Consider the following 60,948-nt stretch of genomic DNA (forward strand, 5'->3'; position numbering starts at 1 on the left):
AATCTCCAAACCTGCTTGCCGAGAAGTGCTGCATTAAATGCCATCAAATCCTTAAAGCCTAAACCTCCCATGTTCTTGCTCTGAGTGAGCTTCCTCCAAGAACACCAGTGTATCTTATTTTTTCCATTAGCCTCACCCCACCAGTAATTTGACATTAAGGAACTGAGATCCTTACATACCCTAGATGGGAGCTTGAAACAAGACATGGTATACGTTGGCATGGCTAAGGCTACTGATTTAAGCATGACTTCCTTTCCCGCTAAACTTAAGAACCTGTTATTCCACTTGCTCATTCTCTGCTTTATATTGGATTTGACAAACCCAAAAATTTGCTGTTTAGATCTAGCTACCACTATTGGCAAGCCGAGATATTTGCCTTGAGTAACACTTTGCATATTCCCCATAACTTGGCAAATCTCATGCTTCAGATGTGGGCTCACATTCTTACTGAAAAGGATAGATGACTTATCCAAATTTATCAACTGACCAGACCCCAAGGCATACACCTGCAACACCCTCATCAATTCAGTGGCCTGATCCTTATTCGCTTTGCAAAAAATCAAGGAGTCGTCTGCAAAGAAAAGATGTGTTATACAAGGACCATGTCTACTAATCTTCATCCCAGAAATCTTCCTAGTTTCTGCTGCCTGCCGAATAAGATTGGAGAACCCCTCAGAGCAAAGAAGGAACAAATAAGGGGATAGAGGGTCCCCTTGTCGAATACCTCTTGTGGGAATCACATACTCTTTGACTTCCCCATTAATATTGAATGAGTAAGAAACAGATCTTATACACTCCATAATCCAGGTTCTCCATTTGTGGTGGAATCCCATCTTTTGCATAATGGCCTCGAGAAAACTCCATTCCACCCGGTCGTAGGCTTTAGACATGTCCAACTTCACTGCCATAAACCCATCCTTACCATGTCTCTTGTTATTTAGGTAATGCAAATATTCATGAGAGACCATAATGTTGTCTAAAATTTGCCTACCAGGTATGAATGCAGATTGGTTTTTGCAGATGCAGCAATGTAAGACACATTTAAGCCTATTTGCTAGAATTTTAGCAATGACCTTGTACATGGTTGTACAGAGACTAATGGGTCTGAAATGCTTCAAGGATGTAGGATTAAGCACTTTGGGAATGAGGGTAATCACAGTATGATTAACACTCTTCAAGAGATGACCTGTGTGAAAAAAAGTTTGGATAGCATTTACCACTTCTTTCTTGATGATAGTCCAGAATTTTTGGAAAAAAAGTGGTGACATACCATCAACCCCAGGAGCTTTATCTGGGTTCATAGAGAAAATAACAGATTTAATTTCTTCGTCCAACACTGGTTTCATCAGGTTCCCATTGAGTTCATCAGAGATAGTATGGGGTATACCATTTAGTACCTCAGTTAAGTCCCCTACATCACTGCTATGCAACAAATTCCTATAGTATTTTGCAACTTCCGTGCTCACTGCCTCCTCACTTTCAGTCCACGTACCATCCTCTCGCTGCAGTTTGTTCAATCTATTTCTCCTTCTTCTGCCTTGTACAGAGGTATGGAAAAATTTTGTGTTTTTGTCACCCTCCCTAAGCCATTGTATCCTCGATTTCTGCCTCCAGTAAAGCTCTTCCCCTTTATAGGCATCCTTTAGCTGTTTTTTAAGAGAACCCATGCTTCCCATGCTAGTACTACCTTGCGATTGCTGCACCACACTTAACTGGTTCTTTAATCCAGATTTTGTTTCAGAAAAAGCAAAATTGAACAGAATCAAACCTAACAATCACATTAAGGTAGCAGTAGCACATTTGGGATACACCAATTTAACAGGTAGCTAATGTTTATCAAAATACCTAGTTGACACACTAGAAAAAAAAATTTGACAGGTAACTAGGTTGAACATTTGTTACAAAATCGATATCTAATTACTGTTTATCCCTAAAGAGTGACCCTATGTCACGATCCAAGTCCAAGAGTTGGTCCAAATAATTTTTGGACCTAAATCTATTAGTCCAAAATGGTTAATCCAAATTACAAAGAAGCCATTGGATACAAACTTTAAACCGATTCCATTCCCTTCCCACTACCAATGTGGGATGCCTCATTCTTCCTACTTTTTAGGACTTTGCATCCACGCAAAACTGATCAGAATCCATGTTCGGACTCTAGAGGTGACTTGTATGAGCTGTGTCCACTTGGTCGTATTCAGATTCTAGAAGTGACTCGTACGGGTCGTAAAGGTGACCCCGTCCGAAGTGGTATATACTCTTGTAAGTTCTAGAGATGACCTCCATTGAACATTCTCCCTATCTTTTAGGACTTTGCATTAGAAAACACATGAACTATCACGACTCGTGTCCAACAGCTGGCCCAAGTAATTTTTGGACTGAAATTAACTGGTCCAAAATAGTTAATCCAAATTATAAAATAACCATTGGACCCAAGCTTTAAACCCATTCCATTCCCTTCCCACTATTGAAGTGGGATGCCTCACCCTCCGTCTCCATCTACCCGTGAATCAGATTTGTAGCAATACAATTCGCAACTGACCACATAATGTTTAAATACCAACGAAGTCAAAATTTGAACTTTTCTTTAAAGCAATAATTGACCATCAACAACATAAGTTTCTATTAGCACAAAAAATATGCTCATATCGGAAGCAATTTTTGACACAAACAAAGATATGTGGGAAGAGAAGGAGAATAAGTACTCAATAATTTTATTAATCAAATCTCAACAACAATAATATCAACTCATAACATTTCGCTTACGACAACTCATAAATCACAACATAGAGGCTTTCTGTCCATCTCACAACTTGGCTCAACTCAACCCTTCAAGTAACAATGTACATTAAAATCTCTATAAATTAATGGGCAAATTACATTTTAGCCCCTTGTGGTTTTCGCAAAAACCACATAACCCCCCCATCGTTCAAAAAGCTATACATAAACCCCCTGTGGTTTGGGTTGAACTGGCAAATAGACGGAAAGCACCCACCGTAACGATTCGTGGGCAAAATGTCCAAATTACCCTAATATAAATACAAAAAGGAAGCAGATGAGTCAGATTCTTCCTTGTTCTGTCTTTGTCGTGAGAAAAGGAGAGAAAAACATGACCACCGAATGAAGGAGAGAAATTTAACCCACAAAGATCTACCATTGAAGACCAAAAAGTAGCTGTGAAAGAGCATCACGAAAGCTGTTGTTGCATCTGATAAGTTTTTTGACATCATTTTAGCATATAAGATGCACTTGCATGGTTTTTGAACAGAAACTATCAGGCATTGGAAAGTTAATAAATCAGTGATTATTTTGCTTAAGCGTTGATTAATTTAAAATTTTGCTGCTTTGGGACAATCTGTATTATCATATTTAAGCATAGAATATTTTATCGACTAGAATTGAATTTATGCATTAAGATTAGGGTAAAGAAAATTGCATTCGGGAGTAAAGAAAATCCCGCCTGCATAATAACGTTGAAACCCGCAAGCGGGATTCTGTGTTTTTTCTATTTCAAGGTTAGCTCGCATGCGGGTTAATGTTATATTTGAGCGCGAGAAGAAAAAATTGGTAATTAGGCTCTTTGGGCATTATAAGTAAATATTTAAATTAATGGCAGTTTTATTACACCAATATTATTGTATTATCATTATTATGATTATTGTATTATTTCTTATGCAAATATAACATTTAATTATTTAAATTTGATTTTATTTTTACAATTTATAAAATTTTTATCACTTATATAATATTTTTAAAACCCTAATACATCTAAATTTGATTTTATTTTTCAAATTTATAAGATTTTTATTTTAAAAAATGGGATACGGATAAGATATCCGGTTGGTTCGATTTGCATAGGTGCATATGAGAATATCCGAATACTCTTTAAACCCGCATGCGGGTTTAAGGAGATTATGGCAACTCTCTGACACACTAGTTACCCGTCCAACTTGTGTGTAACTAAAATATATTTAAATAATATATTTCATATTTTTGTTATTTAGAGTTTAACAAAACATTAATATTGGGTAGATTTGAGGGATATGCATAATTTTGCATATTTGTAGGAATATTAGAAAATGGAAAATTTGGGTAAATTCCCAAATTTTGGAGGTAAGGTGCAATCCAAGAACTAAAACAGTCATTTATAAAACCTTAACAGTCATTTATAAAATAGTCATTTCTAAAACCTTATCATCACTGCCTCACCAGTTGAACGAAAATTGCAGGTTTGTTCAGCTTCTATCTTCACGGCATTTCTTCTTATTTTTCTTTCGTTCTCTATCTTGGGTTCCTTCACCAACTTTCAGTGCAAAGTCAGCAACAAAGTATTTCGGAAGATGGAAAGAGATGAGGAGCACCCATCTAGGCTTTATTGGGTACGTCAAATTGGTCAGGGGTAATATGGGTATGTTTCCTACTGCTACCAGAAGAACAGGCGCGTTTTGCCCACGAATCGTTACGGTGGGTGCTTTCCGTCTATTTGCCAGTTCAACCCAAACCACAGGAGGTTTATGTATAGCTTTTTGAACGATGGGGGGGTTATGTGGTTTTTTCGAAAACCACAGGGGGCTAAAATGTAATTTGCCCTAAATTAATAGTGTTGGAACATACAAATTCTATTAATTTAAAGAGATACTAATTAATCAATAAATTAATAAATTATTAATTTATCTTGTATGCTTACAATTCAAAGAAATAATCATTTAATCAACGAAAGTTTTATTTTATTTTTATAGAAATATGAATTATTCTATTAATAAAAGGAGGCTGAAAGTCTAAGAAATATGAATCAACTCATATCTACTTAATTTGCATGTATAATTTAATTCTATTAATATCTTCAATATACATGCGTAACTATTATACGGAAGGGAGCACTCAAAGAATTAATAAATTTTCATAATTTCTTATTACAATATCAGAATTCAATTCAGAACTTTTAGATACAATAAAAAAAATAGGTATGAGATTCAAGTATATTTAAATTTTAAGAAAAAATAAACAACAATAGACTCTCTTGGTTTGATCTACATAAAGGGTGGTCAGAATCCTTAAGATCATGCTTCATGGATCATAATAGATAAACTCATAAGACGAGAAGAACGCACAAAAATCGTACCCGATTGGAGCTGTTAAGCTCCAACAATGGCAGGCTATTATTTTCCTCTCGGCATATGTTAGCAATTTGGTTTTAGATTGATCAGTTCGTTGATTGATGATAACTGTTACAGTAAAAAATAAAATAAAATTAGAGCATGGACTGCTTTGGTTTTTTTTTTTTTTTTTTCTTAAATTTTAACATATTTTTTGAAGTTTTTATAGTAGGAAGATGTTGGATACTCAAGTCCGAAAGACAGAAAAAATTAGCTTTTGAATTATAACCTTCTTGATAGAGCAGAAATAACTCCCACATCCAATGCCATAAAAAACACAGCAAACTTCTAAAGTTGGGCATGTTTCCCAAAAGCTAAAAATGTTAAAGTACTTTAAAAAAGGATAAATTCCAAACCAAGTTAAGTCTTCAACTTCAGACAACAGACTTGTTTTAGTAGCTTACTTTATGATTATAGCCTATTCCCCATTCGTTAGTATATAACAGGATTGTTGATTTGTTTCTAACAAAATTAAATTACCATACAAATACACGCAATCATAATTATTACATCCCTTGCATTTAGTTACTTTTTTAAAGAAACTAATGAGAATCCCTTAACGAGTTGACCACTTATTAGCCAAATCGATATTCAAATCATCATATGAAATTGCACATCCACATATACTATCTTTTTATATTTAGATACTTTCTCTATGTAATTTCAATCCCCACAAATTAATACCTAAATTTCCCTCAAAAAATGGTGATTGATACCCATTAGATAAATCCTACTAGTACTTAAAGGGGTCCAAGAATCAATTAAGCTTTTGCAAACTTCGCTGCTTCTGAAAGTTGAGCAAGTGATTAATCAACTTTGCAAGTTATTTTCCAGCACACATCTCCAAAGGTACTTTTTCTTCTTCTTGTTTTTTCCCTACATTAACCGCTGAATTAACATATTATTTGACTGTTGTATCTCCATGAATATTCTGGAAATAGTTTAATTAGTCATAGCCTGAATACATGATCCACCCTAAAGAAGACGAACCAATTCATTAAATTAACCAAATGTAACAGCTCATGCTTTTAAACTCGAATATTCATGGAACCAAATTTTCTGGACGACAATATTCATGGGAAACATAATGCCTAAATCACTTTGTAGTAGATTATCTGCTGAATATATAATTATACGTCTGATGCTAGATGTTTGAAGTAGGCACTAAATTTTTGCTACATTTATTTGAGAAATTTTTTCCCTGTATTCTTGTAAGAGTAAACATGTCTTTGATCAATTTATGATACCAGAATGCTAACTTAAATTTAACATATCTAATTTACAGTAATTAAGTCAATTTCCTTCACACGTAAGTTGCATGTTGGAAACAATATTGGAAGGTCAAAGTACGTCGAATGACAACGTTTATGCGGTGTGCCAATATTGACAAACATTGCACCAAATAAATGGAGTAGGCTTCCTTTAGTTTCTCTTCCTCATCCTTGAAAAAGTTGTACGTAATAGATCTTCTATCTCATTTTCTGTCTCACTATCTAGTGTATTAGAGCATATCCTTCACGAACATCCCATTTTTATACCTTTTTATTTTCACTTAAGTTCCAACATTCACTAATAGGGTAGAATTTATAGAACAAAAAAAATCTAACTAAAAAATTGAACTTTTAATGAATTTTCTATTACATTTTCTTTGTTATTTTAGTCTGTGTATTGTGTTTTCTACCCAATCAGTAGCTGTTAGACTATAAGGAGAAAAGAAAATAATTAAAAGAGGATGTTTATGAAAGACATATAACATATAATGGATGGTTGGGGAGCGAATGGTACGGTACAGGAAGTGAAATAGATGACACATCCTGAGAAAAAGTTGAACAAAGCAAAATAGATATGGCCTAATAAGCTGATTTCATGTATTTACTTTCAAATTCTTCCAAATAAGTTGGGTTTGACCCACCAAAAAAAAAAAACCAAAAACACTATTATTATTATTATTGTTTTTGTTGTTATTGTTTTCCTTTTTCTATTGTACAGTTTCTAATCATTACAATTGATAGATAGAAATCAAAGGGTTGGCTGACTCAAGCCCAGCAGCCATAACGCCAGAAGAAGATGCTATAAAGCTTCCGTGGAAACGCACAGCCTGGATATTGGTGTACGTAGTAGCAGCTGGCCTCGTCGTCATAGGCATTTGTGAATTAGTTTCCGGAAGAACTAACTAAATTCTTCTATTTGTTGATGTGACGAGATGATCAATTATGTGTTTGTTTAATGAGTATCTAGTGGTCATTCATTAAGAATGTTCTCTCTCTCTCTCTCTCTCTCTCTCTCTCATAGGAGTTGAATTAACTCAAGAAAAAAAAAGTGTGTGAATCAAGATTGGAATAAATGTGAATAAGTAATGCCGACCAGGTACTCGTTAAAAAAAATAAAAAATCCTTCAATTAGTATGTGCTTCTATATCTATCTTTTGTTACTTTTTCCCTTTCTGATTTTGCTTTTACGCTGGTCAGGCTTCTTGCTATTTTCATTGCTTTATTTCTTTGTTCATGTTTCCCCGATTTTTTTTGGGTAGGTTTTTCTTTTATTTCTGAATTTTTTGTATACGTCTATGGATATTGATGTTATATTTTCTTTTTATTTTACTTAGTGATTCACGATTACTAATTTATACACAATTCGAAAGCACAAATTGATTTACAGTTTCTTTTTTTTTTTTCGCAAAAACTTGGTTCTCCAATATAGAACTTTTCTGACTCATATCTTTGGCCCCATGAGTAGGGGAGGGTAAAAAAGAAAAAGGTAATTCCGGCCTCGAATGATACTGAACCATTGGCATCTGTTCTTTGTTTTCTACTCGGATGTTGCGATTCTATCAAACCCCGCATAGATATGCATATTTTAGATGAGAAGATTGTTTTTTCTTTTTTAAGAAAAGCAAATTTTATTAACAGATTGCTGAAAATCATCTAGCAAAATTCAATTTATATCACTCCTCTAATAGCAAGTTAAACATGTACTAAAAATTGCAAATCTGTACTCTGATAAATTATCAATAAATTTAAAAAATTGAAGAAATTTTATTATTATCTTCTAATAGATAAATTACTGCAACTCCCATCTATACATGTTGCAATCATTAGATCTGACAATCAACGGTTTTAAAATTCAATAATCATGCCAAGATTCGTCGAAATAGATTCAAAATTAAAAAAAATGAGATATGAAATAAATTTAGATCTAACAACAAAATAGGGAAAAAAATACAAAATCTCCATAGGAATCCCTAGGAGAATGTAAAATTCTCAATAGATTTCCCTAGGAAAAACAAAAAACTCTCACTAAGAAAAATTATGAGAGACTTTATTACAAAAACTAAACAAAATGAAATTTATGGGAGGGTAGACCACATCATGGTCTCCAGTTCTATGGAAAGCTATGTTTTCAGACTCGGACCGGGTATCGACTCGGCCAAATTCAGGGGTAAGGGGTCAATGGGTTCGATCGGGTTCATCCGAGAGTCGAATCGGATGATGTCCATAAATATATGTTAATGATAAATAATTAAAATAACATATAAAAATTCCCTTTAAATTAGTGGTTTACAACTTTATATACATGTCTAATGAGTTTGGATTTAGTCCAAAAGGACTGCACTTAAAAATTTTAAAAGTTATAGGTAAAATTGTAGTTTAAAAAAATATAATGGGTTCATTGTGTACTTATTAAAATAATATGGGGTCAAATTGATATTTGTCGCGCCCCATTTTTTGAAAGAATATAAAATTATGTGTTTAGGAAAATGAATTTTTGATTAATTTTTGAGTGAAAAATGAGTTTTCGATTTTTAGAAAATAAAGAAAATGGGCCTAAATGGGACTTAAAAGTGCGACGGTTTTGGCCCCAAAATAATAGTTTAAAAAGGGTTTTTTAAGAAAAAATAGGAGTTACCACTTGGTATTGAGTTAACGTGTATCAAGTCATCTCAAATGAATTTTAAATTAAAAGTAGAGAAAACTCTTTTTAAACGACTCCAAGTCTGTGAAAATCAGGTAAAAGTGTTCGGGAGTCACATTTGAAGAAAGGGAAGGCAAGGATAAAATCCAAAGCACCTTTTCAACCTAGCCAAGGCTAGTTGTGTGATTTAGTCAAAAAGTTTCTTATTTTAACCTAAAAATTTATCACATTTGGATGTCACTATATGGATACAAAACCTAAACCTAGGAGGATATCGGGGGGTCGGAATATCTCTTCAAAACTTAATTGGTATTAATCACATTAATTGTGATACCCAAAAGTTACTTTTTGAAGAGGTCACAAATATGCAAAAATATGAGACTCAAAGAAAAGAAAATAATAATATACAAATATACATGATTTAAAGGAATGCATCATAACGGGTGCGCGGAACTATGATTCGTGACTTCAAATTTTTCTTTGATAGAGGGAATACGAGTGTGCTAAGGCTAAAAAATCACACTCGTCCATATCCCATATTTAAGGGGTATTTTCCTATCTAATCAAACAAATGATCTAACATAGTTCTAGTTTTCTTAAATGAAAATGCAATTCTAATGTCATGTCTCACACATAGGGGTAAGGAATATACATATAGGGGGAATACGGGATAAAGGATATACATATAGGGGAATATGGGATAAGGGATATACATATAGGGGGAATGCCATACAAAAAATGATAAAAATCCTAAAAAATAGAAAAATATGCATGAAATGTCGTGATTGTCACGCAAGCATGATCTAGCGTATGGATAGTCCCTAAGGGTCTAACGTTGGACTAACCCTATATCTATAAGGTCTCACTAGCATTGGACTAATGAGAAATCGGAGAAAAGGGCCACAACTAACGTTGGACTAGTGTGAAATCGGCAAAAAGAGCCACAACTAGCGTTGGACTAGTGTGGTGAGGTCATGCATGTATTATAATCAAATAAATCATACAAAATATAATAAAGCAAATAAACATATAAATCACATATAACACATAGCACATAAGCATGATATATAGATGCAAGACCCTGAGAAAACGAGTAACACGTAAACACACAGGCATGCAAAACACACAAAGCAAATAGAGCCCTAACTATTACATTTAGGGACCCTAACTACAATCTAAAAGGGGAAAGAATGAAATGAAATGAAATAAAAACCTAACTATTATAATTTGACATTTAATCGCCTTTCAAATAACCAAATTTTAATTAAAATAAATATACAAAAATTAAAATAAAGTAAATAAATAAATAAATGAAATAATAAAAACATTCAAGAAAAAGCATACAATTACACAGATAAAATCACATTGGAACACATAGGATCAAATAAAATCAAAATAAAGCAGTAGAGTGTATCTCCCTTGAATTTGTGACCTAATGAAATGAAAATTTTCTTATTTACCCTCCAAAACAAAGAAAAAGATCAAGGCAACACTTTAATTAACAAATAATCACAAGAAATGGAAATAAACATGAAATTGAATCAATCAAAGCATTCAAATGAAAGTAAGCAATCCCTATTCAACAAATTAAAACAAACAAGGACCCAATTGAAATAATTAAAGAAGTTTGAGGGGTCAAATTATTATTATTACAAATATTAAGGGTCTAAATTAAAATAAAATAAATTTAAGGACTTAAGATGATGCCTACCAAAACTAAATGCTAAATTTCACAAAATGAAATTTCACAAAATGTTCTGATAGAGCGATAATTTTTTGGTATAAAGGTAAATAAAAAATGTGTAGTAAAAAAATAAGTACTAAGATGTTTTAAGAAGGGGTAAAAAACTTGTGTTTTAAGGAAAGGGTAAAACATTTCTATCAAAATTGTCAGACATAATAGAGGTATGTAGGATTATTACATTTTAAGAGAATGGAATTTTGCTATAAAAATGGAAAATTTGAATAGTAAATTGGGCAGGATTAATTTTGACCTCATAATGGAGGTTTATGTAATTACCCCTTGTTTTTGTTTATATGTTTATTATAGGATACTACTTTTCTATATATTTCGGTTCATTTTTATTTTGGGGGTAAGTTTGTATTAGGAGACAAGTGACCAAGTCCTTCTAGAACATGACTTCGTTTCCATAACAAACTCTATTTGCTCGTTTCCATTAGAAATTCTAATTGGCTCAACTTTGGTTCTGTTTAACAACTAAACATTAGAAACACTTAACGGATTTTGTTTACCGGAAAAAAATATGTGTATATATATATATATATATATATATTTGACTTAGTGATAACAGGCGTGGTTTATTGTAGAATTAATTTTAGTTGAGGGATAAGTAGGATAAGAAAAAGTAGTATAGATGATCCAAATGTTAATCCCCATAACTTCTTCATATCCCTCCGCAGTTCAAATGCTTTGCACAACCAATGTGCCATTTTACTATATTTAGATTTGCCATTTATGTAATTATGATCATTTTACTTTCCAATAAGTTTTATTCTCATAAACAATTAATCACATAAAAGGAAAAAAAAGAAAAAGAAAAACCAAGCAGTTCATTGTTACAGACCGGAAGTCATGCCTTGCAAAAGATTGGTAGTCATGATGATTGCCTGTCCACGACAAGAATCATCTTAACAAACCCATTCTTTTAGCATATGAATTGTCAAAATTAAGGATATTAAAGGCTTGAAATATTATACACAGCTCAACCTGTAGAAAAATTCGTTAAACTGAGGTTCTCCCGAGGCCCAGCTGTTCTCAACGGCTTCTAGCTTTTGCATCTATATAAATACATGCAAAAACCTCTCCAATTGCTTGGCTTCGAGCAACTACACATTCAAAAGGCACAAATTCTCAGCTCTCGATCATCTACAAGTTCGCATTTTCTCGACAGAATGGCAACAGCGACAAGAATGGTTCTTGTATTGGTCGTTGCATTCTCGCTATGCTCAGCAGTAGTTTGCAATCCTCCTTCAGGCAGGACGATTGATTACGGCAAGTTGACCCCGGACACTACCCCATGCGATCAGTTCCACAAGACGAACTGCGGCCCAGGAGTGGAGCCAGGAGCTGTAAATCCCTGGAACAGAGGTTGTAACAAAGCTACACGTTGCCGGTGTTGCCGCAAAATGCTGCTTGAATACCAACTTTTTCTCGATTAAAGATGGGGACTCAAAAGATTTACTTGACTAAGAAAAGCTTTCCACTTATAAGGAATAGGGAGATCATCCCGGTGATTTCGGTTAGGCATCATGCCCTTCGACCGTATGGTTATACTCCCTCCATCCCAATTATTTAGTCATGTTTTAGGAATCCATTTTTTGAAGAATAGCAGTTTGATTGTGACGTTTGTATTTTTTTTTTTCAATTTTACTCTCACAAATTCAAATTTTAAATTTGAATGGTAACATGCATATGATTAAAAAAATGACTATATTGAAAAGAGAAACTAAAAGGTGTTTTGACTTTTCTAATATGACAAATATTTTGAGACATTCCAAAATGAAAAGTATGACGCTTTTAATGAGACGGTGGAAGTAATAAATTAGCATTACCATACCTTATTGAGACCATAGAAGCATCCTTGACGTAATGTTAATTTAACAATTTCATTTGAATTCAAAAGTACTTTTCATATTATGCACTACAACAAAAATTGAGCAATAGCTACGAAACTTTCAGCGAGGACTACAAAATTTATCGGTAGAGTGTATAATCTAGCAAAGGGCTTTCAAACTTCTCTCCCAATTTCAGAAGCCCACTACAATTAGCGAGAAATAGTTCATGCTATAGGATGACTATAGTTCCTGCTTTGGTAAAATAAAACAATGACTGGCAGCGAGGCTTCGATTTCCTCGGGAGCGATTTCCCTTCTTCTTTCCATTAGGGAGGGTACCTCAAATTAATTTTCAGACCTTTGACCGACAAATAGAATAAAGCTAGTGCACCAATTTATTTTTTCGTATCAGCTTTGTGGTAACAGTTACACACACACAGAGTCAAAGATGTTTGATTTTTTTTCCTCTCAATAGTGATTAGTTGGTTTAAAGGCTCAATTCTTTACCAAAAAGAAAAATTTTCTTCCACATTTTTAAATTAAAATCCAAGTAACCTAAAAACTAAGAACCCGTTTCATTTTTAGAAGAAAATACGGTATATGTAAAATAAAATTCTTTCATGTGATTGAGAATTTGTATGATAGCATGACATATATAGGTGTGAATATTCAGTGGATTAGGTAAGCGCTCAGTTTGTCATGACAGTGGTTTTCTTTTTTCTTTTTTTTTTTATAACTCGGATTGGATTAGAAGATGTTTGTGAATTTCTATGAAATTTATGGGCCATTAGATTGTCTAATCAAGTCAGAAAAATTTTGGATCTCTGACAAATAAAATGTTGAGAAATTAGACAAATTCGTCACGTTACGAATAAAGTGTAGGTTTAAATGTCTAAAACAGAATTATAAAACATAGGCGTCTTCGTTTTGGCTTTGGGTGGACATCTTGTTTTGATAAAATTCTTTAGTTCATAAAATTATAATGCCATCAATATTTGACAATTAAACTCTCAAAATATTATAACACATCACGAACAACATTCTAAACAACTTAAAATTAGCTACCAAGCATAGACATGGCTTTATATTTTATAACTATGACTCTTTACCATCCTATGCCCGGAGAAGTGCCAGCCAGCGATAAGTTTCAGTGATAAGCTTTTAAGATTTAGTAGAGGGGTCGTAATATTGTCTAAGATGTAGTAAGATGTTCTGTGAAGAGGAAAGTTTCGATCATAGACTTAGATGAATTTGTAGGAAAGTTGTAAAATCTACAAAAGTAGAAGCCCTTTTTTGGTTTATATGTTTTTGATACGATACTATTTTTCTATATATTTCGGTTGCTTTTTTTTTTTTTGGGTAAGTTTGCATTAAAAGACAAGTGACCAAGTCCTTCTAGAGCATGACTTCGTTTTCATACCAAACTCTAATTGCTCGTTCCATTAGAAGCTCTAATTGGCTAGACGTTGGTTCTATTTACCATCTGTAAAAACATTCCTAAATTCTATCTTCACATTAAAATTCTTATACAAAAAAGTCCAGAAGGGTAGTCTGGAAGTTCAAGGGCAAGGAGGACATGAAAGGATTGTTCGGATTATTTGGACGAAAAGGCACAGAGGTACGACTTGTAAGTTTCAGTGACATGTTTGATGTTGATGTTTTAACAATTTAACTTGGAAATCACACGTAAGTTTGTCAAGTCTTCTTTTATATTCATATTTATGGTTTTTGGTCCATTTAATTTCGGTTTAGGATTTATTTTTAATTGGTGAGACAAATATGCTAAGTTTTTAATGTTCTTTTACCTTGTCGATCTTCTGTGCTTTATCTTCTGTATACTCTATTGCGATACTTGGAAAGAAGAAAGAGGAGAAGAGAGTAGAAGGATAAGGGGACGAATAAATAATTAGCAGTAAAAAAGGGTTGTGAAATTTGAGAGAAGTTTAAATTCGGACATAGTTTTCTTAAAAATACAGTGATGAATTAAAGTTTCTGTTTCTGTGTACAGGAGGAAATTCAGAATCTCCTTGATGAACAAGATTAAAAAAAAAACTAACAGTTGAATTTAGAATTGCTTGGGAATAGGAGAAAGGCTAATGATTTGTTCGAAATGACCGACTTGGAGGAAAGGTTGAGGAAAACGAACGAAATATTAGGTGACCTGCTGGATACAGTTGAGGAGAAAGATCAGGTTGTGAAGGCGAAGTTTGAACTTGCCAAGGAGAAAGAAGAATATATCAACAATTAAGAAAAAAGGTTGGATTTGGAAAAGCAAGAAATTAGTTCTGACCAGGAAAATTTGTTAGCTCTTAAAGATGAACTTGAAAGGATGATAGATGAAATTAGACAAAAGCAACTGCAGATTGATAATGAAAATAAAGACCTTCCAGTTCAAAAATAATTGCTTTTGAAGGAGGAGGATGATCTGAAACAATTGAGGAAGCAAATGGAGCAAGAAAGGGAGGTGTTGGACGAGAAGAAATTTGTTGCACCTACTTCTGATCGGAAGTCTTCTGATCAATCTGGTGGCTATTGCCACCGCAATTCTTGGCTTCTGTAAAGGATCACAGGATTTGCCAGAATCAAGCCTCTTTGGTGAATAAGCTATCCGGAAGAGCGGATGGGACGATGATCAAACTCCCATTGAGGCAGATTGCACCTAAGGAACAATTTGACACTGAGGTAAATCCTTCCAGTTTCTTGATAAAGTTTGATCTGCATCCTTTCTTCAACATGTACATATTTCTTTGTTTACTATAGTTGATTAAAGTGTCTTAGTATGTCTTGGATGGTAACCAATCTGTTAGAATAGTTGCTTTTTGGTAAAATATTGTAGTTGTTGGCCATACATTGCTTTTTGGTAAAATATTATAGGCCACAGTAAAGTTGTTGGCCATACTTTTTGACCACTGCTCTAAAGGCTTGTCTTAGGTTTTTATGCTATGTTTTCAGAACCGGACCGGGTATCGACTCGGTCAAACTCAAGGGTTAGGGGTCAATGGGTTCAATCGGGTTCGATAGGGGTTGAACCGGATGACGTCATAAATAAAAATTATTTAAAAATTAAAATATTATATATAAAATACCTAATAACATGTTAATATTAATAAAGGTATATTCATATATATTTGATGTTTCAAATATATTTAACAAAAAAATACAAAGAAATTAGAACAATCAAGTAGCAATTTATATTATTTAATGAGCATTAACAAGTTTAGAATTAAAACTATGGACTTAATTGAAAAATAACACCAAACTTTAAGAAAATATTGATAAAGTATGAAATATTTGAGGTATATTAATAATTTTTAGCAATCTAGGGGTCAAAACATAATATTGAAAAAGTTTGAGTTTTTTTTTTAAATGCTGATTGAACAGGAAAATTCGGTTTTTTCCCGGTCAAACCCGGGTTTGACCGGGTCTTTACTTACCCGATTTTTTAGCATAAGTCGGACCGGACACTTGGCCGGTTCGACCGGTCCGAGTTTTAAAACACAGTTTTTATGGCCATAAAGATGGCAAAGTCAAGCAGCTTCAACAGAATATGGGAATTGTAGGCACTTATCATGCTTGTTAATTTCTTGAGCTAGATTTGCTCGTGAGATTCACCATATTTTCTAGCAATTGGACATTAAATGAGAAGAGAAAAATTGCAGCTACTTGTCGGATGTTCACTAGTATAAATAGGGAGCTCATTTGCCATTCTTAGCATTCCATTCTCAGACGAGAATAACAAGAGCTCAAATAGAATTAGAGCTTAGAGAGTGTTTTGATATTTAGAGTGCAACTTTCTGTTAGTGTTTTGAGTAGATATCTCAAGTGAGGCTCTAATAAATTAGAGCAGATATTCTCAACAGTGAGACTCACTTTAGTAATGTCTATTATATGTTTATTTTGTGAGTGTTGTTATTGTATACACTTTGAGTGTAATAAAATTGTTCGTGTATCTCCCTTATTAGTGGATTTAATCAATTAATTTGGTATTAGAGCCTACCACAACTCAACAATCTAGTATTAGAAAGGGTCTATCCTGGACTTGCTCTTGATTAAATTTTATTTTGCAGGTACACCTGTTGGACCGGTACGAGATGAGATTCTCTAGAAGCACAGTGAAATACTATGAAATATATTTGATATCACACAATTATTAAAGTATAAGTCATAAAATTAATTATGGGGGAAGTTGCCATCTCCGTTGGAAATATTGATGAATTAAGTATCAATTCTAACAACTATGGTTCTTGGAGTACTCATATGAAGTTCTACTTGTTGGGATGAAACTTGTGGATCATTGTTGGTGGAGATGATACAACACTGCCAACGGAGACAGAGCCACTTAAAAAGTGGAAAGTTAAAGTTGGCAAAGCCATATATGCTTTGACAATGGCTGTAGAAGATGATTTGCTACAGCGGATCAAAGACACCAAGACACCAAAGTAGGCATGGAACATACTCACAATACTTTTTGCAAAGACCAATGATGCAAAATTCCAAAAGCTCAAAATTGTATTACTGTCAATTTCTTAACAAAATATGACACTAGGTCAATATTTCTCTAAGGTGAAATCAATTTGTGATGAAATATCCAAATTGGATTCCCAAAATGCAATCACGGAGACCAGAATGCCGAGAATTATTATCCACAATTTAAGACCAGAATACAAGGGTCTTATTACCACCAACCTTAAGTGAGTTGGAAAGTTTACTTGCCAATGAAAAAGGTTTAGACATCTCTCTGTCTAAAGTATCTATTAAAGAAGAAGAAAAAGCTCTCTTTATAGTTGGAGATGGGAGACCAATGAATAACCAGAATAACTCAAATGAAAAATAGAGAAAGAAGGCATCCACTTAAAGGTTCTCACAGGGAATCCTTGAAACATCCAAACTCCATGCAACCAGCAACGGAGGTAATCCTCTTTGCAATCAAACCGTATTAGGACATGACGATGGTCTAGCAGTCCAACAGAGAAAGTTCCCTTCAAACCGACAGCAAGGAAATCCTTGCGCAGCAACTCCAGACTCAGTCTCCCTTTTGAGAATTTTCCCACCAATGCATATCTAAAAGGGCTAGCCAAGACATGAACATGTTCTTTGGAAAAGAAAACAATAGGTTTACCTTTGTCTGTTGTAGCTTCCTGTACGATGGAAGGTTGATCCGAAATGAAGGAACGAGTGATTACTGGATTGGCAATTGGTACCGGCCATGGGTGCTGTTAAACAATGTCCGCAAAGGACCTTACAAAAGGTGGTGCTAGCCCTCCAACTATTGGCTGAAGGGCTGCCGTGGCAGCCATCAGAGCAACAACAAAACCTAGATGGCAACCCTGAGATGAAACCCTAGAAGCAAGAAACTCTCAGTTTGGTACTATAACATTAAAGTTCTGCAAAGGCGATTTTAGGTTCCATACCTCTAGGAGTTTTCTATTGTTATTTTCATTACTTTTATCTCATGTTTATAGTTTAGATTTAATTTTTTGCACTTGTGGTAGTTTAGCTAATAAAAGAGTTCAAAAACTATCGGTAATTAATAATCCTCCCTATGGGTTCGACCCTTAATACCCTGTACTCAATCTCAACCTGTATACTTGTAGTAAATTATGTGTGGGGTATTAGGAATTCATAAATGTAAAATTTGACTGTGGAATGAGTTTAATTGTTATATGCGACTATGCGTACTCCGCGTTCATCTATAGAAAAAATGGAAATAATCAAAAAGGACCAGGGCAAAGAAACAATTCATTTCATTTAAATAATATTAAATCATTGATGTTCATTTCCTGAGATTTATCATTAGTTCGAAAGACATTATCTTATGAAATGGACACTTTCTCATGAAAATAATATTTAGGGTCATCATTATCATCAAAAAGATATCTAATTTCACATGCATCATTCCCATCATTTATAATAGGGTCAATTTGTAAATCATTAGACAAACTCGAGCAATTCCACATAGTAGAAGCATTAGAAATAGTCGGGGTCCATTGCCAAACTTCCCTCTCTCAAGCCTTGACCTATGTCTTGTGACTATACTTCTTGAAACCTAAAAATGCCTTCAAACATTCAAAAGTAAGATTAGTCAGGAAGAATAGCTAATAAAACACAAACAAAATAAGACACTAAACACAAAACAAGGACTCTACAAGATGCTATAATACGACAAATAAGACACTAGACACGACAAAAAAGAGTAAGTAAAAATGTCTAAACTATTAAAGTTGTTCTTAGCACTAATATTGAACCAAATTTCCCCGACAACGGTACCAAAAACTTGACTTGGTTTAGGCTTTCAAGTTATATATTTCCAATTATCAATTAAATTAAATCCAGTTACCTCATTTTAACGCAAGTATACGGGGTCAAATGAATATAGTGATAATAAGATTCGATCCCACAAGGAAGATTATCAACTACCAGTAGTTTTCATCTTTATTATTTAGACTATCATAAGTAAAGCAAATAAATCTATACTACTTAACATGAAATAAAAATAGTAAAAAAATAACAAAGAGGTTCTAGGTTATGGATTTACTAACTATTCTTGCAAGTGAAATTACGGATTAAATGAGTCTATTTACCTTGGCTAATTATGGTGTAGTTTCCAAAGGTACATGATATGTGCTTTTACAAGTATACCAGCCAAACCTATAACTATTTTGTACCTACGAATGTGATATGAGACTAGTTATAGATTTATTAAATTCTATGAAATTACATGGAACAAACCACTAAAGTCACAAAGGTGTAACTCTAAATTAGTGAGTTAATTCCCTAGGCTTAGCGCTTCCATAAACTAGTATTGGATTGCAATGGTTATTAACGAAACAACACCTTTATATAATCACAATTGATGGATTCAAATTAATCACGATTGTAACAACAAAAATGTTAAATAACTTGTTTAAGAAATCAGTTCAAATAACCATGAAAACTTCACCTAACAATCATAGTAGTTCATCCATTCCCTAGGTTTACAAAGTAGCAAGACATAAAGGAATTGCAAACAAGAACCAAACTTGTATATTTATTAACATGAGAATCAATACAAGAAATAAGGTGATAGAAGAGATGTCATCTATGTCACTTGAGTTCCAAATTGTCTATCTTCATTTTCAATTTCATCTATGTCTAGCTACATATAAGAATTGGATGAAACTAGCTACACTAAGAGCTACTACACTAATAAACTAGGAAATTCTAGTAAAGACTACATCTTGTGTAGTTTTTCTAGACTCCAAAGTTATGCAAAAATGTGTCTTAAATGGCCGCCCATTTATAGAAGAATCAAGTTCCAATCAATCTTGTTAAAGTTGGTGCAAGTTGTGTCTTGAAATCTCCAAAAGATATTTCTTGAAAACTCATTACAAGAAATTTGGTTATTAGTGACAACATTTTCTAGTGATGAAAATTAGTTGTCACAAAATGGGCCCCATTAGCCACAATATGAAAAGTTGTCACAATTGACTGAAAGGAGCAAAGGCACCAGTGTTGACCTTAGATTGTCGTCACAGTTGGACTCCCACCAGAATGTGCCAAACTACATCTACGGCGACTTTGTAAATGTTGTCAGTAATAATTCCCCCTTCTTCTTTGACAACTTGGCCGTTGTTGTCACTAATAATGATGGAAGTAGTTAGTGACAACTCGCTCTTGTCACTATCTGATTTAAAATTTTTATACACTATAGCAACTGTTATTTTGTATTTGCTCTCTAATGAATTTTTTAACTGCTAGGAACTCAAGTTTTGTCTTGCAAATCAATACTAGTGCAATAATGTAAAGTGAAATTAACCATTGAAACAAATGTCTCCTTAGTATAAAATAACTAAAAAAAAATACTAGAGTATTGGGAGGAAAATAATGGAAAGAAAGATAAATAAGTTGTTGTAATTTAGTTTCATAATTTGGAGAAAGTGATATCAATATTAATAACCCTTTGGAACTCAAAGGTCAAGAACCGAGGATATGGGAAGGCATGTTTGATGTCGTTACTGCGAACCACAGCCCACATGTGGTTGGTGATAATACTTCCCAATGGAATGCCTTGGATGTTTCCTAAGCCATACTCCATTTTATCTAAGAAATAGATATTACTTGTGAGCGCTTCATTGGTTCCACTTGCCCTTGCAATAATGTTGGAGGCAAACAGGTAAATTAGAAGACGTTGCGATTCCGGAAATGATGAAGTCAATACTGAATATCGCCCAGTCTTCCGAGTAGCCTTGTACTCAACCCCCAAGCGTACAAGTGCCTCTAACATGTTCCAAGAGTCCAAATCATTGGGTTTGAAAGCTTTCTTCAAATCTACCTTATTCCCCACATCCGAAACATGAAGATAGCGCTCCAAATCACCTCTATGGACTCCAACTTTTCTCCCTCGCACTGTACTGGTAATCACCTCCGTGTCGTAGTGAAAAACTTTCTTGTCCTCCACATTTGCATAGAATTCTCGGACAAGCTCCTCATAATAAAAGTTTGGGATGTTAAAGAAGTTTTCCCATCCCAATTTGGCAAAGGAAGCCTTGAGATGGTAGACCTCCTCAACATCTGGAGTGACATCTTTCTCTACCAATACCTTAGCTTCCCTCCTAGCGTTGTACCAAGCTTCATTTTCGGCGGAGGTGAAGCGCGACTTATCATAAGGGACTTCCTCCTCTTGTTCCCCTTGTACCTCTTGTTCCTCTTATTCCTCTTGTTGTTGAGTCTCCTCTTCGGATGATGGCTCGTCCTCAAGCACAAGACGTCTACTTGCTTTTCTTTTCATGCGCGGTGGTCTAGACGTCGAAGTTTATCCTCTCCTATTGGGCGGTGGAGATTTTACCGCACCTTTCTTAGTGCGAGCCATTGTACCTAATTAAAATTATTAAACATTAACTTCATTTAATAGGTACATTGTTAAATAGAAGATAACAAACACTTAGTCGCATTTACCTCTATCTTTAAAGAGACAAACTCATTAACTTACTTACATGATAATTAGCAATCAGTACCATAAGTAAGTGTCCAAAGTGGTTATCAACAACTCTTGCTCCTATACTTTCTCCAAATAAAACATTTAAACATATAATATCCAATTAATTAGAAGAAGCACTTAAGCACACAAACAACTCACTCCCAACTTAATGACCTAAATAAACATATAATTAAATGCTAAATAGCACCTTAACCATGAGTTTTAGGTTTTAAACGGTCATTAATTCACTTTTCACCAAAAATTCTAGAATAAACATGCCAAAAATCAAGAGATAGGCAAATTAATCCCAAAATTAGCATGTAAATATCCTAGAGCAATCCCTTAATCTCGTACAGTTTTCTTCAATCCAATTAGCTCAAGAATTTAGCTAATAATGATCAAATCAAATTAATCCTCAAAATTAGCTAAAAATTGCTAAATTCACCAAATAATCACAAACCCATGATTTAAACATCACCAATAATCATCAATAAGCTCAATAAACATAATAAAAAGCATCAAACTTCACAAAATGAAAAAAAATTCGAAATTGCCCAAAAATAGAAAAAAGTGAAAATTGGCAAAATTCAAATGACAACATTTGGTGAAAATTTGTTACCTCAAACTTGTTGGTAGATGATTAATGATGCCAATGGTGAAGAAACCCCCAAAAATTTCACTCCAATTCGGCCTCAAATGAAGAGTTCAAAATTTTGAAACCCTTGCTCTTCTCAATCTCAAATCCGAATTAAAGCTTGTTTTTCAAGGAATTTAAGCTATGAAATCAACTCACAAGGGAAAGGGGAGTGTTTTGGTGTATTTAGTTTGGAGATTGGATGGTGAAAAGATGGATTTTAGGAGTGGTGTGTGTTTAAGGTGTGAGTGTGTGTGTGAATTGAAGAAGAAGAGAATGAGGGAATTGGGGAATCCGTGCGCGGATTCCCCTATTTGCGCGCCTCTGGCCAGAATCCGGCCAGTTTTCGGTCGGATATCCGGCCGGATTCTAGACAAGCAATTTTTTTTTTATAATGCATATCCGGCCGAAAACTGGCTGGATTTTCGGCCGAATATGAGGCAGTGAGCAAATTTTTTTTTTGTTTCGCCTCCCCTGTCAATCCGGCCATGAATCCGGCCAAATATTGGCTGGATTTACTGCAGAAATTTTTTATTTCTACAGTTTTTCCTTCCGTTTTTCCATTTACCAAGGTTCTTACTCACCCAATTTTCAACTTTCTTCATTTTTTTTCAAGAAAAACTCACCTTAAACATGAAAAATGTGCTTTCTCAACCAATTGCACCTTGAAACATGAATCATGCATCAATATAACTTTAGAATTAAGCACTTTAAATGCATGAATTATCAAGAAAACTCCCTTTTTGCTTCCTTATAAGATATTTTGCTCTTGAAGCCATTTGCAAAAAATTATTGCCATTGCCACCTATAAAACACACAAAAACACTAATTAAACAACTTAAACTTACTAAAAACAAGAAATCGTTGGGTTGCCTCCCAACTAGCACTTCTTTATAGTCATTAGCTTGACTATATCACCTCATTTTTCAAGGAGGCTTAGTTAATGAATAATCCACCATTTTAGGCCGTGGTGGATCATTAAAAGGTGACTTGATCACATGAGTCACGTGTTCTAATGATATAAGAGGTGGAAGTAGCTTACCTAACTCAAGTGAATCGTAGATATTATCTTGAACATACACCACTTGAGTACTTACCAAAGGAAATGCCATGAGAGTATCTTGGGCAACAATACCCTTAGAACCTATACCTTCAATGCACTCCTCAAGAGGGATGAAAAATGAGTCATTAAAACTCACCTCTTGAGGTTCAAAGTTAGTTCCAAAGATATTATCATGTGAAATGAATATTTGCTCATTGAAACACAATTGAGATTCATCATTTTCATCCAAATGCAATCCATTTTCATATACAACATTCCTACTATTCATGCTAGGATCATTTTACAAATTATTAGAAGAAATAACTTCACACAATATATTCAATTGCTCATGTATTCTACCAAAGTGAGAAGCTAATTCATCTATCCTTTCCTCAATCCTATCAAAACAGTCGGAAGTTGCATTTGCTAGCTTTTCTATTACTAAATCAAATTGATTAGAAAAATTTTCTACAGCTAGCTCCCAAGATACATTAGAATCATTAGCTAATAGTTCACTTTCTAACTTCCAAGGCAGAGGTGCATTAGCTAACTTCTCTATTACCAATTCCCAAAATGGTTTTGATTCATATTGGACACTTTCAGGTTGGTAATCATAAAAATACGGATAATCACTATATGCACATTGATTTTCCCAACCATAAGCAGGAGAATTGCTCCAATTAGCAATGTATTGATCAAAACAAGGATTGTAATACTCTAATTCATCATAATAATTCACATTTGGTGCTTGCATACATGTAGTAGTAGCATGATGGCCTCCACACAAGTCACAAATCACATGATAAAAATTAAAAGTATTGACATTCCTCCCTTGCTCAATTTCATACATAATTGTGTCCATTTGAACTTATAACATCATAACATCAAATTTAGCCTTTAAGCACCTTAAACCATTTTCAAAAGACATACATTCAGTAAATTCTTGATTACCTCTGTTGAAGGAGCTTTGCACTTGGTAACCATCCATTGCCAATCTTCCATTTCTCAAGCATTGTCCTCCAAATTGGCCTACCCTTCTCATCATCTAAAATTGCTTTTAAACAACTTAAGAGCAAGAGTAGTAAGAAGAATAGGTAATAAAACACATATACACATAAAACACTAAAAATAATAGAAAATAACTTCAAACTATAACTAATAAAATGTCTAAACTAATAAAGTTGCTCTTCACACCGATATTGCCAAATCTTTCCCGGCAACGGCGCCAAAAACTTGACGGGATTTTAATATACGTACAAGTTAAAAAAAAACCGAATTACACCCGTTCATTGCAAGTATACAGGTCAACTAGTAGTTTAGGGTATATATCGGGTCGATCCCCCAGGGAAGAGTGAACAATTACCAGTATTACTAAAGCTTCTCTATTATTTAGACTATCAATGAATTATAACAAATTTAACCTACTGAAATTATACAAAATAACAAGTAAAAACTCCTTAACTTGTGGTATCCCTAACTACTCATGCAAGTGCTATATTTGGATCATTGAGTACTACATCTAGGCTAGTTATGGTGTAATTTTCTTATGCATTTGAATCCTACTTTCGTAGTGAATCAATTATACTTATAACTAATCCATACCTGTTCTCATTGTCGCGCCCCATTTTTTTAAAAAATAAATAAATGAATAAATGGTTAAAAAGTGAATTTTTATTTGAAAAGAAAATAAAGAAAAATATGGATCTAAATGGGACATGAAAATGCGACGATTTGACCCAAAATATAGTTTAAAAAGGGTTTAGTGAATGAAAAATGGAGTCGCCACTTGGTATAGAGTTAAGGTGTACCAAGTCACCTAAAATGAAAATTTTTAAAGAAAAAATGGAAAAACCCTTTTTAAACGACTCCAAGTCTACGAAAAATCAAAGAAAAAGGTTCGGGAGTCACATTTGACGAAGGGGAAGGCATGGATAAAATCCAAGGCACCCCTTCGACCTAGCCAAGACTAGTTGCGTGATTTAGTCGAAAAATTTTCTTGTTTTAACCAAAGAATTTATCACATTTGGATGTACTATATGAATGCATACCCTAGACTTAGGAGGGCATCGGGGGGCAAAATTTCTCTTCAAAGCTTGAATGGTGCCAATCACATTAATTGTGATGCCCAATAATGACTCTTTGGAGAGGTCACGAATAATACAAAAATATGAGACTCTAAGAAAAGGGGTAAAATAATCATAGGAATATACATGTCCTAAAGGAGTGCATCATGTCGGGTGCGGGAGACTAATGTTCGTGACTCAATTTTCCCTTTTAATAGAGGGAATACGAGCGTGCTAAGGCTAGAAAAGCCAAACTCATCCATATCCCATATCCAAGGGGTTTTCCCTAATCTAATCAAGCAAATGAACTAACCTAGTTCTAATGCCTATATGAAATGCAAGACTAATGTCATGTTTCATACAAAAGGAGGAAGTAATATACATATAAGGGAAAATATGGGAAAAGGGGTGTACATATACATAAGGAAGGTGTCATGCAATATGATGAAAGAGGCCCTAAAAAGTAAAGATGTGCATGAGATGAAGTGATCACACAATCATGATCTAACGCGCGAAGGGCTCCTAAGGGCTAGCGTTGGACTAGCCTACATCTATGCTCTCTCACAAGCGTTGGACTTGCGAGAGCTCGAGGGGACAACCATGACTAGCATTGGACTAGCCACGGTTACGTGCATTTGCATCCATCATACACATATATAAGTAATGTGCATAATTAAAATAGGTAGACATGTGAGCACGTAATTCACATAACACATAAGCATGCATATCTAGATGCCAAAACCTAAGAAAGCGATTAAACACATAGCACCTAAGCATGCAAAACACATAAGGCAATTAAGGCCCTAACTATTACATTTTTTGGGGGGAAGGCCTACTACAATCTAAAAGGGGAAATAAGAAGGAATAAAACAATTAAACCCCTAACTATTACAAATTTGGCATTCGAGTGCCTCCCAAATGATAAAATTGAACTAAAATTAAAGCGAAAACTAAGCAATCAAATAAATAAATAAGGTAAAAATGAAATAAACATTTAAAATCATGCAATTGCACACATAAGACACATATACGCACGTAGGGTCAAATAAAGTCACCAAATCAAGGATAGAGTGTACTTCCCTCGCAATGGTAAGCAAATGAAGGAAAAATGGCTTCAAAACAATAAAATGGTCAAGGCACCAATTAAATGGTAAAGTATAAACAAAAATCACAAAATTCCTCCCAATTGCAACTTAAATGAAACCAAATAATGCATAATTTCCAAGAAAAGTAAATTATGGATCAAATTTCTAAAATAGAAAACTACCAAGGACCCAATTGATTAGTCTTCCCAATTTTCCAGGCCATAGTAGAATTAAACACAAATTAAAGGGTTAAAATGCAATTTTTCCTTTATTTTCATGCATGCAAACTACGTAGAAGAAGTTTTCTTTCCTGCACCATTCCTGCCGTGACTTTCTTTCCATTTCACCATGCAAACATATTCACCAAATGCCAGGATTTTAACTATCAATCATTGACTAAACATGTAACTTCATTGCAGGATTGAAACAAGAATTGGAGTTGACCATCAAGGGTAAAAAACTAAACAGCAAAAGAAGGAAGAAGAAAAAGTGCAGCAAGGTGCCATGTTACAAGGAAGCTCTCTTCCTTGCTTCAACTGCGTGACCTTCTTGCTGCATTTCCTTAGCAGCTTATTGAATACAGGTATTCACGCAAAACTCCAAACAAAACCATGAATTGTTCAATTAAAACCCAACAAAGCATTCTAAACTCAACCTTAGTAAAAAAAAAACGCAGAAAAAGGAGAGCAAGGAAAACTTTATAATCCGCTACAATTTAGCCATTTCTGCTCATGACTTATTGCACAACAACAGCAAGGGAAGAAACAATAACATGCCATTTTGACAACATAAAAAGGAGCAACAAGAATACAAACCGAGCTACTCAATTTCTTTTGACCAAACATGATTCTCGAGATGAAAACATGAAGCATGAGAAAGAAAACATTTTTGACCCTTGCAAAGAAACATCCCAACACTTACGCACTGCCCAACAAACGTAACCCAAAAATAGCGAACAAACCTCCAGCAAATAAACAACTCAAAAGCTGCTGCAACCAACCGAGAGTCAAAGAAATAGGAGCCATTGCAGCAGATTTTTATGCGCAAACTTAGGCGCAACGCAAACATGAAAGCAGGCAACAGGTTTTAAAGGAACAGGTGCTAGAAATGCAATGAATGGAAAAGGCAGCAAGAAGAAAGTAACGAAGGAATGGAAAAAGAATTCATTTCTTGTACATCCTATCCTCTCCTTTGGCCATGAAACAGTGGTGAAACCAGATTCATCAAAAGTCCAGACCATGAAACAAGGAGGAACCGAAACATTTCTAGCAAAACCCACGCACACATTCATTCTCATTCTCACAAGCATCTAACACCGGACAGATTTTTCATTCTTAAAACTAAAACTAGCAAACTCGTCAATCAGAATGCAAACAGACCCAAAAAAGAAAACAAGCCAAACGAGAACTTCAACCAAATCAAAGCTCCAGCTTTAACCAAATCAGACGCAAGGTGGATGCATATTGGTTTAGCCAAGACCCAGCAAATCGAACCAAAAACCAAGTTCCTGCTTAGCAGGTTGGGCTCCATTTAAAGATGGAAATGAACAAGAAAAGGGGTGGAAAGTTACCTGTTCCACTGCCTTTAAACCTGTACCTTGAGCAGCAGCAACAGCAGCGCCACCACCACAGCCAAATGCCGACGATAAGATCTTCGATGTTCCTCTTCTCGCAGAGCTTGGCGAAGAATTTAGGCCAGTCGGATTCCACAGTCACACTAGCATCCTTCACCAGTGCAGTGATCTTCTCTTTTCCCTTGAAGCCGATGGAAAGTTTAGGTTTTGTGTGGATGTCCTGTGATGCTGCGGCCGCTCTGCATTTCCTTTCCCAGATTTCCTTTTCTAAGCCCTCGGTTTTCTTGGTCTCTCCCTTTCTTACTCTCCCTCTGCCCTCTGTTTCAGCCGTCACTCATTCTTTTTGTCCAGCCTCCAGTTTCTCTCTTTCCGCCGCCACCCGGATCCTCTCTTTTCAGATTTTCAGCCGTCCTTCCCCCCTCTTGCTCTCCCTCTCTAACCCTAGCCTTTTCTCACAGCCGACCTCTAAGTCCTTTCTCTGGGTTTTTTCTTCCCTCGTCGTCACCAGTCTCAGCCTCACTTTCCAACTCCTTTCCCCGTTTTCTTTTCGGTATCTCTCTCTCACTCTCTAACCCTAGCCGCCAGTCCTCTCTCTCTCCCTTTCGCCCCTAGCGTCATACTCTTTCTCCCCCTTTTCTCCAGATTTTTCCCACAGCTTTTATACCAGCAACTTACTCTCGAAACCTAAAATCTAAGGCACACAAATAAACTCCATTTTTTGCACATTTTTACAACCTTAGATCTTCATGATTTATGACAAACCTTGGATCAAGCTCGAGACTTTTGTTGGAACGAATCAGACGGAGGAGAAAAATGGAGTGAATAAATGAAACTGGAATTTTCTTCGCAGCTTTGTACCTTGTGCTTGCAAAAATGAAGGCAAGGGCTCGGATCCTGTGTGGCTCACACCCGTGTGAGCTTGCTTCCCTCCCTTTTTTTTTTTATGAAATAACATTTAATGCTAAAAGTCTTACAATAAAAATAAACAGCTAAAACGAATACAAAATAATAATCTAAAATGCTATACAAGTGCTAAAAGTCTAAAATCAAAATCATGAAATTAACAAATAAAATAGATAAGAATTATTACTAAAACAAAGAGTAAAAATAGAATAAAAATTATTCAAAAATTTGGTGTCTACACTCATGGTTATGAAATTAGCTACAGGTTATGAAATTACATGAAATGAATCACTAAAACCACATAGGTGCACCTCTACTCTCGTGAGTGTACTCCCTATGTTTTGCATTTCTTGAACCAGTGTTAAATCTCAATTTTTATTGCAGAAACAACACCTTAGATAATCACAATTAATGGTACCAGATTAATCATGATTTAAAGAGTTAAAGTGCTAAATAACTTGCTCAAATCATAGCAATAAAATAGCCAAATAATAAACACTAACAATCATAGGAAGTTCAACAAAACCCAAGGCATAAACTTTAGAGACACATAAATAACATAAAATCCAGACTTGTATATTAACCAAACAATAGAATCAAGTAGCAAAGATAAAGAGTTTGGAAGGAATATAACCCTTGTCACATGAGTTCATTTCTTTGCCTTCTTCATCCTCTATCTTCATCTTTGCCTAGCTAATAAACAAGAATGGATGAACTACTAGCTAAACTATCCTACACTAAGAAGAATAGCAGAGCTACATTTTTGCAGTCCAAACTTTCTCCCATATCTCTCTCTATTCTCCCTTCAATCTTGCAAGTTTTGGCTATATAAAGATGAAAGTTGGTCAAGAAGTGAGGTTTACACCTCCCTTTTACAGTTGGGAATGTTTCTCACATGTCTAGCATCACATGTGACTTAGTGGAGGTGAAATTGAGTTTTTTGAGTAAAGAGCAGACTTCTCTGACCACAATCCGGCCACAAATCCGGCCAAGTTCCGGCCGGATTGCTACAGTGAATTTTTGTGCACTTTTGTTCAATTTCCAGCTCTGCTCTGATTTTGTGTCAACTTCAACTGAACTTTTCTTGATGATAAAAGCTGATTTAGCTCTTGACCAAAACATAAAACTTGTAGTCCTTTGAGTTAGCTTTCCAATGCATCAAGAATCACCTCATTTGGATCTGTGTAGACTGAGAAATGACCAAAATACCCTTGACTGCTCACTGCCCTGTTTCAACTTCAACCAATAGCAATTAGCTACTGTAATTCGGCTTTTTGACCGGGAAAACCTTGAAAATGGATTCAGATGTCTTCACCAAAGTTGTAGATCTATCTCTTATCTTCAAATTGGTTTAAAAATCATCTCAATCCGATCATTGTAGCTCAAATTAAAGCCGAAATACGAAAATATATCAAAACTGTCAAAATGCACAAAATCCAAGTAAAAAGTGATAAAAATCTCATTTAATTGAACAAAAGCATTTTACACCAATTATAGCCAAAATGAATCATTTTCTTCCAATAATGTAACCAAAGTGACTAAAAATAATATAAAATATCATACAATTATTACGTAAATTAGCCACTTATCAATAATTGTATGACATTTTGGATTATTTTTAGTCACTCTGGTTATATTATTGGAAAAAAATGATTCATTTTGGCTATAATTGGTGAAAAATGCTTTTAAATGGTTAAATGAGGTTTTTATCACTTTTTACTTGGATTTTGTGTATTTTGATAGTTTTGACACATTTTCGTATTTTGGCTATAACTTGAGCTACAGTGATCGGATTAAGATGATTTTTAAACCAATTTGAAGATAAGAGATAGATCTACAACTTTGGTGAGGACATCAAAATCCAGTTTGAAGGTTTTCCAGGTCAAAAAGCTGAATTACTGTAGCCAATTTCTATTGGTCGAAGCTAAAACAGGGCATTGAGCAGTCAAGGGTATTTCAATCATTTCTCAGCCTACACAGATCCAAATGAGGTGATTCTTAATGAATTGGAAAGCTAACTCAAAGAGTTACAAATTTCATGTTTTGGTCAAGAGCTAAATCAGTTTTTATCATCAAGAAAAGTTCAGTTGAAGTTGACGCCAAATCGGAGCAGAGCTGGAAATTGAACAAAAGTGCACCAAAATGTCACTGTAGCAATCCGGCCGGAACTTGGCCGGATTTATGGCCGTATTTATGGCCGGATTGTGGTCAAAGAAGGCTGCTCTTTATGCGAAAAACTCAATTTCGTCTCCACTGAGTCACATGTAATGCTAGACATGTGAAAAATATTACCAGCTGTAAAAGGGAGGTGTAGGCCTGATTTTCTTGACCACCTTTGTCTTGAAATAGCCAAAACTTGCAAGATTTTAAAAAAAAATAGAGAGACATACAGGAGAAAGCTTGGAGAATGCAGAAATATAGTTCTTCCATTTTCTTAGTGTAGGATAGTTTTAGTTTTAGACAGTTTATCCTTTCTTGTGTGTTAGCTACATGAAGAGGAAGATGGAGGATGAAGAAGGCAAAGAAATGAACTCATGTGACAAGGGTTATATTCCTTCCAAACTCTTTATCTTTGCTACTTGATTCTATTGTTTGGTTAATATACAAGTCTGGATTTTATGTTATTTATGTGTCTCTAAAGTTTATGCCTTGGGTTTTGTTGAACTTCCTATGATTGTTAGTGTTTATTATTTGGCTATTTTATTGCTATGATTTGAGCAAGTTATTTAGCACTTTAACTCTTTAAATCATGATTAATCTGGTACCATTAATTGTGATTATATAAGGTGTTGTTTCTGCAATAAAAATTGAGATTTAACACTGGTTCAAGAAATGCTAAACATAGGGAGTACACTCACGAGAGTAGAGGTGCACCTATGTGGTTTTAGTGATTCATTTCATGTAATTTCACTGAAGAAATGAACTTGTAACTAATTTCATAACCATGAAAATAGGTATGAATTAGTTATGAGTATAATTGATTCACTATGAAAGTAGGAATCATATGCATAAGGAAATTGCACCATAGCTAGCCTAGATAGTAGTACTCAATTATCCAAATATAGCACTTGCATGAGCAGTTAGGAATACCACAACCTAAGGAGTTTTTATTTGTTGTTTTCTTGTATAAGTGCAGTAGGTTTCATTTCTTATCATTCATCAATAGTCTAAATAATAGAGAAACTTTAGTAACACCGGTAATTGTTCAATCTTCCTCGTGGGATCGACCTGATATATACCCTAAACTACTAGTTGACCTGTATACTTGCAGTGAAACGGGTTTATTTCGGATTTTTTAACTTGTACGTATAGCAAAAAGCCCGTCAATAGGGTTTGTCTTTGAAGTTGAATGAAAGCTTTCACCTTTTAGTTATCTTGTTGCTTTGGTTTTTATGAGTTTTAAAATCGTAATATATGGAGTACTAATGTAATTGTTTTGGCAAGCAGTTATTGAAATGGTTGTTTGATGCCTCGCAGAACTTACTATAGCAGATTATTGATCAACCTAAATTGTCTTTATGCTTATGGAATGATCTTTTGCTGTATCTTTATGCTTATGGAATGTATCTTTTGCTGTATCTTGTTCTATAGCTGCCGTGCTGATTCAGCACGGCCGCATAATTAAAAATTCCACCGTCTGCAAAAAATTCAGTGACGCAGCAGGTGTCAGGCGCGGACGTGCTGACTGGGCACGTCCGCAGCTGACGGAACTGACTTTTGGTCTGTGCATCTGTCAGACGCGGACGTGCTGACTGTGCACGTCCGCGGCCGACACAAAATCAGTGGCAGTCTGTTGTGTCAGTCGCGGACGTGTTCAGTCAGCACGTCCGCGTCTGACACATGCTAAAAAAATAGTTTTACACGGAGATTGGTTTTTAGAGTTAGGTTTTGGGATTTTTGTGTTAGGATTTTTGCATTAATGTTTTAGAATTAGGGTTTTAGGTTTTTAGCATTAGGGTTTTTGCGTTAAGGTTTTAGAATTAGGGTTTTAGATTTTAGGGTTTTGTGCTGTGCAATATAATTGGATATAAGTTATGAATTACGTGATTTTGTATGCTTCTTTCAAGACATACGAAGTTCATTTTGCAAGTTTATAATAAAAAATGACTAATTTTAGTATTTCAAATTAAGAACAAAAGCCAACACTAATTTTAGATTTTAAATTTAATTACTTTAGTTTTGAGTTGGACTAACTCGTATATTTCATTTGGGCTTACATTCATTAAATTAGAGTCATGTAGGTAATTTCTATTTGGATCAGACGCCTCATCCAAATATCCAAATTTGTTATGTTAAAGGTTGGGTTAAACAATGTGGACCATAATATTTATTTTTATTTTTCCTTTGTTTTTCTTTTAATATGTAGCTTTAGATATTTTATATGTTTTAGGCATTGTATAATTTTCTGAAAATTATACAATGTATTCTTATGTTCACTGATTTTGATCTAAGTCCATAATTTATATTTATAATTTGTCCCCTAACTATTGCTTGGATAGTGCTAAGGTCTCAACATTTGCCAAAAATGGATAAATTTCTCATGTTTGGAGTTCTGGCCTTTCTTTATGATGTTAATGCGTATTTTTGTGAATTAATTCTGACTTTTCAGGTATAATTAGGGGTTTTAGTAAATTTATTAAGTTTAGGATTTTAATTTAACAACTTCAGAAACTAGACTGAATAATCTTTTGTTTGTAGATTTTTTAATCACTTTGGTAGTCTAATTAACCTAAATTTGAGTAGATTATGAATAAAAGGTTAGTAAAAAAAAGTGATGTTTTAAGAATTTGCATTTGGACCCTTAGATTTTTAAATATATGGTTTTACCCACAATTTTTTATTTTTAAGTTTAGCCCCCATGGATCTTTGTTGCCCTTATCAATAACATTGTCCTAAACTCTTTAATCCGTCATTCATGTTTGTAACTTTAATTTATTATTTGTTTTGCAACGTTAGTGGGTTTCTTTTTAATGACATCCGATCAAGTATTTAGGGTTACACTTTTGTATTTAGGGTTTAAGGTTTAAGTAATTAGGATTTAGGGAAAAATAAAATTAATCTAGATGAAATTTAAAGTTAAGGAAAGTAACATTCACTAGATAACTACCTAACACAGCCATTATTTACACGTGATCAATGCTTAGGGCGCATGTTGCCTTTGCTCTTCCCCTTACCCTTACCAACATTTTGCGGCGTTGTGGAAGGGCAGCAGAATCTCTTCGGTTGTCGTCTCTGACGCTCGCCAATAATGACATCAGGATGATTGGAATAATCACGAGACGACGGATCATCCCTGGAACCACTATCAGGGTCAACATCATCCGTCTCTAACGCATCGAAAGTATCGCTGCTCTTAGAATTGTTCGTGGAACGATAGGTGATAAAATCTCCTGTCGATACATGACCGGATGCATAACTCGGCTGGTCGGTAGACAGGAAGACCGATGGCTGTCCGAGACTGTAATAATCCGGAAGCTCCAACGATGAAGAAGTGCCTCCCGTTCAACTGAGAAGAGTGAATATAGGATGTAATGCCGCATGGGAAGAAAAGTCTCCTGTCATGGGGACATGCTCATACGGAGGTAATTGTGATGAAGAAGGAAATCGTGGATCAAATCCATACATGTCAGCAACTGGCGTCGGTGGTGCAGCAAATGGAGAAAATTGTTGCGACGGTGTTGCTTGTGCACCAATGGTCATCGACGCTGGCTGTGGAATAAACATGTCCCCAGATACATGATGCCGTGCAGCCATCCCCCGATCTACTTCCGGTACTGGTGAAGGTTCGAATGCGGTGAATTGCTGAACCGGAGGCGTGTGCGGATGATCAGTATCCATTCCCGTGACTTGAACGCTAGGTTCAACAACGGTCGATCCATCGTGCTGATCATGCCTCCTCTGTCTACCACGACTAGACGAAGGTCCTGTATGAGATGGAACTCGTCGACCAGGTGTCTGGAATGGGACATTTGATGTCGTAGGATGCCCAGAAACGAATGGATCGGACTGTCCTACAACCATACGATCAAACGGTCTGAGATACTGCATCGAACCATATGCACCATCCATGATGGTCCAGAGACGTGGATGTGCTCTTTCTCCGATATCATCAATATTGATAACATCCTGTGTCTGCTGACCAATACGCTACATAGCACCCATCTGTAACAAAAAAATGATCGCGTAGTTGTTAGGAATAATCAATATTGAGCACCTATGCTACAAAAATGGTTCCCAATGACAGAAGTCTCAAGTAAATGCATACCAGATATTCAATTTACCCAGAGACTTCCTGAAGCATTTGGCCCATCTCCGAATTCTGGTCACTAGGGTTCGAAATATATAGAATAGTGTGCTCGTGATACCATTTGAGATAATCATTTGATGGTCTGAATGTATCAGCAAGTTGACCTGTGACCTCCGCATTTGCACGAGCATTCCAATATTGTATCCACGCACTATGAAATTGGGCCCAATTCCTTCCAGGATAGCCTGACAAATCGAGCTGATGAATCCCTTGCGGATTTGTGTTAACAGGTTCGGGGACGTTTTGCACTAGTCCAAACTGCCGCATGACCTGATCTGAACAGTGAAACTCAATGATGTGCCAAAATACGAGGGGAATTCTATCACGCCAAATGCGCTCGCCGTATCTGCAGTATCGTGGTAATGAGGCCAATATTTCCTCACTGTACGACATCCATATGAACTGGCATAACGAAAAATTAATTATTTATTTTCACAAATAATAGGGTATATTAGCAAATAGTAACTGAAGTTTTAACATGTAAAATACCTCATCCATGCGTAGCAATGCAATATGTTCACGATAGTAGCTGCTGCGCCTACCCGGCGGATCAACCCCTGTACGTTCGGCTGCCCATCTACCAACTACCGGAAATTCACCGGTCTCAGGCGCTGGATACATCTCCAGTCGAATGCTGGGAATCCGTTCCCATGCCCATATTTGGAGTAATAGATAAGGGCCGCATGTGGTAATAGTAGAAACACGGCAAGCGTGACACAAACGTGAGTATAAACACGCTAGAGTCGCTGACCCCCAACTGTACTCCCCCATCGCTTCCAAATCTCGAACATAGTCTAACCAGTTTAGACTAACAACATTCCTGCATGCATCCGCGAATAGTAGACCACCCAATAAAATCAATATGTACATGCGAGCATACTGTCGTACCAGTTCATAAGGAGCATCCGGCGGTGCTAGCGTAATCAACTGTCTGTACATAGAAGACATCTTCAGGCGGCCACCTTTTAGCATCGCATCTTCCGGCCAAAAGCCTAAAATGTCGTTCACCAGATGTTTGCGCTCTTGTACAGTTCGCCTAACGTGATGCAGTGTAACGGGACGTCCGTCCACGCGTAGATCCCATAGCACTTCTACATCTTGCAAAGTTATCGTCGACTCGCCCATAACTGGAAGATGGAAAGTATGTGTCTCCTGTCTCCAGCGCTCGACGAGAGCTGTGATGAGTCCATGGTCTACAGTAAGATATCCCGTCACTCGGACACCACAAAATCCTGCTTGATCTATATAGTGCGCCACTCGTGGATCCAAATTGCGTAGGCGTTGAAAGAATTTTTTGTCACATCTTCTAACATCAAGGTCTGCACCTACGCCATTGAAAACTGCGCCGGACCTATGCTCGGGCTATAGATACAGAACATTATCGTCAATTGGTCCCTTTTGTGCGGGGGCCTTGGATCCCATATGCCAACTCTCCATTAACCTGCATGGACAAATTTCAGTAAAATATTATTCATATATTTTGGGTTCGAATTTATATGCTATGGCATTTTTCAGAGAGTTTGGTAACGTCAGGTTATAAGGCTAATTTCTCAAAAATTACGTTAAAAAAAATCTGAATTCGATATAGATATTTATATATTTTTATAAATATATTTGGAAATATATTTATGTAAATATAAATATATTTATTTACATATAATTATATAATAAAAAATAAAAAGTATATATTTACATGTATTTATGTATATTTATGTTTACATAATTTTATAAATATATTTACTTCAAAAATAAAAATTAATAAAATATCTACAGCTAATAAAATAAGCCAGGTTATAAACGTGCAAATTTAGCATTATATAGTTAACAAAGCATAGGCACATATACACGTCTTTTCAAAATCCAAACGGGAATACGAATTAAAATTAATATATAATTCATACATTTTATATAATAGAAATTACAAATCCAAAGGGAACGGACAACAACATTTGATAAATAACCACTAAATGGACAGTTAGGAGCAGTGTGCCCGGGTTGTAAGCAATTAGTACAGCGACGCGGTGCATCAGGACATTTTCGATCCATCTTGTTCCTGATTCTACTGGTCTTCAATGGTCCAGGTGCTTTTTGTTTCAAACGATCAGTTAGGAGGCTTAGTTTCAACTCTGCTACAGGCCAATATTTCGGGTCTCTTAACGGGTTGAAAGGACTCTCATATGTGGCTTGATAAGCCTCAAATGTGTACTCCCGCCCGACAAGTTACATCGGATTAAGACCTGACCTAAAACATGCTGCAATCGCATGCGAATATGGAAATCTGAGTTCTCTCCATTTTTCACATGTACACGTGCGATTTCCAATGTCAACGGTTTGAGCATGACCACCTACATGAGCTTGGCAATATGCAGTGGTTATGCAGTAAATTTCCCGCCTATGATCGAACACCTGCACCGAGTGCGCCCTGCCCTTTCGCTCATTTGCAACATATTTCTCCCATCCATACAGTGACAAGTGATACACCTAATCCCAGGCCATCTTGTGATTTTTCACAAACAAATCCACTGTTTGGTTGAAGGTGTATCGGATCAAGGCAGTGATTGGAAGGAAGCGGCTTTCTCGCAGCAAGTTATTGAAGCACTTGGCCATGTTTGTTGTTGCATGACCCCAACGATACCCTCCATCCTTACATAAGGCCCACTACTCCGGTCTAACGGATCCACCAGTTAGCCAGGCATATGCCTCGAGTGAAATACTAAAGATGACACTCATATAATCCTCGTACTTGCGAGTCTGATTTGCCTTTTCGGCACCCCACATGAGACTCTTTAACCTACAAATACAATTCCCGCATTACTTTAATAATCAGATCAAACTAGCCATATGTAGGAAAGTAAAAAATAATTCTTAGGGGTAACTACATTTGACTCGTAAAAAAATTACCTTTCATTCCTAAATTTTTGAGTGAAATTACTGCGAATGTGAACCAGGCAGAATCGATGGACCCCCAACGGTTCTTTCCACTCCTCTAGCCACCGCATGGCGTGGATGATCCCGTGGTGTCGGTCTGAAATTACGCATACGTTTTGTACGTCTCGACATACGTGAATGCGCAACAATCTCATGAACTTCGATTGTTCTCCTCATCAACGAGTGCAAATGCTAGAGGGAATATATGGTTACAGGCATCAAACCCAACCGCCACTAGCAATTTCCCCCGATATGGCCCCTTTAAGAATGTTCCGTCCACACAAATGACCGGTTTCAGGTGACGGAATGCTTGGATAGCAGGAGCAAATGCCCAAAATATATAGTCAAAAATCGTCTGCGATGCTATACTCAATGGATGATGGTCCCAAACTATAACCGTCCCAGGGTTGGACAATTGTAGTTCTTGTACGTATGTTGGGAGTTGTGAAATAGATGTCGGCCAATCACCATAAACAATGTCAATTGCCCGACGTCTGACGTACCAAGCCTTTTTGTATGTCACATCGACGTGAAACTCCTTTTTCACAGAAGTCTGAATTTCCTTCACTTTGTATACCGGACCATTGATAATGTGGGGAATAATATGTTGGGCAATTAGATCGGCACTCAACCCCCGATGGTCATTGGTATTGCACACACGGACACATGTATGCCCAGGTACAAGTGACACGATCATCCACATTTTGTGAGAGGCACGGAGAGTTGCACGAAGTTGCCAATTGCATGGAGGTGTGGAGTTTCAAGCTCTACAGCGCACAAACCAAGCTGTAGGTATGCTAGCCCGAACTTTGAACTCTCTGTTCTCCTTTATGGACCACAATTTAACTGCTCGCTTTACATGCTTTTTTGCTTCGAACAGTTGGCCCAACTCCAATTCTTTCTTGCGCTCACTCCAGAACTTTAGCTTTTCGGCCTTTCGAGTATCGAGCGGGTCAAATTGCAGTATAGCGTCAACTCCTGCTTCATATTGCAAACTGGGACCTTCACTCCCGAAAAAAGGTTCGGCAAATGTCGTCTGATCCCGTGCTTGGATAGAATGAACCGGATAGACATCATCTTGGTCGTCGTCAGTACCAGAATTGTCATCATCCGGCTCTAGTTCGGAACCAATTTCGACATCAACTAAATCAATATCGGTACACGGAAGAGGGTCTAACATTGAGGAAGTCGGGATATCCGCAGCATGAGCCATAATTGTTGACTTATGCATACTTGTCCGACTACTGGTGGTTGGACGGTAAATTTCTCTGCAACGCATATTGCCTTTTCGTCGTCCTATTCGGGACAGGAGATCATCGACCGTCTCTACTTGAGTAAGCTGACTATGGTGGAGATTTGTAGGGTCGAATAAATGGTAAGGTGGTTCGGCCTGAATCCCACTTCCAATTTCAAAAGTTTGACTATCATGACCACAATAATTCGAAATCTCCTCAACTTCAACATAAATTTCAGTAGGTTGTCGACTACCAGATTTTAGGTAGTATATACCAGCCACTCCATTATCATCAACCAAAGGCATCGCACAAAAAATACCAGGTTGGGGGAAATTTCGAAATATCAAATTTATCATTTGCCTATTTCGATCTAAACCCATGATATTGTATACTCTGTCTAATAATTCATCGTATCCCACCATTTCTGTCAAGAAGAGAACTTTTTTGGGCATAGGTGGATCGTAAAAAATTGAGCCTGCAGCGTATACAATTTTTCCTCCCCAATATAGTTGCAGTACCATACAGTTATTGTGGCGACCCCACTTTTCCCTAAGGCGAACCAGAGGGTTGGCGGGCCGTCTGCCTAGCTCTCGCCAGGACTCACGCAAGCAATCTAGCCCAAATCCTTCCGAAGAACAAACTAAATCCTCAATAACTTCAAAGATAACAACATTTATAAGATAGCCAATCGACGGCTCCTAAACACCTCACACGTTGCATTCACCTCACACGTTGCATTCAAGAGGTAAAGCCATACCACACAAATACATACATACAAGCCAAATATCAGAGTTAGGGTTTACACTTTTCTAGCTTCAAGTGGCAATCCAAAATAAAAGATACAATGCTTAACTTGGAATTCATTACAAACCGCAATTTAAATTCAAGTTGTTCAATTACATTCATAGAAAATATGAGCAGCTCAAATTCTTTCAAACTTCACCACCTGTAAGGAAAACAAACGAACGTGGGGTGAACTAAAGCTCAGTGGTGCCCCAAAACATGCAATCACATAAGGCAAATAACGAGTATTTAAATTTCACACTTAAGAAAAGCAGATAACAGCACAAGGTAGGATATAGGGGCGCTCAGGAGCCATTTGCCTCGCTTGATCAAAAGTTATCGTAGTTGACCCTCCGTCAACTCTCACTACTTAAGGTCCATGTAGATTCTCTTATTTTTCTTACTCCGGCCACCAGACATACCCCAGCTCCGGGCCCGCACGACAAAATAAAGGAAGCAGTATACTCGAGATATACCCTTAGGAAATTGGTCGAGGGATTCACCCATCGACGTTATGTCCAACACGTGGTTACCAGGTCAGGATAAGAGGCCCTCCCACCCTTAAGGTGTGGTACATTCCCCTGCCTAGTGAGTTAGTACTTGAGATAGGATAAGAGGCCCTCCCACCCTCAGGTGTGGTACATTCCCCTACTCAGTGCTTAGCAAGTATTCCAAGGTTTTAGCAATTGAGATAGGATAAGAGGCCCTCCCACCCTCAGGTGTGGTACATTCCCCTACTCAATGCTTAGCAAGTGCAAGCAAGATATTTCACGAAAACATTTCACACAAGTTACCACTCGAACGGCTAGTGCGATAAAGTACACACTGCCCACTTCGATGGATCAGAAAAAAAAAACATTTTCCGATTATCACATATCAAGTCAAGAAAGCACTTTAATCAAGTAGGCGTAGAACAAGCAGGGACACTCACCAAGAGTGAAGTTCAGATATCAAATTGGAAATCGAATTCCGCGTCCTCGCAATATCCTAAAAACCAAAATTTGAAACTATAAGTTCTCTATTCAATTTTTAAGCTTGTACGTATTGTGGATTATCTAGTATTTTACTAGATAACCTTCTCAAAGTAATTTCAACAATCTACTTGGGTTGAAGCTTGACAAAAGTAGTGAAAATGTTTCTTGTAGTTTTTCCTTGAGATACTTTTCCATATAAAAGGGTAACTAATATTATTTTCTTGAATAAGTCAGCAAACCACTTAATATCAAAGCTAGAAATATACTTTGAAACATTTCTTTGAAGTTACGTTTCTTGCAAAAATTGTCACTAAAGTTATTTTACCTAGAATAAAGTTTCTTGCCGAGCAAGTTTCTATATTTTTAATTAAAATTATTAAAACTCGTATCTTGGAACTTTTCCTATAGTCAACTAGCCAAGAACAATTTTTTAGAGATAAGAAATGAAGTAAAACAAAACCTAGGGTTTTAGAGCTAGAAAAGTCATTGGCTAGTTTAGTTAAAGGAAGTAAAATAAAATGTTGAGTTGACAAAGTTTAGGGCAAAATCCCTACACAAAGTTTTTGGCGTTAATAGACAATACTAAGTGTTCTTGCTCCATACTAGCACGAGGATATATTTAAATAGCTTAATTGAAACTTTCTCAAATCTAGGAATTAAACGGATTTCTTATTCCGATTCACAACGCATTATCTCGTAAATTTTGCCACTTCGAATTCACACTATAGCTCAGGTTTGCCACCACATCAAAATCACATTTCAATAGCAAGTCACTAGGGCTTCATCAATCATTAGCCCTAGTTTTCGATAGATTCATTTCTGATCAAGAATAAAATAAATGACCAAGGCTTCGTCAATCATTAGCACTTGGTTTTGGCAAGCTCATATCATATCTTAACTAAATCAAAATAAATGTAAGGCCTCCAAGCAATTCCAACAATTAAATTTCATCACCCTTTAATACCTATAAAATCATTCAAATGGCCAAGAGCTTCGTCAATCATTAGCTCTGGACATCAAGCAATCACTTTCTGCCACAATTCAAACAGAAATTCAACTCAAAACCAAGAGAAAAGTCACGACTAACTTAACTCTAGTTCCACAAATCAAACAATTGTGAAAGTTATACTGTTGTAAAATAGATTTTTAGTACTATCACATCCCAGAAGACACTTTTCAGAGATTCAAATCACAAATGGGCCAAATGTTCGATCCAAGTCAAAATTCAGTTTCATGAAGAAACAGGACATTCAAGCAGGTCAGCCTGCTTTGAGGAGTCACGGTCAGCAGTACACATGGAGGAAAAATATGAAATTTCTACAGAACAAAGGTCCATGATTCTAGTTTCAAATGCCACTGACAACACCTTAATCGGATTTTCCTACACCAAGATATAAGCATTTTACGGAGACTGGTCAGTGAAATCCGAAAATCTGGAAACTCATTTTTTTTCACTTGTGAAGAACTCCTTTTTCTCTTTTAAAACCATAAGACTTTTATTCAAACCATCCATGCATTTAAGTATGACATTCATACCAGCACATACCAAGGCAAATAGCATCTAGTTTCAACAATTATTCAACCCAAAGGCTACGCACAAGCAATCTGAAGTCTACTTCTCTCTCTCGGTCAAGCTGTGATTGATTTATACAGCAATCAGTTTGACACAACTCTTCTCTAATAAACTCTTCAGTTTTTGTTCAAATCTTTCATGCATGTTCAGACCAATCTTTAATGCAATATATAATACAGCTTAGCATGAAAACTCAAGGCCAAAATTCAAGGAGACAGCTAGAAACCTCTGCATTTCCCCCTCTCGGATAAGACTGAAAAATTCCAGCAGGTTCTAATCAACCTTTACACATCCAAATTTCCAGCTTTTCACAAACCTGTTCAGCTAATATTCTCATAATACTTAGAGTAAACATTTTACATGCATTTGCTAACATTATTCTCCACTGAAAACTGGGTTAACAAGCTGCAATTCCAATTCATCCGCTCGGTCATTTCAGTTCTCTTATCTAGCCCCTAGTCAGTCACGAAACAGAATTTCCCTCGGTCAAGAATTCATTTTCTTTGCTAGAACCTAACATGCAGCTTATATATTCATTTCAGATCACATTTGAACAAAATAAATGCAAGGCCCTCATCAGCTTAATCATCCAAGTTTTAATTAGCTAAACAAGATTTCATGCTCAGATAACCACAAATAAACAAGATTAAGGCTGCATTTCCTAATCCACTCTCGGCAGAACCATATATTTCCAAAACAGATTTTTCTAATGCTTTGATTTCATCATCCGACTGCACAAACAATACATGCAAGCTCTGATACAGCTTCATCTACTAGTACTTAACTTGATTTAGCCCAGAAATTACCTCAGTTACCAGCTAAGCCTACGCACAAGAAATCTGATTTTTCTTTCTTCCTCTCGGCTCTCACGTACGGTTCTGATTCTGGTTGAAGCTGCAGCTGGGACTGATGAAATGCGACTTGGTTGGAATTGAAGATGGCCACAGCTAGGAGAGGAAAAAAAAATGCAGGAGCGGTTGTTCTCAGACGATGGTCTCTTGGTCTCTTCCCTCAGCTCGCGGACAGAACAGAAAAAAATTTGCAGCTCGCGGACAGCTCTCCTTGGTCGATGATTACAAGGTGGTGGCTCACAAGGTTTTCTCTCTCATTTATTCTCGGTCTAAGGCAGAGGAAATGGAAATGGTGATGGTTTGTGATATAAGAGTGAAGAGGAAGAGAGATGGTGCCGCGGTTTTGGAGAAGGAGGTTGAGTGTAGGAATGGTGAAAGTTTTTCATTGGCCGAGTAGGGTGGTTGACCATAATGCTGTCCGGAAATTTTGATGGGTTTGCATGGTAATTTGTGAGGTAGTGGAGGGTGATTTAGTCAATTCACTTGTCCTCCTAACCTCCACGTGAGTCCTTGGTTCTAACTTACGTCCAAAAATTAACCCCAAGTGTAATTTGAACGCCTAATAATACTCTAACCTTGCAAGGCTTTAATTATTGAAATTTTCACGCCTTAAGTACGTTTAGCATGTTTGAATCGTGTTTATCTCAAGTTTTATTGGTTTTCGACTTAACGTGAGAATTCCTATTAACATTTAACATTATTACCTAATTATTTTAAACTATTAAAATCAAGTTTGACCTTAATATAAAAATTTGACATTCTTAATATTCGTTTATCCGTTTATATCAACATTTATTAACTTAATCATTATTAACGCTTAAGATTAGCTATCGGAATTCAAAGAGGTTTAATTGTTAAATCAATGAAATAATTTACCTTCGAAATATGAATTTAATGAAACAAAACTAGAAATTTAATAGTTTAGCACAATTCTTTTATTTTGCACATAAAATTTATTGGTTTTGGTCTTAACGTGAAAATTCTTATTAGTATTTAACGTTATTCACTAATTAGGATTAATTATTGGAATTCAAGAAATTTTATATAATTAATCTACTCAGGTAGCATTAATTTTTAACATAAAGAAAACTAAGTATTTTAGCATTTTATTTTAAGGCGATAAATTATTCTAACTCCAGATGTATTAATTTAGTCTAGCAAAGTCAAGAAAATTCATAACTTGGGAAAATTATATTATTTCTCACATAAAATTGTTTTTACGGACTTATTTGCAGACAAGGGAAATTAATGCTAAAATTTATTAAAGAGTTAAAAGAAATGCAAATGAAATACAAAATGATATTTATATATATATATTTTCAGGGTTCTCACAGTTATCGCTCGACATATTAAGCCTAATTTACACATAAGTAACAAGGTGTTATAAACTTTTTAATGAACATATATATTTGCATGCTTGGTTACCGTAAAATATTTAAATATAATTACTAAATATAACTGGTAATTGTTATCACAAGCAACGAGTAAATTAATTATATCTTTATTCATTTATGTATAATCTCCGCCAAAATAGTCGCTTATATACTTTTTACAATAATCTTAGTAAACTAGAATTTCACAGCCATCCTAAATAAATTTCATTACTTTAATTTTCAAAATAACCTGATTAAACTAAATTTTAACCATAATCCTAAATATACTTCAATTTATTAATTTTTAAAATAAATACATTAACCTAACCTCATTATTCATGTCCCTAGATGCCTTTGTATTGTAAATAGAACATGATTTTTTACTTAAATTTTGTATTATTATTAAATCATTATCAAATGCATAATAGTTGTTAATTAAAGAAAGATTCATGTATTCTAATAAGCAGGAATTAATATAATGAAATATATTTATAAATTATAAATTATATAAATATTTATATAATGAAATATACAATAAATATTACAAATTGAAATATTATATAAACACCATATTTATAATATTATAATATTTATAATTAATATTAATGTATATTATATATATTAAATATTTATATATTTATTTATACATATTATAAATATTTTATTTTATTTAAAAAATATTTTTATACATTTATAATACATTTATATAAATTATATATACTATATAAATTATATATAATATAATATATATTATATATTATATATATTATACATTTATATAAATGTACATTTATACATAATATATATTAATGTATATTTATAATATACATTTATATTATGTATTATATATAATATAATACATTTATACATTTATATTAATATACATTATATTAATTTTACATTTATACATAATATTAATACATTTATATATTTATATTAATACATTTATACATAATATTAATATATATTTATAATATATTAATTTATACATTTATATAATATTCATTTATAATTTATACATTTATAATAAAATACACTTATGCATTGATAAATATATTTATTTTATGTATTATATATAATATAATACATTTATATATTTTTATATAAATATATAAATATATTTATTTATAAATATTTATAAATGTATTATAAATGATATCTTACAAAAGTCCTAGGTACAGGAATTCTTCATCTATATCAATCTTATCTCCTCAAATTTTTTTATTGATTCTAAAAGCTAATAATTTTAATTAATTCTTCTACTAATTCTATATGAATCATATTATATAGTAATTCTATATGAATTCTATAATTTTATATAAGTCGTAGTCGACAACACTATAGAACCATCACCACTAGTTAACTCTTTTTGCTGCACTTCAATATTATAAAATTATAAATAAATTTAATACACTTTACATTAACTATTAATTAATATAGCATAACAACAACAGATTCATGTATACAGAAAACATGTTTAATTAATATCATTTGATGACAGTATAATATAACATGTAAATACATAAATAAGCTACATGTTTAATTAACATAATATAAATAATGTAATTAATAACTAAAGTAATAATAATTTAAAATACTAACCTGTACGAAAAGAATTGTAATTTGAAAAAATTTCACCTTTATCAGCACCGCAATTGATTAGCACGGCGGCCTTACGTAACACGGCAATACCAACAGCTGGTCCCTGATGTTAGCCCTCGGCTTTCACTTCAGCAGCGAATCTACTTTTCTGTAAAAATAAATATTATTATCCACCAATCAATCTCAATTTTTTAAAACTAACTAATAACATTTCATTTATAATAATATAATTAATTTATACTATGCTGCACCAATTAACCTGATAATGAAGCTGCCTGTTCACGCAATAATTTTTGCAAGCTCTAAAAAATAACCGAACACTATTTCTACTACTATCAATCTGTCAAAAAAAGTTTCGGCCAACGGATTTTCAAGTCGCCAGCAAATCTGTCTAACCCAAGAAACCACTTGAGAGAGCAAAGATACTTTCAAGTCGCCAGCAAATCTGCCTAACCCGAGAGATACTGCTTGAGAGAGCAGCTGCTTCACAGATTCCGATTGCAAGAAGAAAGAGCACCTGGTCTCTTAGAGCAAATTTGAGACTAAGAAGTGAGAGTGTGGTTCGGAGAGTGAGTGAGAAATGAGAGTGAGCAGACGGAAACTTCGTGCCAAACCATTTTATATCGAATTGAATCAAATCTAGCCGTTCATTTGAATGGCTAGCATTTTTTTTGGGAAAAATCTCACTGCGGCCGGGCTGATTGGATACACTCATCGACCAATAAATTCCTAGACTTTCAATAATTTACGTACTACTTTCAAATTTTCACATGGCCTTGTCGGCCTTTGTCAGGCGCCTGACAGTCAATGTCAGGCACCTAACGCCTTTTGACTGTCAGGCGTCTGACGCTTTTTTTTTCTCAAAAAGCCTGTTTGCAGCCGTGCCCAGTCAGCACGGTTGCAGCAGGCTTTTTGACCCAGCTGACTTTTTTCAAAAAAAAAAAAATTATTATGCTGCCGTGCTGAGTCAGCACAGCCCTTATAGTTTGAGTAAAGCCCCCTGTCAGAGGTACATTTGGCGGATTGTTTTTTTTTTTTAACGTATAATCTAAGAAATTAGCCGTTTTTTATGTACTATAATTATAAATAATTCAATAACTTTGATGATTTTTGTGTAAAAAAATCATTTGTGAAAACTGATTTTGTGAAAACTGATAGGGGGAATATCTCGAGAGAGTCCATCAAAGAATCCAATATGTAAGTCAAAAACCCAACTCTGACTCAAAAGTTTAAATCATTAGGTTTTGAACCCTTAATTATATATTAACTGCTCTTACTCTCTCTCTCTCGGACCAATGTGGGACATAATTCTTTACTCGTGAACCTAAGAAATCTCTCCCTTTATGAGTTATTCCTTACATTAAACCCAAATTTACAAATCAATTTTTGAACTCAGTTTAATACTCAACGCAAGTCCTACTTATCACCTAAAGTTACCCCTTCTCCCAATCATGGACTTGCTCTTCTTTCCCCCTGCCAAACCCATGGCACACTTGGTCTAACACTAGCCAAACTCTTTAGCACTTTTGGCACTTCAGCCCATTATCAAGAAGAGAATTTTCATCGGTCCAACTTAGAGAAGAATTCACTTGCCCGTGAGTAGCCCAGTCTCATAACTTGAAACTCTTATATCAATTTGATAGGGAGAAATACCTCGAGAGAGTTCACCAAAGAACCCAACATGTAAGTCAGGAACCCAACTCTAATCCAAAAGTTTAAACCATTAAATTTTGGACCCTTACTTACATATTAACTTTTCTTTCTCTATCTCTCGGACCAATGTGAGACATAATCCTTTACTTATGAATCTAACAATAAGTTCAAACTGGTCTTGATGAAGAGCAGTTAATGCATGCTTCTTTGATGATTTTGGGTTACTGTTGCAGCTAAATGGGATTCTAATTGTTCCTTCATAAGACTGATGATTGGCAAGAGCTAATGAGGATTATCTGTTATTGTAACCCTCTGTTCCTTAACAAATTTTCTGTCTTTTGTCATAGTATAATCTATATATCAGTTTTTTGGATAAATATTTTCAGATGAATCTTAGTAACACTAGCTTAATTGAGGAAGTACACAAATACAATGCTCAATTTTTATTGGGGATACCAGATTGTAATATTTGTGTAGAAGTTCTTTACAATGATGCAAAGATGCATTGGATTGTTTTTTTTTTTATTTGTACTCCTAATTTTATCGAGAAAATTTCTTGAATGTGAGAATCTTCCTTATTCTCTTTAGTCGCATTTCAGCTTAGAATGGTAACAATTGTAAACATAGCTGCAACAAAATATGATGAATCAATGATGGGTAACGTTTTTTATGAAAATTGTGAGTTTTGATTTGCTCAAGATAAAGGAACTTGATTGTAAATTTGGTTTCACAGTAATAAGATCCAAAATTTAGATCTCTTAAAGTAGCAGTTGAAAATATTTATATTCCCATGAAAAGTTTTTATAATGTAGATTGGTCATCTTGTTTATTCTTAGTGGTATTATTGATAAACTCATATAATTTGTTGTGTAAATAGGAGAACCAATCTATTTCTGTTATAACAATGAAAAGGTTTGTCTTTTAAAATATTAAATTCTACAAAAATAAGAAAAAGCATAAAAAATGCTCTACAACAATAAGAATTGAGACAAATTTAATAGCAGTGAAGTTTTTGGAATATTAGGCACAAATAATTGCGAAATAAGTTTGTCTAACGAATGCACTCCTTGATCAAGGTAGTTTTTTTTTTTTTTTAAATAATGACACTAAATTGTCTCAATAATTATGAGTTTTTGTTGATAGGATATGTATTTTGTGTAAATGAGGCCCTAATAAGAAAAAATGTTTTCTTGATAAAGTTTTTTTGTTGTTACGTAGTCCTAAGTACTACACTAGAAATTAATATTTCATACAAGTAGAAATGCTATTTGTAATGTTGAGTCTTATTTTTCGGAAAAAAAATCTTCGACATTCTTAAGAATTTCATATACATAAGTTTTAGTAATAAAGTAGATGAATTTTATTTTATTTTCAAACAAATGATAAATTTTGTGAATGGTCAAAAGTTACAACTTGCCATACAAAGCTATTAAAAGTTAGAATCAGTGAGTTTAAGTCAAACAATAGCAATTTTTTGTCCAAAAAAATGGGATCTTTTACTAATGAAATGTTAAATTTGGTGGATGGAACAAACTTTCTACTTTATTGCACAAACTCACTATTTTACTCGAAAAAATTACAAAAATTGGAATAAGTTTAATTCAAATAGTAGTAATTTTTGTCCAAAACAAAAGTATATTTACTAATAAAATAGTAAATTTGATGAATGGATCAAACTTGCTGCTTTATTTGACAAACTTCGTATTTTACTCGAGAAAACTTACCATAATTGGAATTGATGAGTCTAATTCAAATTATAATAAGTTTTTGTCAAAAATGGTAATTTTTATTGATAATATGGTAAATTTGGCAAACTGATCAAACCTATTGCTTTATTACTTACATTTACTATTTTATTCTGCAAACTTACAATAGTTCGAATCAGTATGTTTAAGTCAAATAATTGAAATATTTTGTCAAAAAATAGTAAATTTTATTATTAAAATGGTAAATTTGATGAATTGTTCAAACATACTACTTTATATAAGTATTTATCTATGACTTTCCGCTTACTTTACATAAGTATTATCTTTGACCTTCCACATCTGCACTAAACATTTGGGCATAGTGATGGTCCTCCATCTTTCTAGGAGATTGCTAAAATGTATTAACTGGTTCTACTTCATGTTCTTGGCTCTTTGCTTTTCTTGCCTACACTTTTTTATCCTCAAGTTCTTTTACTTTTCCAAACAAAATACACAAGAAAACGGAAGAATAAGGAGGCAAAGAAGAAGAACACAATAACAAGAGGTGTAATGAATCTGCCAGAAGACATATTGCTCCAAATTCTCTCATGGCTGCCTGCAGAATCTTTAATTAGATTCAAATGTGTCTGCAAAGCATGGTATGCCCTTCTTGAGGATCAAAATTTTATCTATACACATGTAAACAATATGATCAATCCCATTAGACGAAATGTCAATGCTCATCTACTCATCAGCTGCCGTAGTTCCATGACTAACAAAAGAGTCATCTCATTATCTAGGGATTCCTCACTTGATAGATTCATTAATCAAGATCTGCCACCATTTTTTAGCAACAATTTTGGCCAAATTAGATTGATAGGTCCATGTAATGGTATTATCTGTTTGTATGGCTATCCAGACCAGATTGCCCTGTGCAACCCTTCAATAGGACAATTCAAGATCTTGCCTCCTTCACAAGTTTCACGGCCCCATGACATAAAGGTCCGTGGAGGCGATATCGGGGTAGGTTTTGACTCCAAAATCAAGGATTACAAGGTGATACAAATTTTGTTTTGCATTTCTAATCAGAGCGGCCTGTATTATCATGTTGAGATATACTCATTAGGGACAGATTCTTGGAGAAAATATGATGCAGCTGTTCCAGCTAATGTCATGTATACCAATATGTGGAGTATGGTATACAAAAATGAAACATTTTGCTGGTGGGCGCAAAATGGTAATACCGAGGTGATACTTTCCTTCAACATGAGCAAAGAAATCTTCCAAGAGACACCATTGCCATCAGATATCGAATGTTTTGGTGGAAGGCACAGAACTACGAGATCTATCGTGCCATTGAACGAGTCCATTGCGCTGATTGTTTACCGTATGAAGGAAAAAGAGAAAATTTTTGATGTTTGGGTGATGAATGAATTAGTTTTAGGAGCTCACGAGAAGTCTACTTGGACTAAGCAACTAAGTATTGGTCCTATTTCAGGTGTTGAAAGGCCACTGGGATTTTGGAAGAGCGGTGAACTCGTTCTGGAAAATTGTTCTCGAGAGCTGGTTCTCTATGATAGAAAAACTAAGGAAATTAAGAATCTTGGACTTCATGGCAAAAGGGATAGATTGGAAGTCCTTGTTTATTATGATAGCATAGTTTCTGTCCAAAGAGTTTGAAACTCTATCTTTTTCACAATCGAAAAGTGCAGCCCCAAAACATTGTAATTTTTAGAGAAGAAATTACCAATTCTGGATAGACATATGAATTTTTTGGAGAAGAAACTGCACTTGTTTTCATAATCTACGCTTCGACTTGCTTCCAACTTTTAATTGGGGCCTAAATATTTCTAAGGACCCAAAAACAGTGTCAACCACAGAAATCGCGATAGCTTTAATTTTTTTCTTTGTTTCCAATTTTTTAGGCAATAGATTTTGTTGTTGCTTGGCCAAAAAAGATTATCCACATAAATACACAATAACATTTTTGACCTATATAGAGAGTTGTAGGGAAATAAATTCTCAAATCAAATTTTCTATTACTTTTTGCTTCATAAAGCTGATACATGAACCGTACAGAGATGTTCCTAAAGACACAGATTTTTCTGAAAATATCAAGTGCCTTTGCCAATGCAATTGTTATTTGTTTATCTAGTGAAACAGCAACTGAATTTTTTTGGCAAATTCTCCAACAAGCTTCTAGACAAAATAAATAAATAAATAAATAAAGCTTCTAAACACTTTAAATCAAGATATACATTTACTACCTTCCTTGAAGAAAAACCCATATATCAAATCTTTTGCAATCAAAGCTTTCATCTTTCTTCTCGTGTCGTTTGAAGTCGGGCTTTTGATCTTTCTTCTCGAACCATTACTACAAGATGGAACGAGGTTTTAGGAATTCTGATTCTGAAAGAGGAATGGATAGATTTTCTGGTAAGTATGGATTTCTGATGTGATATTGATTATTGGTGCTAACCGGATAGAAAGGAAAAAAAATGATCTTTTTGTTATTTCTAATTTATTTCAGAATTGAATACTTATCTTTGGGGTTTGTACACAATTTCAAATAGCGTTCTTCCTTGATCCAAGATTCATCATATCATGGATATTACTGGTTAAAGAGAGAAATTATCCCTTCTATATTCACAAAGCTCTGCAATGAATAGACTAGGATTGAGCTGGTGGGTGGCTTTGACTGGTGAACAGCTGAAGAATAGCCTGAATGGTGGAAGCAAAGAAAAAAAAAATATATATATATATATATATATATCAGACGAAATTGATTAATTGATTAGCCAAATTAATTTCTATTATAATTCAATTTGGTTTCAATTTTTGTCAAAATTTTATTTTTATATTTTCATTTCAATCTTCATATCTAAAATCAAATTCAATCAAATTGATTTAACTGATCAATGATTAACTGACTGATTATCACCCTTCATTATAAATACTGCTCTTTTTTTTTTTAAACCACTATTTAGAATTGATGCTATCATGATATTATCAGTACCATGATTGCTTAAATTACATATAGACTGCCGATGGGGCTTGACTTGCTTGAACACCACCTGTTTGGAATGGCTCGAACATGGCTTAGTTCATTTAATAGTGTTAAACCATATTAATTTATTTATGTAATATTTATAAATGTATTAAATTAATATAATTTAAATGAAATAAATTGTTTCTATGCCCCAGTCCTTTTCAATTATTTCTATTTTTTCTATACGTCCATATTTTCACCAATACAAGAAGATCCATCTTTAATATCACACAATCATTCAATTTTTTTGATTGCATGTTACATATGATTTGTTAAGTAATTTCATTCACTCTATGGACATGCTTTGAATCACATAGCCACTCAATGTATGCTAGTGTAGATTTTCTAAATACTAAAATGAATAAAATTTGGCAGAATCTCCCCTGTTTTTGGAACATTTGCCCACTTACTCAAAATCGCAAGACCAACCTACAGAACTTGCCCACATTGGAACCAATTTCGTACTATCAACTTGTTTTTCATCTGAGCTTGTTGAATACATGAAAGACTACTCTGTCTCCATATAACAACATCAATCCATCGCAAAGTGGTCATTCCAAAATAAAATAAGGGATATGGAACTAGTTTTACAGCTAATTAACACAAAATACAGGATTCCAAGAATGGCATAATTTTACAGCCAGTTAGGCATTACATGGCTAACTAGTTTCCGATCAATTTGATTTCTCTATGCCTCGGTGTCACTGAATTTAAGGCCTTTGAGCTAATAATAACTTTCGCTTCTCTTCAAGTTGAAAATTTCAGTTTTAGAACTTTGCGTACCATCCTCAGCTTCAACCTCCAAAGTGTTTTTCCTGCGTCTCGTTTTGAGAAGTTACAGTCGCATTAGTGAAGAGTGAAGTCAAAGTTTGAGGGGAATAAGTAAATGAATAGCCAAGTATAAACAAGTAGCTTTCAGCTGAATGAACTACATTTCTAGCTATAAACTAGTACTTACAGCAAGAGAAGCCCCTCCATTCTTGTTTTTATAAGCAATATTAAAGAAAGCCATAGGTCCAGATTTTTCATTTGCTTCAGGGTTTATCGAAAAGGCAACATTCCAACGGTATTAGAACAAATTAGCTACCTCTATTGAGATAAAGTGCTAATTAATATGCTAATTAAAGTGAGAAAGCTAAAGGACTACATTGGTTCAATCAGTTCATGGTGACCCTGTGTTAAAGACTTTGATACCATCTCATGAGCAAACTCCGTATACAGTCGACTACTTCTATAGGCTGCCAATCGAGTCTACACATTATCTATATGGTCACTATTGACATATAATACTTTACAGTTGATATCACATACCTTCCACTCTGGACGGGTTTACTTAATCGTGTTAGATAAGGTTTATGATCATTGGAAACTCTAAATTCCAGTTTTAGAGCTCAAAACAAGAGGTCCACCTAATACATCAATTAATACACCATTCGGGTTCTTCAAAAGCCAAAGCGAAGACAACTCTGTTTAGTAATTCTGTTTTAGACATTTAAACATAAGCTTTATGGATATGACGGATCTGTCTAATTTCTCAACATTTTATTAGTCAGAGATCCAAAATTTTTCCAACTTGATTAGACAATCTACTGGCCCATAAATTTCATAGAAATACACAAACATCTTCTAATGCATATCCAAGTGATAAAAAAACTGAGAATCACTGTCATATGACAAAATGAGTCCTATATATGTCATGCTATCATACAAATTCTCAATCACGTGAAAGAATTTTATTTTATAGATACCGTATTTTCTTCTAAAAATGAAACGGGCTTTTCTTAGTTTTTAGGTTCCTTGGATTTTAGTTTTAAAATGTGGAAGAAAATTTTCTTTCTAGTAAAGAATTGAGCCTGTAAAGATGAAGGGAAAGTGCTACTAATGTACTAGCAATAAGTTGGTGGGACATCAAGAAAACCTCTCTCTTGAATATTTCACAAGAACATATATTGAAAGAATTGCAAAATAAACCTACATTTATTCTATACTACAGGGCAGGGAGGGAGGACTAAAGAGGCCCAAAGAGAAACCGGTAGAGAGGCAAAGTTTGAATCATTGACCTCCCACCCCACCAAACCTTACAGGCTATGGTGGTAGCCACTAAGCCAAGGTCAGTGATTAAGTCTCGCTGCTAGTCAATGTTTTACCAAAGGAAACTCCGATTATTTCTCAAGCGAGAACCTGGGGCTTCCTCGCCAATGAACTATGGTCATCCTCGCCATTGCAAAGCGTGTAGATTACTAGCGATGAAACTTTGCAAGGAAAATTTGGTTCCTCGCTAATTCTAGTGGGCTTCTGAAATTGGGCGAGAAGTTTGAAAGTCCTTGCTACAATCTACATTCTAGCGATAAATTTTGTAGTCCTTGCTGAAAGTTTCGTAGCTATTGCACAATTTTGTTATAGTGTCTCTTAACGGCACTTAGCATTGCCAAAGTTTTGAAAATATCACGTATCTCTCCAGATAATTGTAAAATGACAATATTATCCTTCGCTTCATACATAACATGCATATCAAATAAATAGAACGCAAAAAACTAAAGAACAAGAAATAAAAGTCACTTTTCTCTTTCCCCTTTCTCTAACATTCTATTTTGTCCATTTTTTTGGATGACTGTGCAATTTTTGTTTATAAATTATCATAAACTGAATTTTACTTATCTTTCTTTTTTCAAGTGACCATGGTAGAGTGCCATATGATTTCCTTGGTTATTTTGATTTGATTTTTGTAGCGATTTAGTACAACTTAAGGTTTAGGTCATGGGTTGAAATGAGGTTGGAAAAAAAATATGGTTCATAAAAATTCGATTTGATCATATAAAAGTTGAACTAGTGCTAACAAGTTTCTTTTTTGTTTTTCAAATTTATATATTTTAGCAGCAACGGCTTTGTGATGTGGTGGTAGTACTAAAAATTACTACTTAGATAGGGATTTTTAATAGACTAAATAAAATGGTTTAAGAGTATTTTTGTTTAGCAAAAGGAGCAAAACGATAGTTTAGGACTTTTAAAGATTTTGTCATACAAATAGCAAAAATAAGGGAGATAGGTGATTTTTTAAAACCTTAGCTATATTAAGTGACATTACGAGAAAACCTCAAGGATGGTTTCTTATATTATCCTTGTATTAAATCATAAAGGTTGGGGACCAAATAGGCTTTTTCTTTGGTAGGTTTTGGTCACGAACTAGTAAGATTTAGGGAAAGAATTTATAAGATTGTGTTGGATATTAGGCCAAGAATTGAGAATATTTGGAGATAAGGGTAGTTTCAATTGTTTTGTTTTCTTTTATTTCTTTTCACTTTCTTTTCACTCTCTTATATTGGTTTGGAGTTTACAAGATCTATTTATAGTTGTAAATGATCATTCTAGATACATAGGGAAGAGTTCCAGCCACACTTACCAACAACCTTCTTAATTTCCAACCTTCTAGATACATAGAGAATATTCCAATTATCGAGAGAGCATTCCAATATTCTAGATATATAAAGAATATTCCAACTATCTCATTTACTAAATAATTAATCAAGCTAATTGATTCAGCACATTATTCAACATATTCCCCCTCTTAATATGTTGTTCTTGAACTCCAAGCATCTTTCGAAAATAGTTGAACTTGTCTTTTGGAAGTGCCTTGGTAAAGATGTCTACAACTTGGTCTTCACTCTTGCAAAATTTTAGCTCAACTTCACCATCTTCAATTGCATCTCGAATAAAATGATACTTGATAGCAATATAGTGAGTTCTGCTATGATAAACTGGATTTTTGGCAATGTCAATTCCTGATTTGTTGTCACAGAACATCACCGTAGCTTCCTTTTCCTTTTGCTTCGTTTTGCTTCTCACAAATGGTTTGTCATGTTGCCAAACTTACGGACACATATTCAGCTTTAGTGAATGCTGACGTACGCGGGGTATACATATCAATTTAACTCATCCACAATCAATTTTTACATTTATAAACTCCTAAATACCCCACATGCGATTTATCGCAAGTATATGAATCGTGAGTGAGTATAGGGTATTAAGGGTCGATCCTGATAAGTGACTAATTTACATAATAATTGTATGATATTTTATATTATTTTGAGTCACTTTGGTTACATTATTGGAAGAAAATGATTCATTTTGGCTATAATTGGTGAAAAATGCTTTTAAGTGATTAAATGAGGTTTTTAACACTTTTTAGTGGGATTTTGTGCATTTTGACAGTTTTGACATATTTTCGTATTTTGGCTATAACTTGAGCTACAATAATAGGATTGGAATGATTCTTGAACCAATTTGAAGATAAGAGATAGATCTACAACTTTGATGAAAACATCTGAATCCAGTTTGAAGGTTTTCCAAGTCAAAAAGCCGAAGTACAGTAGCCAATTTCATTTGGTCGAAACTGAAATAGGGCAATGAGCAGTCAAGGGTATTTCAGTCATTTCGCAGCCTACACAAATCCAAATGAGGTGATTCTTGATGCATTGGAAAGCTAACTCAAAGGGCTACAAGTTTCATGTTTTGGTCAAGAGCTAAATCAACTTTTATCATCAAGAAAAGTTCAGTGGAAGTTGATGCAAAATCGGAGCAGAGCTGGAAATTGAACCAGAAGTGACCAAATGGGTCACTGTAGCAATCCGGCCGGAATTTGGCCGGATTTGTGGCCGGATTCCTGGCCGGATTGTGGTCAGAAAAGGCTGCTATTACGTATAAAACTCAATTTCACCTCCACCAACTCACATGTGATGCTAGACATGTGAGAAACATTTCCAGCTGTAAAAGGTAGGTGTAAACCTCTAGTCTTGACCAACCTTTCATCTTTATATAGTCAAGATTTGCAAGATTGAAGGGGAATAGAGAGACATACGGGAGAACTTGGAGAGTGTAGAAATGTAGCTCGTTCATCTTCTGAATGTTAGGTTAGCATTAGTGTAGACTAGTATAGTTCATCCATTCTTGTATGTTAGCTAGATTAGGAGGAAGATCGAGATAAAGAGGGAGGAGTTGAAGCTCAAGTGACATGGGTTATCTCTTCTCCAATTCTTTATCTTTTGTATCAGATTCTTAAGTTTAGTTGATATGCAAGTTCTGGATTTTGTGTTCAATATGTGTCTCTAAAGTTTATGCCTTGGGTTTGGTTGAACTTTCTATAATTGTTAGTGTTTATTATTTGGTTATTTGATTGCTGTGATTTGAGCAAGTTATTTAGCACTTTGGCTCTTTAAATCATGATTAATCTGGTACCATTGATTGTGATTAACTAAGGTGTTGTTTCTGCAATGAAAATTGAGATTTAACACTAGTTCAAGAAGTGATAAACATAGGGAGTACACTCACGAAAGTAGAGGTGCACCTATGTGGTTTTTAGTGATTCATTTCATGTAATTTCACTAAAGAAATGAACTTGTAGCTAATTTCATAACCATGAGAATAGGTATGGATTAGTTATAAGTATAATTGATTCACTACAAAAGTAAATTCAAATGCATAAGGAAATTACAGCATAACTAGCCTAGATGTAGTACTCAATGATCCAAATATAGCACTTGCATGAGTAGTTAGGGATACCACAACCTAAGGAGCTTTTATTTGTTATTTTGTATAATTTCAATAGGTTAAATTTGTTATAATTCATTAATAGTCTAAATAATAGAGAAGCTTTAGTAATACCGATAATTGTTCACTCTTCCCTGTGGGATCGACCCGAAATATACCCTAAACTACTAGTTGACCTGTATACTTGCAGTGAACGGGTGTAATTCGATTTTTTTTAACTTGTACGTGTGTAAAATACCCGTCAAGTTTTTGGCGCCGTTGCCGGGGAAGATTTGGCAATATCGGTGTGAAGAGTAACTTTATTAGTTTAGACATTTTATTAGTTATAGTGTGAATGTTATTTTCTATAATTTTAGTGCTTTATGTGTGTATGTGTTTTATTACCTATTTTTCTTACTAATTTTGATTTTGAGGTTGTTTAAGAGCAATTTTAGGTGATGAGAAGGGTAGGTCAATTTGGAGGACAATGCTTGAGAAGTGGAAGAGTGGCAATGGATGGTTACAAAGTGCAAAGCTCCTTCAATAGAGGTAACCAAGAATTTACTGAATGTATGTCTTTTGAAGATGGTTTAAGGTGCTTAAAGACTAAATTTGATGTTATGATGCTACAAGTTCAAATGGACACAATTATGCATGAAATTGAGCAAGGGAGGAATGTTAATGCTTTTAATTCTTATCATGTGATTTGTGACTTGTGTGGAGGTTATCATGCTACTAATACATGTATGCAAGCACAAAATGTGGATTATTATGATGAATTAGAGCATTACAATCCTTGTTTTGATCGATATAGTGCTAATTGGAGCAATTCTCCTGCTTATGGTAGGGATAATCAATGTACATATAGTGATTATCCATATTTTTATGATTACCAACCTAAAAGTGTCCAATATGAATCAAAACCATCTTGGGAGTTGGCAATAGAGAAGTTAGCTAATACACCTCTACCTTGGGAGTTAGAAAGTGAACCATTAGCTAATGATTCTAATGCATCTTGGGAGTTAGCTGTAGAAAATTTTTCTAATCAATTTGATTTAGCAATAGAAAAGCTAGCAAATACAACTTCCGACCGTTTTGATAGGATTGAGGAAAGAATAGATGAATTAGCTTCTCACTTTGGTAGAATACATGAGAAATTGAATGCATTGTGTGAAGTTATTTTCTCTAAAAATTTGCAAAATGATCCTAGCATGAATGGTGGGAATGTTGTATGTGAAAATGAGTTGCATTTTGATGAAAATGATGAATCTCAAGTGTGTTTTAATGAGCAAATATCCATTTCACATGATAATATCTTTGGAACTAACTTTGAGCCTCAAGAGGTGAGTTTTAATGACTCATTTTTCACCCCTCCTGAGGAGTGCATTGAAAGTATAAGTTCTAAGGGTATTGCTGCCCAAGATACTCTCATGGCATTTCATTTGGTAAGTTCTCAAGTGGTGCATATTCAAGGTAATATCTATGAAACACTTGGGATATATAAGTCACTTCCATCTCTCATATCATTAGAACATGTGATTTTTACTATAAAGTCACCATTTAATGATCCATCACGTCCAAAAATGATGGATTATTCGTTAACTAAGCCTCCTTGAAAAATGAGGAGATATAGTCAAGCTAATAACTATAAAGAAGCGCTAGTTAGGAGGCAACCCAACGATTTCTTGTTTTTAGTAAGTTTAAGTGTTTAATTACTATTTTTGTGTGTTTTACAGGTAGCAATGACAATGGTTTATGCAATTTGTTTCAAGTGCAAAAGAGCTTATAAGGAAGCAAAAAGGGAGTTTTCTTGTTCATTTAATCCAATTCATGCATTTAAAGTGCTTTATGCTAAAGTTAAAGTTATATGGATGCATGATTTCATGTTTCAAGGTGCAATTGGTTGAGAAAGCACATTTTTCATGTTTAAGGTGAGTTTTTCTTGAAAAAAATGAAGAAATTTGAAAATTGGGTAAGTAAAAAAGTTTGTAAATGAAAAAGGAAGGAAAAACTGCAGAAATAAAAAAAAATTTCTTCAGTAAATCCGGCCAATTTTTGGCCAGATTCATGGACGGATTGACAGGGGAGGCGAAACTAAAAAAAATTTTGCTCACTGCCTCATATCCGGCAGGAAATCCGGCCAGAATCTGGCCGGATATGCAGAATTTACAAAAACAAAAAAAAATGGGTACTGTAGCAAATCCGACCAACTTTAGGCCGGATTGTCCAGTAAAATTGGAAAAAAAAATTTCGAAGCTACTGGCCAGTATCCGGTCGAGAATCCGGCCGGAAACTGGCCGGATTCTGGCCAATTTCGCGCAATAAGGGGAATCCGCGCGGATTCCCCAAGTTCTGGCCAATTTCGCGCAATAAAGGGAATCCGCGCGGATTCCCCAAGTTTCTTCTTCCTCCCTTCTTCAACACTTCACACACACTCACACCTAAAACACACACTACTCCTAAAATCCATCTTTTCACCATCCAATCTCCAAACTAAATACACCAAAACACTC

The 60,948-nt window shown here is 34.8% G+C and overlaps 4 protein-coding genes across 7 annotated transcripts in view; 1 reads left to right on the plus strand and 3 right to left on the minus strand.

Moving 5' to 3' along the window:
* LOC113722690 (uncharacterized) overlaps window positions 1-1,676 on the minus strand; it is a 3,135-nt gene extending 1,459 nt beyond the window's left edge. Inside the window, exon 1 of the mRNA XM_072048187.1 lies at window positions 1-1,676. This exon is cut by the window's left edge and continues 1,459 nt beyond it. Coding sequence (XP_071904288.1) covers window positions 1-1,676 — 1,676 coding nt within the window.
* A 32,260-nt stretch (window positions 1,677-33,936) lies between these two features.
* Window positions 33,937-47,094, minus strand: LOC113722644 (serine/threonine-protein phosphatase 7 long form homolog). 4 transcript variants are annotated; one of them, XM_072048259.1, is made up of 6 exons: window positions 46,785-47,094; window positions 46,526-46,673; window positions 41,084-41,139; window positions 35,696-36,647; window positions 35,165-35,608; window positions 33,937-35,061 (listed from the first exon to the last, which is right to left on the minus strand). In XM_072048259.1, the coding sequence occupies exons 4-5, from the start codon at window positions 36,329-36,331 to the stop codon at window positions 35,177-35,179; spliced, it is 1,068 nt and encodes a 355-aa protein (XP_071904360.1). In that variant the 5' UTR covers window positions 36,332-36,647; window positions 41,084-41,139; window positions 46,526-46,673; window positions 46,785-47,094; the 3' UTR covers window positions 33,937-35,061; window positions 35,165-35,176. The 4 variants fall into 4 exon arrangements, with proteins under 4 accessions (XP_071904360.1, XP_071904362.1, XP_071904361.1 ...); XM_072048261.1 differs by lacking the exons at window positions 46,526-46,673; window positions 46,785-47,094 and adding an exon at window positions 43,506-44,250; XM_072048260.1 differs by lacking the exons at window positions 46,526-46,673; window positions 46,785-47,094 and adding an exon at window positions 42,091-44,250.
* LOC140006376 (uncharacterized) lies at window positions 38,286-38,837 on the minus strand. The gene has a single exon (XM_072048188.1). The coding sequence runs from the start codon at window positions 38,835-38,837 to the stop codon at window positions 38,286-38,288; it is 552 nt and encodes a 183-aa protein (XP_071904289.1).
* A 3,339-nt stretch (window positions 47,095-50,433) lies between the features above and the next one.
* Window positions 50,434-51,543, plus strand: LOC113722689 (F-box protein At3g07870-like). The gene has a single exon (XM_072048189.1). It carries the CDS (start codon window positions 50,434-50,436, stop codon window positions 51,541-51,543), a length of 1,110 nt encoding a protein of 369 aa, XP_071904290.1.
* Window positions 51,544-60,948: the final 9,405 nt, after the last annotated feature.

This window comes from Coffea arabica, chromosome 5e (assembly GCF_036785885.1).
Source record: "Coffea arabica cultivar ET-39 chromosome 5e, Coffea Arabica ET-39 HiFi, whole genome shotgun sequence".
NCBI classification, from domain to species: domain Eukaryota; kingdom Viridiplantae; phylum Streptophyta; class Magnoliopsida; order Gentianales; family Rubiaceae; genus Coffea; species Coffea arabica.

What these genes read in the sequence shown, in the direction of transcription:
- LOC113722644 (XM_072048259.1), bottom strand. Translation starts at nt 36,331, where the DNA reads ATGGGCGAGTCGACGATAACTTTGCAAGATGTAGAAGTGCTATGGGAT. An exon ending in CATTGCTACGCATGGATGAG is followed by an intron (nt 35,609 to 35,695) that starts GTATTTTACATG and finishes TCGTTATGCCAG; the next exon opens with TTCATATGGATGTCGTACAG.
- LOC140006376 (XM_072048188.1), bottom strand. Translation starts at nt 38,837, where the DNA reads ATGTGGATGATCGTGTCACTTGTACCTGGGCATACATGTGTCCGTGTG.
- LOC113722689 (XM_072048189.1), top strand. Translation starts at nt 50,434, where the DNA reads ATGAATCTGCCAGAAGACATATTGCTCCAAATTCTCTCATGGCTGCCT.